Source organism: Sturnus vulgaris, chromosome 5, assembly GCF_052056855.1.
Source record: "Sturnus vulgaris isolate bStuVul1 chromosome 5, bStuVul1.hap1, whole genome shotgun sequence".
NCBI classification, from domain to species: Eukaryota; Metazoa; Chordata; class Aves; order Passeriformes; family Sturnidae; genus Sturnus; species Sturnus vulgaris.
In genome coordinates this window covers 41,251,990-41,317,317 of record NC_142247.1, presented here as the reverse complement: position 1 = coordinate 41,317,317, position 65,328 = coordinate 41,251,990, and the positions used below count along the sequence as shown (strand labels likewise).

At 38.0% G+C, this 65,328-nt stretch overlaps 1 protein-coding gene and 1 long non-coding RNA gene across 3 annotated transcripts in view; both read left to right on the top strand.

Moving 5' to 3' along the window:
• The first annotated feature begins 5,012 nt into the window (after positions 1-5,012).
• Positions 5,013-35,071, top strand: GXYLT1 (glucoside xylosyltransferase 1). Of its 2 annotated transcripts, XM_014871142.2 has the most exons (8): positions 5,013-5,221; positions 12,885-12,977; positions 22,299-22,473; positions 23,425-23,550; positions 24,357-24,608; positions 30,557-30,680; positions 30,987-31,159; positions 33,189-35,071. In XM_014871142.2, the coding sequence occupies exons 1-8, from the start codon at positions 5,028-5,030 to the stop codon at positions 33,348-33,350; spliced, it is 1,299 nt and encodes a 432-aa protein (XP_014726628.1). In that variant the 5' UTR covers positions 5,013-5,027; the 3' UTR covers positions 33,351-35,071. The 2 variants fall into 2 exon arrangements, with proteins under 2 accessions (XP_014726628.1, XP_088021671.1); XM_088165545.1 differs by lacking the exon at positions 12,885-12,977.
• Positions 35,072-56,120: 21,049 nt separating this feature from the next.
• Positions 56,121-65,328, top strand: part of LOC148223676 (uncharacterized) — a 9,531-nt gene continuing 323 nt past the window's right edge. Inside the window, exons 1-4 of the long non-coding RNA XR_015803930.1 lie at positions 56,121-57,444; positions 58,534-58,669; positions 61,448-61,645; positions 61,775-65,328. The exon at positions 61,775-65,328 is cut by the window's right edge and continues 323 nt beyond it. This is a non-coding gene — a long non-coding RNA (uncharacterized LOC148223676). The remainder of the gene's footprint in view (positions 57,445-58,533; positions 58,670-61,447; positions 61,646-61,774) is intronic.

Here is a 65,328-nt window from a genome sequence, read left to right as displayed (position 1 = left end):
TCTCTCAGCCTGTCTTCACAGGAGAGGTGGTCCAGCCCTCTGGTCATCTTCATGGCCCTCCTTTGGACTCTCAGCAGGTCCATGTAAGGACCCCAGAGCTGCACGCAGTACTACAGGAGGGATCTAATGAGAGTGGAATAGAGAGGCAGAATCCCCTCCCTTGCCCTGCTGGCCATGCTGCTTTCATGCAGCTCGGGACACATTTGGCTTTCTGGGCTGCCAGCACACATTGCTGGGTCATGTTGAGCTTCTCATCAGCCACTGGTTTAAAGACAAGGATATTGCATGGGACAGTTACAAATGTTTTGCACAAGTGCAGGTATATGACATCTGTGCACTTCCCTCATCCATCAGCATTCTAAGCCCACTGCAGAAGGTCACCAAATTTGTCAGGCATAATTTGCCCTTAGTAAAACCATGTTGGCTGTCACCCATCTCCTCTTTATAATACCCATGCCAAGTACAGTCTTTGGAAAATTTTAGATGATGCAAAGAAACAAAAGCCCAACATTGAGAATCCCTTCTGGACTGATGTTTGGGAGCTCCAAATGTAGTAATCTTTACAGAAAAAAAAGCACTTGACACACAAATATTGAAAAACAGATAAAAAGAAAATTTTCTTTGTGCTCCTAGAAAGTATTCATTCTGCCTTTTTAATGTAGTAAACTACTAAATACTGTGCAAGTCTACATATATAGATGCATATTGATTTAGAGCATGAAATTGGAACTTTCTTAAGAGGAATGATACAAATATTTTGACTAATGTTTAATAACTTACAATTATTCACAGAGGAGGTATTAAATAAATTTTGAAGATTAACATTGATGAAGAAATAATTTATTCATATTAGAAGAAACTAGGAAATTTGCAAAGTATCACACCACTTCCTAAACAGTTTACAAGGCAGCTTACTTAATTTTGTGCACTATTGTCCTAGATGTTTTTCCTGTTTCTGTTGTCCTTGGGTGTTATTGTGATTATCAACAATGATTGCAAAATATTTTAAGCTCCTGCTTGAATTAGGAGCTTAAACACATTATATTCCTGCTTAAACACACTACAATGCTAAACAATGAGAGCTAAATAGGAAAGGGCTGGGGGAAGGTAATATTTTGTTAATCAGTAAAAGGTGATTTTGAGAATTTTTGTTAATATTTTTATACATTAGGATATTTGAAGGGGTAGATGCAATGAGAGTGGAAGGCAGTTGTTCCTGACTAAGTATTTTTCATATAAGGTAATAGGCAGGGGAAAAAGTGATATCTGGCAGCAAGAAAAAAGGGTCATTGCCTCAAGAAGTCTGATGATACCATATGTACAACACATGGCAGCAAAGCAGTTTCTTCCTGCTTACCCAACCTTGCAATCTATCATAGCCAAGTGCTGACACTGCAGCTTGTATGAAAGGGCACGTGAGCATCAAACAAACTGTCTTGGCCTTTGAAAAACCCTTAACTGGCCTGCATACAGGGCAGTATTGACACAAATCTATCAGCACAAAATCTTACTGCTTTACCAGCTTAATTAATGGTTTTATTTTGTGAAAGAACAAAACCAGGGGGAATGATACAAATGCATCTGATTAGGACTTCTTTTTTTTAATTTAAGTTGATCTGATTTATCTCGACCTAATGAGTTGTTAGAATGTTGGTTTCCTTTTCTAGCTCACAGTGATTACTCTTATGGACATACTTGCAGAAGTATCAGATGCTGTTTTTTTCAAAAAAATTGATTGTCTTAACAACTTATTTAACACCTATAGTTCATTAAGATAGCTTTTTTCTGGATTTGAGCTATTTTCTGGACGTAGTAAATAGAATTGAATACTAAAGATACAAAAGTTACCATGGCTAAGTAACTAAATTCTAGTCAAGAAAAGGATATAAAGATTTAGAATCATTAATAAAAGGAGAGAATCTTGCATCTGATTGTAAGTCCTCATATTTTAAGTTAATTAAAGACTAGCAGACCTTGTAGCATAAAATTTTACATATTGTTCATGAACTATTAATGATGAGTAATAAAGATACATAATTATTAATCTTTAAAGAATTTATAAACTGAATTGGGTAATTATATACCATCTGATAATTTTTTTCTCAGTGATACAATTAAGCTATAGCATTTCAGTTACTTTTGCTTATCTTCCTTACTCACAAGGCCAAGTTCATAGTAAGAAGCATTTTATCTTTTATCAGACTAACTGATAGATTAAATGGACAGATTTTTGCAGTGTGAAAAAAAGCTTTGTGTGTGTGTGTGTGTATAAGTTTAGCCGTGTTTTTCTCCCCAATAGCAGCAGAGAGCTTAACAAAGATGCTTTCTCTCTGACCTTGCCTTAGTTATATTTTTAGAGCACTGCAGATATGTTCTCATTCATTAATTATTCACATATTATTGAACAGCACTGAATGAAGAGAAGTCCTTAAATTAATATTTGGGTAATTACATGGTTGATAATAATAAAAAAAAATTTCTCCCTATGTCACCTCTCTTTAGCATTCCTTATTTATTCTTTTCTCCTCTAAGAATGTAATTTCTTCTTCTGAAGTATGAGACCTTTATTACTACCCATGTGCCACATTCATTCTTGGTGCCACTATAACACCCTTCAGACCTCATTTTCCCTGTCTGGAACACTCTTCCATGTAAAAGACAGGTGTCACACCTCAGCAGGGAATAAGTGCTCTCTGCTTTTAAGCTTCCTGTCAGTTAATTGTATCTGTATACTGTGACTCTCGTGTCTCTGTTACTCATGCCCTGCCGTATGGACTTGACAGTATGTATAAGGGGCTGTGAAGTGGGAGAGGGCAAGAATTCATAACACAGGTTAGCAGGTAGATAAGCAATGATAGCAGTGAACCTGATTTTGAGCATAAACACAAAACCAGGGAAGCTGAATGGCAGGCTGTGACAGAAAGCACTGAGGAACACAGAAGGGGCAGAAAGCCCAGCTGAGACCCTGAGTGGAGCTTTTCAGAGCTAGTTCTTCCTGCAGTGCAAGCCAGTAATGTCTTTCCAGAGTTCTTCCTGCAAATCCTTTGCCATTTCATCTACGACTCTCCCATCACCACCCTGCCATTTTTGGCCCTAATTTCACTTCATCCTCTCTAGCTCCTTACTTCTACTGGAGTCTAAGTTCTGTTTTTTTTCTCAGCCTCAGTTTCCCTGCTGATATCTCTTAATAATCATCCCAGTGTCCCCACTGCAAACAGAGTTGAGTCTCCCATATTTTCTGAGGGCCACCTTTTCTCCTCATTTCTTTTTTATTTTGAGAAAGAGGTTATGAACAATTTTGGCATTATTTCTCTTCCAACTATTATGGTCGCCAGATGACATCCTCCTTTCCCCTTCTTTCAAGCACAGGGGTAACAGCAAGAACCAAGAACAGCAGTAACCTATGGCTCAGGTTTTACGGGCATTCACACATAACATACATCCTTAGGCCACAAAAGCTATAACTGAACTATATTTTATGGTTTATTGGAAATAATTTTGGCATTTTTCTTAAAATGCAGGGTCCTGAATGGGGATATTATCACTTATATTAAAAAAGGATGTTTCTAGTCCATAGGAAAAAAGTGAGCCAAATGCACTGTAAGGACAAAAAAGTATGCAGAATTATTCCAAACTTGTATTTTTTTTTAAACTAGTGTCAGAAGCTGAGGGAGGAGCACTGAATGATGACTTTAAAATACTTACCTTGGCAATAGTATAGTTTAGTTAAACTGTTAGGCCTTTGTTCAGTGGTCTGGCCTAGAGAGAGAGAGAAGATGCACTACTGTGTTGGATTCAGCTAAAACCCAACCAGTATTCTCCCTGTCTAGCAAGATGTACAGCTGTTATTTCTTCTGCCACTTCCCAGCCCTACATTTTGTTGTCCAGAAGCATGACTTGGTGACTCAAGTCCTATCATTGCTAGTGACTGCAAACAAATCCTTCAGGCTCAGTTCTCCAAGCTTCTCTAGTCCAGCATCTCCCTGGCCCAGGAGCACCCATCTGCTCCTCAGATCTGTGCCAAGGCCAGGGGAGGGAAGGGGGCTGGAGGCCAAAGTGATTTGCATGTTCAGACTGTCTGTGCAAGGAAAAAGGACATCTGTGTAACTTCAGCTGCCTAAGGAATGAGTGGAAATATCACAAATTGGGTAAAGGTTGAAAGGGAGCACAGTGGGTCATCTGGTCCAGCCTCCCTGCTCAGGCAGGGTCCTCCATTGCACAGGATTGTGTCCGTATGGTTCTGGAATATCTCCAGTGAGGAAGACTCCACAACTTCTCTGGACAATCTGCTGCAGTACTCAGTCACCTGCATAGTAAAAAAGGGTCTTCCTCATATTCAGGTGGACTTCCTGTGTACCAGTTTCTCCTGTTGCCTCTTGTCTTATTGCTTGGCACCACCAAGAAGAGTGGTGTCCTCTTGAGTGTCCTCTTGGCAACCTCCCTTTAGATATTTATACGTATCCTTGTGCAGACGCAGCTGTGAAGATTTCACACAGGAAAAGTTAGTGCAACATAAGCATTGAGAGCGAAGAAAGAGTGTCATTTTGAGGGAGCTTTAGCTTCGCTTTTGCCCTTAATGAAAGCACGCACCCTCTAACAGCTTTATATTCTTCTTATTCTGAGGTTCTCCAAACTGCACACGGGATTCAAGGTGAGGCCGCACCAGTGCGAAACAGATCGGGACTGCCACTGTCTCTACTTTGGCCATTTCGTCGCTCGACTTCTCCCAGGGACCGATGTTCGGGAGGCCTGAATGGGGACAAGACCAGGCTGAGCACAGGGCCGCGCTGCAAGGACGGATGCAGCGGGAAAAGGGGGGTGCGGCTCTTTTCGGTTTTGGGGCAAATAAACAGTGGGCGGCACTGCGGCCCCGCCCTGCGGCCCGCCCGGGCCGGGCCCCGGCCCCGCCCCTGCCCGCCCCTCGCACGCCGGGACCGCGCTGGGGATCGCGCCGCCGCCGCTCCCGTCGAGCTCCCGCTGCCGCCGGAGCCGCGGGCCCGCCCGGCTGTGCCGCGCCGGGCGGGAGGATGCGGCGGTTCGCGCGGGTGGCGCTGCTGTGCCTGGGCTGCGCCGTCTGCTCGCTGCTCTACAGCCTCAGCCAGCTGGAGCAGGAGCAGGAGCCTGGCGGCGGCGGCCGCGAGAGGCAGGCCCGAGACCCCGCCACGCCCGGCGCCCGGCGGCAGGCAGGGAGCGCGGGCCAAGGCGAGGCGGGGACCGGCAGGTACGCGGCGCGGGGCCGGAGCCGGGCCCGGGCGCGGGAGGCGGATCCCGCCGCATTCCTGAGGGGAGGGCCGGGAGGCGCGGGAGCGTGCCGGTCTCCGTGCCGGCCGCGGGCGGAGCGGGGCGCGGGGGCCGCGGGCGCCCCCGGCTGCGCGGTGCCGGCCGGGCGTCGCCGGGGCCTTGCAGGCGCTTTCGGGGGCAGCGGGCGCTGGGGGCTCGGTGCGCTCCCTCCCGGCGTCCCGCGGGGCGGGCACCGGCGGCTGGGGAAGCCTTAAATGAACAAGGAAAACTTTCAGTGGCCTCGTGTGCGCGGCCCCGCGGCGCCGAGCCCGTCCCTGGCCGCTGCTTGGAGGGATAGGGCGAGCGAAGCGACGAGGGTTGCGTTTCCTTTTTCCAAAAGGAGAAAGTTTCACGGTGCTCCTTCAGGTCTGAAACTTAGTAACTTTATGGCTATCAAATATAACTTCGGTGAAGCAAAACTTTATTATGGGATGCCTTAATACAGCCACTCTTCTCACAGAAACCTGTGAGTTCAGTTCTGTAATTACAGGGGTGCGTATCCGAGCGTCTCACACTCTGCATAGTTCTGTTGCCCTCTGTCAGCAGAAATTTTAATGTGGCCAAGTGGTGATGAGGTTATGGAATGGAAATTACTAGTTTTTCTTTAGATTATAGTTTCATATTCCTGTTCACCTGTGGCTGCTGGAGTTCTAAATCCAGGAAAGAGGAGTGGTGAGAAATCTGTTATTGAAAATGGAGGAAAACTTAGGATCAGACCCTTCTGGGCCAGTCTAGCTCTACCTCTGCTCAGATTCTACAGCAATTTAAAGCAAAGTGAGTTTATTGGTTTGGCTTCCCGGTGCTGTACAAGCTCTGGCGCCCCCCAGTCCCTGCACTGCTTGTGCTCCTCTGAACGCAGGAGTGAGTTGATCTGCTCTGGTGACCTGCCTGAAAACTACCTCGTTTTTGGCCAACTCAGCGCTCTGTGTTGCTTCATCATGTAATTATGAAAGTGTCGATGCTGTTGTAAAGGAGTTACGGAGGATGGCAGGATGACAAGCTCTGACTTAATAATCCTAAAATACCGTGAAACAGCATTCTTAGTTACTAGGGGTGGAGTCAGCTGAAATGTGAAACCCAGCTTTCGACTGGTGTAACTAGTTAAAAAGAATTTTTTTCCCCCGTGTTTTTGCTTTTGTTCAAGTTAATACAGATTATAACATGAACTTATATTTCGTGATTAAAAACTCCTTGTGAGTGACTGAAATCTACTGGTTCTAAATAAAAACATGAAAAACTCATTGTGAGTGGTTGAAATCTACTAGTTCTGAATAAAAATATGATTAAAAAGACCATATGTATGATGTTTGCTTTCCTAAAGAAAACATGCAGTTTAAATGAAGCAAACTTTTGTTGGGTAGAAGAATGATGTAAATAAATGATTTGTACTATTAAACACTGAAATGACTTTAAGCTGCATCATACTGCTAGTAAGCAAAAGAAGAACCAAGTTTATTTTAAAAGCTATACTGTTTCAGTATTTGTACTAAAAGTGTAGTTTTAAAATATGAGTGGAGAAGAACCTCAGCAAGGTGCAAGAAGCTTCTTGCTGCAGTGATATCAGATGAGAGATGAATCTGCCCCGTGTTGTTAAATAGAAAAGTTTTACTAACTGAGAAAGTTCTTTTCTAAAGGTCTCAAGCGGCACAAATAATTCCACTGCATACAGTTTTGTAGGGGCATATCTCCTTGCAAAACCAATGTCTGTTGTCACCTGTGTGGGAATTCTTTGCCTATAAACTGATGTCAAGCTGAACGCCAAGGATAAACATCCCCTGTTGTAAGTTATTGAAACATGCTGTTTGTGCAAAAAATGCATATGTAACACTTACTTGTGTGTCAGACTCTTAGAAAAGGCTTTTGTTTAAGGAAAAGCTCTGTCCTGTGGCTGTTAAGAAATGTCCCACTGAATGTTCCTTTAGATACATTTGTAAATTTTTCTTGAATGTTAAACTGCATTACATTCGCTTTTCTAAGTGACATACACATCTTGCTGAATGTACTGGTGTTTTTCAGTTTTTATACATCAGCTACTTCTTCACTATGTGCATTCACACAGTGCTATGGCCACCTGTCTGTTTTATGCCCACTTCTGACTGTCTTGTGATCAGAGAATATCCTGAAGGGTGCATAACCTTACAGAGTAAATTGCATTTAGATCACCTTCTAATCCTGAAGTTTAACATTTTGTATGTGTTAATAGTAACTTTCATAAATGGGTTGCTTCACCTGTGTTCCCTGATAGCTGTAAAATACAGTTCGGTAAAGCAAATCTAACTATCATCTGAAGGCATTCGTGCACTCAGCAGTGTTTTTCTGTTTTCTTTAGCCAAGAAGTATTTTCTTTGCCTGAATGGTTTGGTATATGCCACAAGAGAAGAAAGAGCTTGATCATGCTCTGGTATAGGGGAGGGAGATATTGGATTTTCTGTTAATTTTTGGAAACATGCAAGCCTTGAATAAGGTTTTAGAATACTACACCTGAAATAATTTAGCAATGATGATGACAGGTTTAAGAAGAAATAATTTAAAAAGAAGTACCATATTGAAACTAGAGCTACAGGCTGAGGCAGGATGCTCCAACAAACATCAAAATTCACGGGAATTTACTGGGTAATCAGTGTGGTAAGAAGTTGTTTGTTTCAAATGCTACTTTGGTCTGAGGAACAAGAGGACTGGAGACTAAAGGCTTGTATCTATCTTGAGACTTGATATAAGCAGCTGAAGAACACTTTAAGAATTTAATAGCTAAATGTCTTCCTAAGTGCCTTGGATGCAGGACTGGAAGGGATACTTAGAAAGTTTGCAGATGATACAAAACTGGGAGCTGTTGACTCCCTTGAAGGCAATATTTTGTCAAAATTGCCACTTCAGTAGGCAGATAATGTTCATATTTCTATAGAGGTCCAAAAAAGTGCTATTCTAATAGAAATTTTGAGATATACAGAAGGAATCAGCCTTTTGTTAGTTCTGTGAATTTAGTGAGGTCAGTGAATTTGACCCTGCTAAAATAGAACATGTTTCCCTTACACTGTAGTTTAGCATTTTTGTGCTGCCAGCCATACCGTTCTGCTATGTGCAGCACTGATGTTTGATTGTACCAGTCTCTAACTGCTATGGCAGAGGGAGAGTTAAGTGGAGTATAGTGCATGGGAAAGGGTAGAAAGTATATCCACAAGCTTAGGAGAGGAGGGTGGTTGTGACAGGTTCTTTCCTTGGCCTGTACACAACTGTTTTCATCAGTATCAGAGCTTAACCAGCAGTTTCACCAGTTTGCCTCTCAGCTATTCTTATTTTAAGAAATTGGTCCAGAAACTGTTGAAGAACTTCAAAATAGGAGGTAAACTTAACAGGATGAAACACTGAATGATTTGAAGTTGAAACTTCATTTAAAAACTGCTGAATTTGACAAGCATTTGACCAGCAAATATTATTTTGCTTAGGAATGTTGTGAATGAGTGAAACGTTATCAAGATTTTTCCAGTTAAAAAGTTTAGGTATCAGACATCTAGCATTGCGTTGACTATCTCCTATCCAATAAAGCCTTTGCCTCTATGACAAAACATGTCATAACAAATTTGTGGTATTGCTGCAAATGTTCAGAAAGAGCTTTTGAGGAGAATTAGAAATTCTTAGTGCATTTGGGAATTAAGCATCTTATCATCCCATTTTTTTACTCCTGTGTGATTATGAGCAGAAAGGAAATTCATCCTTCCTGTTCTGCTGCACCTGTGGGCTATGCTGTAGGAGAAACATGGGTCTGTCCATTGGTTGGTTCATGCAGTTGATAAAACGTAAATTGTTAATGAAAGGAATTATGACAGGAACGTAGTCATCAGGGCTGCACCCCTCACCATTTGGACATTCTTCTAAGCTTGCTGTGGAGTTACAGTACAAAAGATGCCACATGGATTGAAAAGTATTTCTGACAACCATGATGTCCATTAAAAAAGGAGGTTACCACTGATTGTTGAGGCATTTCTTATGGTTAAAACTTGACTTGCCTGAGCACAGGGCCTCAGTCTTCATGACTGAGGAATAGACCTTTTCTATGTCTGCAATACTAAAATTTCTACTACCCAGGGATGTTGAAGCTAGATTAACTGATAAAGGTGGTTAAGAAATGGCTAGTTGCTTAAGAGAAATATGCTTTGAATTGGCAAATAGATCACTGAGAATGCTTTTTTGTGACACCAGTGATTTTTGAAACTTCGTATTTCTTCTTTTTTATATTTTTGACGGTGGAAGGTATTAGGAATTGTCCAGCCCATAGTGTGATGGAGGCAAGGCTGCTGCATTTCCATGTTCCTGGGTCCAGACCGTAGCAAAGCACAGCATTTGTTCCAATGGGACCAGAGGCTCTTTGTGCATGCACACATAGCTGGCCACAGAGGTCAGCACACAGGAAACCGTGCTTGCACAACCACAGACAAGCATCCTGATGCTATTCCTTTCTCTGACTGTTCAGGGTAAAAGATTTTAGCGAAAAATACATCAATGTATGTAGGGTGGATTCCTCCAGTAGCTAGCCTTAGACGCTTGGTCCATCTAGGAATGGGCTCCTGGTCCTCTGGCCTTCACTGTTGCTGACATGAGTGTATGAATCCTTGAGGCTTGCAGCCCCAATTAATTTTCTGATACTCACGCCTTCTTGGATGTGCAGACACATGTACAGGTGAATGTGCTGGATCTTTTCAGTTACTGGCCTTAGCCTTGTGGCAGCTGGCCGCAGGATTGCCTTATCTAAGGGAGTCTTTTGGATAGCTGGTCCTTACCTATAGCCTTAAACATTAGCCACTCCTCAAAGCCCAGGTGGCCAGCTCAGACTTTCTGGTGTTTCCAGTTGTCATCCCTCAGACCTTAATCTCTTGTGGCTGTGTAAGAGAGAGGTTTTTCAGTAGCTCAGACTCACTGTTCTCTGCAGAGTCAGGCCCAGTCCTGCGCCCTGTCTGACTCCTGGCTCTTGAGCCTCTTGCTCTGCTTACAGGCTGGTCTGGTTGCTGGTGGTTCCATGCACTAGCATGCACACACCCGCACGCTGTGTGCACACATGTCTCTCCAGCCCCTGGCTCGTGGGCCCCTGGGGTCTGTGGCCATCTTCTCATTTGCAGGCACTTTGACCTCTGTATGTGCAGATGGAATGGAGCCACTCCTGTCACCCAGGAAACAGAAGTATTCATATGTGACTGGACCCTCTTCTCTCTGTTTTTGCATTCTCCCCAGTCCACCTTGGATGCTGCAATGAGTCCTACGCCCTTTCAGGCAGTAACCCCATCAGGCAATCGGTAAACTGGCCTGGAGAGTCTCTCCTGTTATCTAGGCTGGTGGATGGATCATCTGCCTGGTTCATGGGCTCTCTGCCCGTCTGAATCAGAGCTGTGTTAGGGTACTCTATGTGTGTTGGTTTGTTTCACCTGACATTATTTTCCACTTTCTATTTGTGGGGACTGGCCTTTAATCACATAACAATAATAGATGTGAGCAAAATATCCCTCTGTAGTACTGAAGGTGACTATTCCTGTCTGACTAGTAACCTCTCTGAGGTAACAGTGATTGTGCCTGTTTGCAAACAGCTACAATGCATCTCCCTGGCTGTGTAAAGTAAGTGTTTGTAGTCCAAGCTTTCCTCAAATTTTATTTCAAGTAAAAAAATGAGTGGCATTTTAAATGACCTTATTGTGAATGACAAGATGAAAATGTCCATTTATTCCAGTCTCTTAATCCTTTATATAATAAAAACTTGGGGGCATATGGTAACGTGGTCAATTTAGAGAAATTGCTGTTGACAGGAGAATGTCTTGCGCTAACATTAGGTAAATTGCATACCTACGTATCCTGTTTTAAACATGCAGTTTATGAATCAAACCCAAGGCTGATAATCTTGTGCTAAATGGAATGTTGGAAATGCCTAACATGTCAAAGAAATGACTTAGCCACTACTTCAGATTTGCCTCTTGCCTTGGTAGTTTGGGTAGGGTAATTCTCAAGAGAGCTAAGAAAATTCTTGTTGACAAGTGGAAAAGGAATCCCCTGTAATAATAGCATAATAATCTTCCAAACCAGAAAACTCTTTTGGAGACATTGTCTATTAATTTATCCTAAAAGTAATGAGAAACATTTACTTCAAAAAGCTAATAGTAGAGATCATAAGAATTGTTCTTCAGATAAGTGCAAGACCTTATGTGCCCTGAAGTTTTTATAAAAATTCAAAAGCCATAAAGAGTAATGTAAGAAAGAATCTGGCAGAGAGAACTCATGGTTTTATACTTTGGTAAAGACAAGTGCAGCTATCCATGAAACAGAGTTGCAGTCTATATTTTTATTTTTTGTACCTGGGTATTCATTTGTGGAGAGCATTCTTAAGTGATGAAATAAAATTACTTGAAAATTCTTGCAAACACATTTATCTACAGAATACAAGGATTTCCTGTGATCTACCAAAGAACTGCACCATCCCCCACAGCACTTAAATGAGGCTTTGTGAAACGCTGTGTTTATCAGGTCGTTTTTCTCAAGTGTTACAGAAAGCAGAAATTACACAGCTTGACAATCTTTGATGCTATGTTAAGCTATTATTGTCTGGTGTTTGCAAAACATTGGCCTTTACAGGTTTCAGATTACATGACCAGGATGATACTGATTAATTTCAAAGTTGCGAAGCCAACTTTCAGTGGAGTTCTGAGCTATAGTTCTTAAATACCTTTTCATCAGCAGCTTTTGTGTCAGTTTTCTTCTTGCACATGTCTTTCATTCACAGATACTAACTTTCAAAGGAGAATAAACACTACTGGCTTTGTATCACCAGGGCAAGGAGCAGAGGTCTCTTGCTTTACAATATTGTGCTTACACATTTCAGATCGTAATTCTTGATGTTGACTTTTTCACCAGAACCTTTTAAATATATAGTTTTGTTTCTATTATAAAATATTTCCTATATTGCTGTTGCATAAAATGTAATGGTGAACTAATAAACCCTGCTCTTTTTTTTAGCTGTTAGTGTAGCACAAGTCAATAAATTATTAGTCTTGCTATTAGTGTGAAGAAAGAAAACGTGTGTTGTGATTATTTCTGTATCGCATTAACCATTTGTGATGAAACAATGGAATTCCTTGGTGCTGCTAAGTCCTGGCTTTTTTTAAAATCAGATTTGCACGTTTGCTCTGACTAGAGTAACGGATGAATAGAGATTTTGTTAAATGGATTATGTAACCTCGAAAATGAAAAGTTACAGTTGCTCCTCCACTTTCAGTGGACAAAGGTATTGAAAAGGTGGCGTTCTTTCTAGCAATAAGTGTTGCCATTCAATCCTTACCTATGGCCTTAATTTAAGACTAGAATATAGAAGGATCCTCAAAAATTTCAGCCTCTCTGTTTTTCTCATTCTGAAAATATATGAAGAGGAAAGGCGAAAGGATGCGACAATTCTACTGTTAAAAAATTCTGATTGACATCTAATACCTTCTCCTTTGTATTCAAGTTGCATTACACAGCCAGTTTTCTGCCAACAACCTGTTCAAGTTATGCTTGAGCTAGCAGACTATCCATTTAACTTTGCCATAAAATCAGTAACATTTATATAGGTTATTTTTGTCTTATTCTGTTAGGTGTAAGAATTTGTCTGTATCTTTCTGGAATTCCTATTGGATGCTGCCCTCTGATGTTTGTGGAATGAACTGCTTTTGGGAAGCTGCTTTTAGGTAGGATGTTGTTAAATAGTACTTTATTGTTTGATTGCAGACAGATGTAGCTGATGTTTTTTGGCTCTTCAGCAAGGTGGCAAAACAAAATATCTTGTTTACTTCACATGCATTTCACCTGTTTATTTTGTGGTTGCCTTTAGCTGGGTTTTTTCTTGTTTCATTATGTTCTGAAATTGTAGAGTCAAGTGTTACTACCAAGAGTAGATTTTTTAATTATATTGCTTTTTTAAATAGAAACTTGCTAACATCTGTTAAAAGCCCGTCTGAACAGTCAATGATAAATTATTTTCCTAAAATAGAATTTGCTGCACGCTAATACTCATGATATAACTTGCACTAAAATGATATACTTAGTAATTATATATAGATTTTTTTATTCAAGTTACATGTTTTATAGAATTTAAGAATTTACTTCATCCATAAGCACTGAAGAGACAGTTTTGAATGTTCTTTAACATTTAGTATGTTTAAGAATAGGCTCTCTCCTTAATGCTGCATCTTTAACAATAAGTTTAAATGTTTTGATATGGTGGCTCAGATGGTTTAGGTTGTCACATTACATAGGTGGCTTGGAAAGAAGTAAGCCACTTGTCAGGTTGTTGTCTAACCTGCATAGTTCTTTTCAGTATATAACTAAAGTTGTAAGGTGATTTTTTCTTATATTTGAAATTTTGCTGATCACACTTTGATGTGGTTATCTTTTCCTGTTAGTATAAGGGGAAAAGATGTTTAGCTTCACAACACTTAGTATTTTTTTTTTAATTGTGATTGTGGGAAATGCTTTCGATCCCTTATTCTTCTCTGCTTGTGTGTTGTCAGTGCTTTTTAAGCTCATCAGTTGTCAAGAAATTCCGTAAAGAGGTTACTTAGATTGATTTTTATTCTGTTGGTGAACTTCATCTGCAATTTGGAGCTGCTGAGTTTTTCTTGTTGCCATTAGTAGCAATCCATACTATGTCAATCCATAGGGATTCACCTGACTTTGTTAGGCAGATTTAGCTATTTGAATAGACATAAACAACTTTTTTTTCCTTATAGGTTAGCTTTTGGGAGTTTAGCTTTATGAAATTTAGCACAGTGGGATAAACTAAATGCTGTTGTGATTGAGGGTGTAGGGGCTTTTAGCTTATGCTAGGCGGAGAGACAGGATGTGATTGTACGCTTCATTTAATCCTTGGACATCTGGGCCAGTCTAACACTTGCAGTGCTGAGACAGAAGAGGGTCTTGCTGTCTTCTGACACCACTAAGCATGAAGAAGTCCATGAATACAAGTAATGCACGAAAATAGCAGAAAACTTCCTGTCTGGATATTCTGTCAGGCTTGAGGCAAGTGGAACCTTGGAATCAAAATGGACAAATCCCATGCAGTTTATTTGCACATGCCTTAAGCTGTAACTTGTAATAATCTATTAAGAATTCCAGATGTGGCTGTGAAGACAGTTCTGTTGAAGTATGCATTGATTATGACTTTACTGGATGAGTCCACTTTCATGATGAAACATGGTTCATGGTGAACGCCTAATGTTTGCAGAATTTCATGTTCATACATTCTGAAATTGAAAGAAAAAAAGCTGTTAAAAGAGTAAAGGGTGTGTGGTGATTATATATTTTACATTAAGATGGATTGCTTTATCAATTTATTACCATTAAATTAATCCCCATGTTTTGTGCTGACTTCAGTGCTTGTTGAATTCCTCAGTGAGATGCTCTAACGTAGAGTGGGCCACCATGCTTCTATTCTAATTCTGTTTAATAAGTTCAGTTGGAGTTGGAGAGGTGCAGTGAGTTTGTGTAAGAGAAGTGGGCAGGGAGAAGGAGAAAGTCCTCTCTCTTTGGATAGCAGCAGCAACTGCATGGCCCAACATCTGAGCCTGTGTCCTAAGCCTCATTTCCCTGTATGGGCTGCAATAACAAAGAAGATAATTGCAGTTTGGTTTCAGCTTTGGGTATGAGTTATAACTGTGTTTAACTCTCAAACAAAGTGTGTCCATTGTACTGGCTGTACTGAGAAACAGAAGGCTGCTTCAAGTACAATAGTTACTAGTTGTTCTTAGGTTTGCAGTAGGATTTTTGGAGGAAGAAGGAATGAATTTGATTGTATGCATGTTTATTAACCACAGCAAGTGAAATCTATCATTCTTGTTTTCTGAGATAGTATCTGTAGGGCCACTTCAGGATTCTTCATGAAGATGGTATCTTGAAAGCTTTTTCCATAAAGAGGCAGCATTGTGATTCTAAATTGGGTATCTTCTGAAATGGGAAGGAATGATTGTTCTACTTAGGCCAAGTAATTTCATTCTGGATTGACTGTACCTTTGTTTTTGTCATAGGTGTCATTGTTGCACTGAGGTACAGAATAAAGCTGAACTATGAAGAGACTAGGATAGGGAGAGGGATATAAGGAAAACCTAGGAGTTATCTGATTGAAAACTGAGGATAGCTAACTCCACTGCTTAAAAATATGCCAGCAAAATAGTAGGAATCCCAATGAATTTGTTTTTCATAGACGTGTAAAGAGTCTGGTTATTGAAATGCACTAATACAAATCTATTTGACCTGATTTAATCCATGAAAACAGACAGTACTGTTTAACCAGGTTGTAAATGACCTTGTGAATGGAAATTCTGATGTTGTATTCTTGCTGTTTCGATAAACTAACCAAATGAGTTTGTTTAGAAGAGCAGATCATACAGCGGGAATATCTTTGCTAATAGTGCAGTCATAAAATTGATCTCAGAGTTAGAATGTTTCCTTTGCATTTTCCACTGAAGTTTTTAAAACATTGTGAGCTTTTGGATTTTTAAGTATTTTTGTTGGAAAAACTTACCCTTTTATCTCTTTGTTTCTAACTTGTAATTCCACTTAGCTTTTTTCTCCTGGATATCAGAACCACAGGGATTTATTCATTCCTGAGAGAACCTGGCATAGACACTTTTGAAATGCAGCTTTCTACGTTGTTTCCTCTAAGTAGCTCTAAGTATATTAACTGAAAACTAATGTTGTATGGATTTTTAAGATTCAAGTATGTGTGTTAGAAGTGTTGGAGACATATAGAGGAATCTGGAAAATTTGTAAGAGAGAGGGTGTGTATATAGACTTCAGTATGAATCGTGAAATAGTTGAAGATCATTTGAAATTGATAAACTCTGAACAGGTCCTGGTTCTAATAATGAATAATAAGGATCTTCAAGTTAATCAGTGTAAGATCAATGGCTTTTGCTGTATGTGGGAAGGATTTTGTAGATATTCTGCACCCACATTTTTTCACCACTATTCTGATTATCAACTTCATTGAGAATGTCATGTGTTGTGCTTCTGGCACAGAGTATTTGTTAGCTTTCACCTTGCAGAGGAAGCATGAGATTGCTTTTACATACAGTGTAGATTTTATCAAAACTTTAAAAATGCTGATGAAGATAACATGAAGCTCAGATTTTGCATGGTATAGATGATGCTTTTCTAGTAAACCTTTCAAGGTGCTCAGTGTTGTCTAGCTGGTATGACTGCTTATTTCCTTCTGGGACTGACTAAGAAGAGATTCTTAGGGGTCATTACTATCTGGCTATCTGACTAAGCTGATTTCAGTTGTTGGATGTTGCAGCTAAATTGGTTTTAACTGGTGTTGCCTGCTAAAGTAGAAAGTTTCACTAAGTTTTTGGGTATATTGAACTTCATGTGGTATAGTTATATTGAGATGAATTCTGACAATCCTTAAAAAAGTAATTTCTCTAAACTGTCTGGCTCATTAGAGAATGTGGCTTCTATTTTTATAGTCAATTTAAAATTATTCATGTATTTTAACTTCAAACCTAATATACTAATTGAGTTGGCATTGAGTAAATTATGTTTGGATGTCATATACAGTGGTATCATTAGTGTACTTTTACAAAATAAGCTCTTGATTATGACATGTTTTTCATGCAGTGATGCAACAGAACATTAAGCTAAGTAAAAACTAGAGTTTTCTTCAGTTTCAAATCCAGATAATGTCTACAGTTACCTTGATCCTACTTGTAATAAGTGTGGGAGTGAGTGATTTAACAGCTGCATTTTAATCAGTGTAGCTTTGCTGTCTTCTTTCTCTGCCTATTTGCTTTGTTTTTTCTGGTGACTAAAGGCTGCTGGGTTAGGCTTCTTAGTGGTTGATTGATTTAGATCGAACAGGGCATTAAAAGCAAAAAAGGATGCAATAAGTAAGCCATCTGTAGTGCACTTACGTATCTACTGTTTGATTTTCTGAGGTATATTGTCGTTCCAGCTTTGAAATAATACAATTTGATTATATGAAAATACTTTCCCTGCATAGTTTAGTGAATATATGTAACATTTTCTATGCTAATGATGAATATCACTTCTATTATACCAAATTAGATGGAACTATATACAGTATGTTCCTGAGTTTTTGGTACCCTCTCACCTGCTTTCCATGTGTTATGTGAGAATAGGAGAACTTTATACAAATAAAGGTGACCTCTACTGCAGTTCCTTGTGTCAAGTCTAAAGGACATAGCTAAGCTTTTTGTGGAGCTGGTGGGTATTTTAGTGCAAATAAAATTTGTGTTGTTGTTTTTTTCCCAGGAAGTGCAGCTGGGATGACATGAAGGTTCTAGAAAAGTGTAACTTGTCAAAACATACCTCTGTAGTTTACTATCAAATTGCAGCTTCAAAATTGTAATTGACCTAGAAATGCTAATTTAATATACAATGTCATGGTAAACATCTTTAAATGTAAAGCAGTGTCTTGACAGACAGGCTCTGGAAAACCTTCTTGTAGCAGATTCACTGAGGATATCCACCTATGTTTTTCTCTCAGAGGTTATTAACAGCAGAATTAATCAATATAGAATGAAGGTCTATACTTGGCACAGAAATACTTCAGGCAAGGCTTGTACCTGGCTTTTTGCTGCTGCTGAGTAGCATGTTTTACAATACATGTTTTTTACTCACATTGTCAAAAGTGAATTGTTTTAAATGTGCTTCCCAGACTCATGGGAGTATGTGTGAAAGTCTGTCTCATGTGTTTTATTTTTACTGTCCCTACCCTTCACATGTAATTAGTATCCTCACAAAAATGAAATTCTCTTATTTCTTCCTAAGACTCAAATCCTGTCATGGCATCCTGCTCAGTATCTTTTGCTGGGTTACAGGTGCCTTCTTTCTCTTCCATTTTAATTACCAGAGGTTTTTCTTTCTCTGCAGGAGGTAGGACTCCCACATTATTGGAGATTTTTTTTTTTTTTTTTTTAGAAATTAGGTCTGTCAAGTTTTCTTTGTTAGTCTGTCCAACATCCCTACTAAAATACAGTTTGTATTTCACTCTATTGTTGCTTTTTTCCCAGCTTTTCCACTAGGTTCTCCCACACCAAAAGACGAAGCTATTAATAATTAGAAATGTGCATATAAAAATCTACTTCTGTGTTTTTTCTGCCTCTTAACAAGTTTTTTGAATGTATCTCCTCGCTTTTGAAAGCATCTCAACCCTTTCAGGACCTGTATTTGAGTTTCACTAAAGGTTCGTACCAGAGCTGTGATACCTGATACCAAACCTGCTCAGGTTCAGACAAGTTACTATTCTTGTAGAATAAACTTTATTTTGCACATTGTCAACTCAGCAACTGAACTAAAAAAATGTACTGCCAAAAGATCCTGTTTCACTTAGTCTTAACAGATGCTGGACCAGTTATCTAAAGGAACGTGGTTTTCCTTTCCCTGGCATCTGGTGAGGCAGCTGCATGCCTAACTGCAGTGGAGAAAGATGGGGAGAGGTGGGAAAAGAAGAGAGCAGTTGAAGGCAGAAGATTTGAGAAGAAATTAATGGAAAAACTAAAGTCATGTAGACATAAATTAACAAAGTTAGTGCAACAAGTAATGAAAAACGTAATTGGCTCTGGAACACGTTCCCATTGAAGGTGAGACTGCAGAGCTCAAGCTGATAAGCTCTCTGAACAATTTACACTTCATGCTGTCTCTTGCATCAGGAAGAGGAAAAAGAGATGGAAGACGCTGGCAGCTGAGGGTTATTTTTAAATTGTGTTCCTGGATGAAGATGGGGATAGGACTTTTCTCTGGCAGGGACAGAGGTGTATATGGAAGGGAGAGGAACAGCCTGAGGCCTGGTTGCTAAAAAGGAGGCTGTGGTTCCCAGTGGTCTCTATGCAGGGAAGTCAAGTGCAGCTTCCAGTCACTAAAGGATGTCTTTTTATGGATCTAGAGTAAGGACCACAATCCTGCAGTCTCCTAACTTCTGCCTTAATACATCTAGTATGTCTCATTCCCTTTGTACTGGAGAGTCCACAGAGGGAATGGTGGCCTGTTCTTTCCAACCGCTTCTTGCTCCATCTGCTTCAGGGTATAAAGCTTTATCTTGTGAAATTTATGGATCTGAGTCCAGCTGTTTCCTATTTGGTACGAGATGAAATTCAGTTTTTGTTAGCTTTTTCTAATTTTTTTTTTTTTTTTTCATTTAAAGAAATAATTTTTAAGCACAGATTTTAAAAAAATGAACTTAATAAGTCTAAAACTTACAGAAGTGGTTGTATGAGCAAAGTGACTGTAAGAACAGCATTATAAGCATGATCAGTCAGTTTTTTGTTGTGTGGCTTGAAATGTTCTTTTATTCACAGAGATCACTAGATATAGAAATATAGATATACTAGATATAGAAATAATAAAAATAAATAAAAAATAATAAAATAACAGTCTTTGAATCCTGTGCATTTTAGAGTTTCTTCAGCATAGTTTTTGTCATACTTTATTCATGGAAAGCTGTGTGTTACACGTAGTTCAGGAGCTTGGTTTTCAGCTGTGCAGTTTGTGTAGGTTTTGCCCTTATTTATCACATGACCTTGTAACATCGCTGTAGGCTCTCATGACTTCAGGGCTTAATTATTGTAATTCCCTTTTCAGTGGATTAGTGATGAGGCTAATCTGCTGCTTGCAGCTTGTTCACACTGTGAAAGTTTACTTGTTTCTGGGTTTCAACTACCCTCATATTCAGCTTGCATTGTGTTTTTTACATTAGTATTTACTACATGGTATAATGTTTAAATTAGCTTTATGTATAAAGATTTGAATGGGCATGTCTTGATTATATTTCTAGATCTTTTTTTTTTTTTTTTTTGTGAGTGTATGTGTTAACCTGAACTAATTTTCAGATTTTACTTCAAGATTTATAAAAGGTTTCAATCTGCAGATTAAATCATTTGAATATAGATGTCTGCATATTGGTGTCTATGTCAGGTAGGTCTTAAACAGTCACTAAAATTGAAAGGGCACAGAGGATGATCCAGGTGACCTGCCATTTAGCTGCTGAGATGTACATGATTGGTGTTAATCAGAAAGCACTTGGATATCCTAGACATCTTTTTAAGACTAGTAGACACAAAATGATCTTTGAAATACTAAGTCTTTAGCATCTAGAGATCAAGTGGGATATTCTAGAACTTAATAAATGGCGCTATACCTATGTTAAAAATCGATTCAAGCCTTAGATGTTTACTTTGAAATAAGGTTAATTACTCTCTGTACTCCGTAACCTGCTTACTAGATCTCTATTAGCTTGAATGAGACTTTGGACAGAGTTTAGGTTAGCATCTTCTTTTAGTGCCCTTTTTTGGATCTAAATCTGACCCATGAGGTCTTTCATCTATGTGATTTTTAATAATGCCCCAGACCTTACGACTGGCTGCATAATCTAATTAAAATTTTATTAATCTTAAATCCCTCGATTTAAGACTAAAAAAAAACCAAAAACCAAAAAACAAACAAACAAACAAAAAACAGAGTTTTGTTTTTTTTTTTTTAGTTCCAGGGCATTACATTCTTTCAAAACTCAGAATGTTTTTTAAATGAATCAATGATTTATGGCATTAAAATTCAGCAGTTTTATGGTGATAACTTTGCTTATAATTTGTCTTGTGGAAGTGAAAAATAATAGCTCTTCTGTGCCTTAAAGAAAAGAGGCATATTTGCATATTATCTATTGCAAATTTAAAGGAAAACTTGTATGTATTTACATGGTTGCATAAATTGAGTGGAGATTATGTGCTAAGATCACACCTAGTAATTTCTGTTTTAAAGAGTCTCTCTTCAACAAGTTTCTAAGAATGGGTGATTTGTCAAGCATTTTTCTACTGTTATTAGTTTGGTAAAGTCTTTTCCAACTTCAGAATTAGTTTTGCCTGTATAATTTGGCATTCAACTTGTAATTTAAACGTTCAGATACTTTTGGTTCTATTAGCAGCCTCCTGCCATAGTCTGTGCATACAGCTCAAATGCATGATATTGTTTTGCAGATGGGCTTTGAGTTGATGTGTGTTTAAAAGCTTTGAAAGCTTTCCTGACTAAATCTATGAAATCTATGAGATTTTTGGTATACCCACTGTGTTTGCCATGAAGCTAATGGTATTTACCTGATGACAATTTTAGTCTGTTATATTAAAGTAGTGAAATAACTTTAAAATGTGCCCTGTATAATACATTCCAGGCACATCTCACCATAACTGTTGCACGGATGTCTTCAGGAATAAAGGATTTCCCAGTCCCACTCCTTGAAATGATTTAGCCTCCTCCATGGACAGTGATCAGTGTACCTGAGGGATTTCCCAGACCACTGGGAGCACCAGGGCATCCCACAGGGCTGTCTGAGCTATTAGTTTACCCTCTCATCCAGCCCGCATTGTACTCCTGCAAGACATAAGGACAGGAGAAAGGTTTCTGTGTTTTGTCAGTGCTTGGGAGAAGCACTGAAGGGTGTGCTTAACAAAAAAGGACTTACTGGAGCAGAAAATGGACAAAAGCTGTATCAGTCAAAAATGTTCTTAACAGAACTTCTTGAAAGTGTAGGGCTTATCTCACTTGTTGAGTTCAACTCTGCTGTATTTGTCATTTTTTCCTATGTCTGTATTTAGTCCAGGGAAAGGAGAAAAACTCATGTATAGACTTAATGTGCTGTCAGCCTTTGAAATTTTGATGTAACTTCATGTAGTCTTTCTTTTAGCATAGCTACTTTGATGAATTTCCTTGCTAGTAATAATGAATAGTAAGATTGTAAAGAATAAATGTTTGTGTATAGATTTTCTAGACCTTTTTTCCCTTGTAGGTTGGGATGGTGAGAGTGATTATGAGAATGGTTCAGGTTAAATGTAAGCAAACCTATGAGGTATAATGCTGTAGTTTGCATGTTCTCTTGAGTTATACTTTGCCAGTTGAACTATGATGAAGGGTATTTTGTTAATTACTTGCTGCAGTAAATAGTAGAGTTTTTCTTTAAGCCTGTGCTAGAAATAATGTCAAATGAAAAAATATTTTTGTATCAGATATGATTATATGAAAACACATCCTTCTGAGAAAATGCATCTAGCAGTGGTGGCCTGTGGTGAAAGACTGGAGGAGACTGTTACAATGTTGAGATCAGCCATTATTTTCAGCATCAAACCTCTCCATTTTCATATTTTTGCTGAGGACCAATTGCATGAGAGTTTCAAAGACATAGTAAGTATTCAAAAATGTATTCAATCAAATTGTAGCACAATTTTGTAGCACTATATAGAGCAATTCTTCTATTGGTTTGATAGAGTGGCAGAAACACCAGAGTATAAAAATAAGGCAATAAGCCATTCACAGAGTTGGTTGGGGATCTTTGAAATTTTTTCCTGTGGAAGAATGCCAGCTGCTGATACTAGAGTTTCTCCTAGAGACAGACCAAAACTTTCTGATTTATTATTTTGAATCTGTTAAATACAAGCCAGATGTTCTGAATGTAAACCAGTTACTTTGTGTGAGCTTGTTTAGAGTTCGCTTTGCAAGAAGAAATTAGAGATCTGTCTTTTTTTTGTCTCTGTGCTTACAGCATGATTTAGTTTTATATTATTTAGAGAAAATGAAACACCAGTTTTTGGATACAGTAGATGCGGTTATATCTAATTTTAGTAAATTTCTGTTAATGAAACTGAAACAATTACATTATGACTGGAGTAGCAGTTTTAAAAGCTGATGAGGCTATAACTGTGGAGGGTTTTACTATTTTTCTGCTTAAAATGTCATATTAACTGACATTAGTATGTTACACATGCTAATTTATATACAGTAGCTAATGGCAAAAGTGGAGTAAGATTTAATTTGGAAAGTTTTCATTGGTATTTGTTCTGTGGTAACTAGTTAAGGGGGAAGAGTTTTAATTTATATACTTAACTTTTTGTAAATACTAATTTATTTTGCTTCCTCTTCCTTTTGCTTGTGATCTGATATGATGTGTTTTCTTCATAGTGGCCTGCAGGTGCCATTTTTTTTCAAGTCTTTTGATTAGCTGACAAATTCTTAGATTTCTGTTATGGAAACGAGGCATTGCACTCGTGTTCAGGTATCAGTTTGAATGGTGAATTGAATTTTTTTTTTTTTGTAATAGAAATGAAGTAATTTTTGTGATTTCTTATTTTCACATAGCTTGATGAATTCCCCTATGAAGGAAAAGTTAATTACACATTATATCCAATAACATTTCCATCTGAGAGTGCAGCAGAATGGAAGAAATTGTTTAAACCATGTGCTTCACAAAGACTATTTTTGCCAGTAAGTTACTTTGTCATAAAACAATCCAGAAGCCTGTTTATGAAGCATGTCCTTGTTAGTCTGATTTCTGTTTGGTTTTAAATGAAGAACTACTACTATTCCTTAAAGTTACTTTCATGACATCTGAAAAAACCCTCTGAATTTAATATTCTTCTGTGGCACTAGTACCCTATGGAATAAAAGTCCTTTTCTCACTTGATGCATTATGGCAGTGTCCTCAGAAAGAGGTATAGGTCATGTCGTCATCTCAGAGGTAAGATGGATTTATCACACCTCATCTCCTCATTCAGTTGTAAAGCCTCCTGCGTGCATGGGTCTGAGAAGTGCTAGACAAAAGGAAACAAGAAATGGGCTATTGTTGCCAGTGTTTTGTGTATATGCTGCTCTAAGACACTTCAGAAAAACGTACTTCAGGCTTGTGAATTAGAGCAGTGGCAGCTGTCTCCCAAAGATGGGCTCCTGACATTTGTTGGATTAGTTGTATGGGAAAGCAAGGGAGCAGGAGAAGGAGAGGAGCTCCTGTTAGAGAAATGTTATACCTGGCCTCCACCTACTCCTAAGGAGCCCTGACATATAAAATGTAGAATGAGTGGCTTTGCATTGCTGTTCTATATAAAACTTACTTCCCTCTACAAAAATTCTTTAAAATGTGAGAAAAAGGAATGATGACAAATTTATTGACTGCAAACTGTCAGTGTAAAGTGAATTTATTTTCATATGACAAAAATTTGTTAAACTTTCTTGTGTTTAATAAGAGCAGTTCAATAAAACTTAACATTTTGGTTTTAAATTTCTTTCCCTCACAGTTAATCCTCAGAAATGTGGATTCATTACTATATGTTGATACTGACATCTTGTTTTTGAGGCCTGTTGATGATATTTGGTCTTTTCTGAGAAAGTTTAACTCCACACAAATTGCTGCAATGGCACCAGAACATGAAGAACCTCGTATTGGGTGGTACAATCGATTTGCTAGACATCCCTATTATGGAGTAACTGGAATTAATTCTGGAGTCATGCTAATGAATATGACACGTATCAGAAGAAAATATTTCAAGGTATGTGTGTTGTATTGCCTCAGTTGCATTTTCGGTGGATTTCTGTCTTTTAATTCTATTTCTGTTTCATATTCATATGTATTTTTCAAAATTTTTTTCTGTAATTGTAATAATGCTCTCAAAGTACACTGTGTTTAAAATATTGTCTATTTTTTAAGTGTCATTCACTGTAAGACTTGTACTTCTTGAATTTCAAGTGTGCTTGATTGATTTAATTTTTCTTAGTTCTGAGAGATTCTTTGACTTGATACAATTTTCTGTAAATTACATTTGCCAATAGATATGCCCACGTTATTTCTTAACTACAGGTATCCCAGAAAAACAGTAATTGTAAACTTGTGTGTAGTTGTATGACCAGGAGGTGGTGCTAAAACATTTAGTAAGTTGTTGAAAACTAAGATTTCCAAATTTTGATCTTTTCCATTGTAGCCAGGTGATTATCACCCTAAGTATCTTTTTATTTGCTTTGAAGTCCTAGTTTTTATAGACAAAGAAGTTCATCATGAAAGTAGCTACGACTACATGTATGGAAGCAATGCACACAGCAGTCAAAATGGTCATTGCTTCTCAGACTTGAAGTTTTTTCTCATGTACTTGAAACACAAGTACAAAAGCAGTGCTGTGTGATTATGCTTGGGAGAAAGTACATCTCTGTTTAAGAGAAGTTTGATTAGGGAAAAATAATCATGCATCAGAAACTTCTGGAAGATACATCCTTAAGAGGAGCAATATAAACTTTTAGTAGACATTAATTCTCCCCCATTTCCAGTGTAATAAGCAGCTTTCATCCTAGCATTCTTGCTATGTATTTTTCTTTTTTTCTTGAAAGAGATTCAGAGAATTTAAGAGAAATGGAGAATGAATTATCTCAGTGGTAGTTAAAAGCAGAAAGTTAGAGTAGCTGTAGTATATGGCTGCAGTTTCTCCACTGATTATAGCATATGGAGAAATGATAATACTGAAAAGTATAAAGAGAAAAACGTGGGATTGAAAGCTATATATATCTATCTTAAGCTCTGACAGTGCATTTTTGTATAGTGATTTATTTTCAGTAGTGGTAAACACTAAGATAAAGTTGTTTTTTTGTTCATACTGCACCAGAATTCTGGTTTGGCTTCTCAGTACAACTTAGGTTATCAATTAATTGGAAACTTTATGCATTTTTGGTAAAATTGGAATTCAGATTTTCAAAAGCATACAGATTATGTAGGATACTAAATTGTCGATAAAGTGAACTGTAGTTTTCTAGAGAACAGCATGAAGTCCTTTCTCCTTAACACCTAAAACTGGTGTTTTCTTCCAATTTAAGTGTATATATGTACTTAAAAGATTTAATTAAGTGAAATAATAAATGAGTATTTTGAAATTCAAAATGAAACACTGCACTTTGCCTTGGTTCTAGAGGGCTAGAATATTTTTTATATGATTCTGTGAGATCAGTACCAAGAGAGCAGTGAGCAGGGGAACCATTTAGTTTGTTCTCCATCAGTACCTAGAGTATGATCTCACAAGCTTGCAGAGCATCACAGTGCCCGAAGATGCACAAGCTTTATGACAAAAATTACTGTTCATGGAAACTTGCAGAGACTGTGTTTTCATCTTCAGCTTCCTTGAATGTCTTTTTATAAAGAGAATAGGAAAAATTGCAGACATCAAAGTAAAACTTGGAAAAGGATTTAGTGAAGCTGAGTCTATACACAGTGGGCCTGAGAGTATGACTTTTGCTTGTGACTGATATAAAAGGAGCTGCTATTCTCAAACCTTCGGAAAAGAGGCAGACCAAATTCAGGGGTAGGGACTGTCCTAATACCCCTTGCCAGTGACATTGCAGATGCTTTTGGACCTTATAGGTAACATTTCCATGTTGTGTCCCATTAACTATTCCAGTGAAATACAGCAGAACTAGAAAATGCTTCGTTGTGTTATGGGAAGGTGTGAATTTCTTTATATTCTTCTAGGAGGCTCAGCAAATTCTTCAAGGAGTATATAAATTCTGGGAAATTTTGTATCTTTTTAAAGATGCCTGTAGACCTTCTTGCATCATACAATAATGGTAGAGCCATTTATCTGAAGTGGAAGTTTTGGATCAGGATATTCCTCCAGTGCTATGGATTTAAAACTGTGGATTCTTTGTCTGTTGTGGCCCAAATTACAAGCTGAGCTGCTTGAGGCCTTTAAGCATCTTTCTTCTGTTGTCACATTGATTTTTAAGAGTCAGGAGGATCCAGAAGATGTATAAATAAAAAATAGAACCAGAGACTTTAGCCAATGTTCATCTGGGTAGCAATAACCTGTAGTTCCATGTACTGCTCCAGGATTAAGTCATCTTTTATCCACTTATTTAAGCCTCAGTCTTCTCAGGACTGTCAGGGCAGGCCATTTCAGACAAGCATCCCAACTCTTGGCTGTCAGTGGTGCCTAATGGATGTTGTTCCTTCTGGTCCTGTCTTATTTGTACTGTGTGTTGTGAGTGTGTGTGTGTATGCATGGCACAAATACATGCACTATGCTCGTGTGAATGCTTGTATACAGACACATGTGCATGCACAGATGTGTTACTGAATATAGTGTGGTCATTATACTGCATAACTGCACATGAGACTAGAAATCATACTGAAGCTTCTGATGGTTAGTGCCTACATGTTGTCTCTGCTAAGCAGCAGTTAGAAAATGGGCATGGAAAGTGTTCAAGACTGTTCGGGATATGAAAGAGATTAACAGTAGGTGACTTCTTCTGAATTGTATACATACAGATGTAGATTTTTTTTTAAATAGAAGAGCTATAGCAAATGCTACAGGTACAGTGCTTAACAAAAATACCAATGAGGCAACGTGAATAGAGAGCAATGACTTTTGTCACATGTATTAAGAAGGTTACTCATGAAGCCTGAGTTGCAGGCAGTTAAGGAAGGGAACAAGCTCTTAGAAAATCAAACAAACCTCAAATAAATTAACTTCAGATAGAGTGTGCAAAGTGAAGGTTTGTGGGTATGCTTTAGAAATAAAAACAAAGCTCAGACAGCTTCTGTGAGCTAAACCTTTTTTTTACCATTCAGGGTTGCTTAGGGCTATTGTTTCAAGAAATACGGTGAGCCTGCACAAAACCAAATTGCTTCTAAAAGGAAGTTTCCTGTCTCTTACCAGCTGCTTTTCCCTGCTTTTATTTACGTGGTTGTAGCCTTTGGTGTTCAGTCCTTTGTGCGATTCGATTCAATTTGCTAACAGGAGAAAAAAGAAATCTTTCTTCTGGATTATTAAAGTAAATCGGCTTACAAAAACATGCAGTAAGTGTTAGCACTGCACTGTTAGTGCAAGAACAGGGTACAGTCATGTAATTACAATGAAGAGAGCTGGCTCTCCCTTGGCATTAAGGAAATTTAAGCTGGTCAGCTGTTTTTGGCACACAGCTGCAGTTTGTTTAGATATTGCTGTGTGATTTGAGAATTTTCCCTCAGCTTTATATTTTCATCCTAGAATTTAGAAAAAAAATAAAAGCTAAATGTGACAGCTTTTTAAAGTCTGACTTCAGACTTGGCCTGGCAGAAGTTTCCTGGTACAAAAATGAATAATGACCAAGCTAAACAAACAAACAACCCCCCCCCCCCCCCCCCAAATGCCAGAAAAGACTTTGAGGTTCCTGCATATATTTTGTTCTTACACGTTTTCTTCTACTCAAGTAAATTAGAGTTTTGAGAGTTCTTAGGAACCTGTGTGTATCAGTTTGATGTCATCACAAAATGCCTACTATCATTTGGGGATTTTTTCTCAAATCACTAGCATTCTTTGCATTTTGTGGAATACTGGAGAGAAGTCTTATATTCTGGAAATTTTAAAATTATTGTAGCATTTTTTTCTTTGAGGTTTTTTTACTTGAGTAACTTCGAAAAGCAGTTCTATCAGCATCCTCCTTCTCAGGCTATTTCACCTCGCTGCAAGTTACAATAGAATATTTTAAAGAAGGAAAACAAGTAATTATACAAGTAGTTTCTCTTGCGCCTACACTGGTGTCATTATATATCACCGATATTTTATTAACGTGTAGCTCTTTTCTATATATGCAAAGGTTATGGAAATACTACAATTTCCAGTTCTTAAATCTGACAGCATTATTTATCAAGTAGTATGGCTTCTAGACATCTGGCTATATGATGCATGTTCCTACCTGCTTTGCATCTTCTTGGGATATCCTCTGAATTTCTCTGCTATTAAAACTGAAGGAATGAAAGGAAATTTCTATTCAATAATGACTTTAACAATTTCAACTTCTATTTATATGTGTTGCTCTGAAACAATATTTATTACTGTATATTCTGTTACCATTATTTGCCTGGTATGAGTGAGCTAATTTAATTCTGTTTTTAATTCTTAGCATTTTGTCTAAACTTAAACCTTAGGTCAATATTCTGTGAATTGCAAATTTCAGATGAGGGAGTAATCTTTACTGACTGTGATTCAGTCTCATTTGCTTTATTTGGAACGTTTTAGCTTAGTGTTAAAGCCTGTGTTTTATTAAATTTAATTACTTTGCATTGAATTTAATCATAATTCTTACTAGCGAAGAATTTTCTTGTGCATTTCTTATGGCTGCACTCATCGAATACTTGCAGGCAATCATAATCATAAATTTTTTAGGAGAGAAGGGATTGCAATATTCTGTTTGGCTTCTTGCATAATATAAGGTATAGATCTTTTTCTGTATTAATTCTTGTCTGAAATCCTGTAGTATTTCTTGGCTCAGTCTTCAGTTCTGAAAGCCCTTCATATTTGATGGCTGAAATGATTTAGGGAAGAGTAAAAACTGAACTGCAATTTTGTGCACTTTCTACTTTGTCAGTGTAAAGCTCAGAGAAAGAAGTCTTTGATACTGTAAATCTCAAACTGAGTATTTTGCTCCTGGTAATCTGTCTCTTAACATGATATTCCTGTATGCAAATACCAAACTATAATGGAGTTATAATTTTTTTAAATTTTTTTTTTGCAACTTGCTTAAAAAGAAGAAAAGGTACAGTGCTTGTACTTGTTTAGGAATTTTCTCTTTATGGGACTTATTGTTATTGCATCCACACTCTCAAAACTGTGAAGGACAGGGTACAAAGTGAGCAGCCTTGTTCTTTTTCTGTTCCAGTTGAGCTTAAATAAATTATAAAGATAAGAGATTAGCTTTAGAATATGTAACCATTTAAACTGCAGTTTTGAATCCCTTTGTTAACATGGAATTCAGTGTAGGCCAATTTACTCCAAGTAGCTAGTCCTCATTCAGAACCTTAGAAGAACTTATTTTCTTTTGAAGTGATTCTAATAAATCAAGAATTCAGGAAGTTGTTAACAGCTGATCTTTGTGTCTACTGACTTTTGCTAGTGAAAAGTTGTCCTGTTGATGTGGAAATTCAAGTTCAGTAACTGAAAAAAATAAGTTCAACTTGATGAAAATGCTTCTGAAAACCTTTGAAGGATTTCTGTATTTTTGTACACTGCTTTGTAGCCAGTATTTATCTGTATGTGTTTGTAACTGTTTAGGAATGAATTTTATATTGAACTGGTTCAAATTTTTGCAGTTAGTATTAGAACCTGTGTATATTATAACTCTGTGATAAAGAGAGAAATTGCATGATGTGTGAATATTTAAATACTCCCCATCTACTTGCTGCATGACTTAAATGCAGATTTGGTGTTAGATCCTACTGCTGTATAAAAATCTCTTGCTATTCTTAGAATTCTTGGCTTAAGATGTTAGAGGGAAATTTTTCAGTAAGTTGATCACTGAGAAATAGAGCGTATTGGAAATGTCCATAATTAGTTTCCTTAGATAGGCTTGTTGGTTTAAAAGGAAAAAAGTTACCTATACATTTGAGATTTGCACCTTTTAAGTGCAAGATACTGTGAATCTTTAAGGCATTTCCTTCCTTATAGGTATAACTCTCCTGAATGTGTGTTGTTTTGTTTCATAGAATGATATGACACCAGTCCGGTTACAATGGGGAGAAATTCTAATGCCACTACTGAAGAAATACAAGTTGAACATAACATGGGGTGATCAGGATCTATTGAACATTATGTTTTTTCACAATCCAGGTAAATCCACATTGATTTTCAGTCTAACTCTATGAAGTTATCTTTTCCATGGAAAAAAAAAATCCAGGAAAATATTCAATTAGCAGACTTTTGGGTGAAAGCATTCAGGGAACTATTAACTTGTCTTTAATTCTCTGAAAGCATTTGAGAGACAGTGCTGGAGCTTGCTAGAGTGTAATTAACGGTTAGATTTCAAAACAACTGTACAGAAATTTGTAAAGCTGTCCTAAATAAATAAAGAGAAGATTGGTTTATTTCCTGAAACAATTTTGATACTTAACCCAGAGCTCTCATTTTTCCACACAGAAAGTCTTTATGTCTTTCCTTGCCAATGGAATTACCGGCCTGACCACTGCATCTATGGAAGCAATTGTAAGGCAGCTGAAGAAGAAGGTATATTTATACTTCATGGAAATAGAGGTGTTTACCACGATGATAAACAACCGACTTTTAGGGCTGTCTATGAAGCAATAAAAAATGTAAGTGGTTTTTGCATTGTTATTATTTCATGTATGTTTATCTATAGTGGTACATGTACTTTGTGGGTATGTTGATATTCATCTTGACTGCAACAAAATATATTTTTTTTCTCTTTTAAGTAATGTCAAGTGTTTTACCACTTTCTTCTCCTTTATTGTTTGGATGGAGTTCCAGTATATTCCTGTTTTGATGAGCATTTTTTGAAAAGAGTGTAGACTATATCTAGGTTAGGATTCTAAGACAATGCCTGTAGTTGTCAGTGTTTATTTAAAAGGCTTTATTCTCATTTTTTTAATAAATCACCTGGCAAACTGTTTCCATGAGCATTTGGGCATCTTAGAATAATCTGAATAGGAAGGAGCCGACAAGGATCACTGAAATCCAAATATCTGGCCTTCACAGGACCATCCCTGAGAGTCACACCATATGCATGAGAACATTGCCTGAACACTTCTTGCACTGTGCCAGGCTTCATGCTGTGGCCACTTCCCTGGGGAGACTGTTCCAGTGCCCAGCCACCCTCTGGGTGACAAACCTTTTCCTGATACCCAACATAAACCTACCCTGACTCAGCTTCAGGCCATTCCCTCGGGTGCTGTCACTGTTCATGAGAGTGAAGAGGGGCAGTGCCTGCCCCTCCTCTTCCTCTCACAAGGAAGTTGTGACTGCAATGAGGCTTCCCCACAAGGCCCCTCACCATCTTTGTAATCCTCCTTTGGACACTAATAGTTTTATATCCTTCTTATATTGTGGTGACACAAACTGCACACACTGCTTACTCAAGATGAGGCCACATCAGTGCAGAGAGAGAGAGACAATCTCATTCTCCAGGCTGAACAAGCTATCACCAGAAGCTTCATTTTTCTGGAGATTTTAAAGTGCAGAAAAAAATCCCTTCTTCCCAAAGTTTGTATATATTTACTGCAACACTTTAATACCTAGTTGTATCTAGATTTGGATTGTAAAAAAATTATTATATATACTATGTTTTGACCTTTTACGGAAATTCAGTGTATTAATATGCTGTTGTTCCTTTAAATACTAGGCACAGTATATTCTTTTCATTCTGCAAATAAGTCATCTAATGGACTGTTAATCACTACATCAGCATACTCACCGAAGAGCTGTAAAACTTAGCACTGATGCACATTTTAATGTAGCAGGCTACTGTGTGCGTATAACCTAAAAAAAATCAAGAGTATATTTTAATGTTACTTTATTACATGTTGTCATATTTAGATATAAAAATGAAGAAAAGTACTTTCGGGGGTCTGAGAATACATTACAGGGAAAGTGATTGTATTTCCATAAAAATATTATTTCTTTGTTTCCTTTGAGCATTGTCAAAAAAAGAAGAAAAAATTACTTCCTTTTATTTATGATCCCATTTCGTACATGAACGTGTCAGAGAAAGTGTGTAAACCACTACTGATTCAATGGTAATAAGACGAACAAAATTATGTTACTTCAAAATGCTGTTTTTAACTTATCATTTGTTTATAAAAAACATTGCAGTGTTGAGCTAATGACAACTTTATTTCATGCCCATGTTAAACATAGTATGTTTGGACCATCATTCAGTTTAATGAAACTTCAATACTACTTTTTATACTGCTGTTTCATTATAATTTGATAAGAATTGTATTACTTAAAGGTTATATGTCATTTGAGAAAGTTGCCATACAGCAAAAAAGAAAAAATCCAGAAATCATTTTAGAGTTGTAAATTTTTAATTGGGTAAGGTAATTTTAAATTTCCTCCTTGCCCGTCTGAATATATTCATTTGCTTAACATTAAAAAAAAAAAACAACTTTCTTGTTAGGTTTATTGAAAGCCTGAGAATATACTTTTGTAATTGAGAGGTGTTTTTAAATTACTGCATTCAGAAGCACTTGTGAGTTCTTGAAAACACTGAATAAACCTGTAGACAGCAAATACGATGCTGAAAATAATTTTTTTAAAACTCCAATACCTCTGACTAATGACAGTCTTCTGCATTAATCTTTAATTTTCTTAACCTTTTCACAGTATTCATTTGGAGATGACCTGGTTCATTCTCTGCTGCAGCCCCTAGAACAGGAATTACAGAAAACCACGCATACATACTGTGGGAGAGTATACAAAGTATTCATAAAACAGCTTACAAAAAGCGTAAGAGATTTGTATGCCAGAAGATCAAAGAGAAGGTGATTTTTGACTCCTGGTTGTTACATGAAGAGACTGAATTAACATAGCTGGTCAAAAGGTGCAAGAATTCTATTACAGTTTGAATGGGCTCTTAATGTGCCCAGAGAAAAGTTTACTAGCATACAAAAAATGAAGAAAATATACATGTAATGAAGAACAAGAACTTTTTTCTGCAAAGGTGACTTTTTGGTTTTTTGAAGTTTAATCAGTGCTAGTGTTTATCTCATATCTGATTATTTGGGTGTTACTGGCTTCTATGGTCAGTACTTGTAGTCTGCATAATTCAGTTATCAAATGATAAATGAACAAGGAAGAAATGAAGATGACTCTGTTTGGGAGTGTACCTCACATATTGTCTAAAATTCTCTTAAACTGTGAATGTAGCAATAACTGAGTCAGCAGCACTAACCTCACTTTAAAGGTGTGAGCCTTTATGTAAACAAAGTTGTTTACAAGTGCAGAAAATACCCTCTTGTTAAAGAAATGTGTTGTAATCATTGACAATCTGTATGTGCCTTTATAATGTTCATCTCTTACATGTTGAAGTACTGTTTTGACAATCTTGTTTATCTCAGCTGTAAACTGCACACTATAAATATGATTTTTTGAGAAATTAATGTCTAGTATGTGATACTGGTTTTCTCTGTTCATAAATACAGAAACTTTATATTAAAATAATTTGTTTCAACATTGTAGAGCCATTAGCACCAAAAGGTAGAGGAGAACTGAGGGGGTTTTAAGTAAAAATCCAGTTTGAAGTTACTTGTCTTCCAATACTTTTTTAAAATTTCATGGGTTTGCAGCTTTATAGGGCAATTTGGAAGTAGAAAAAAAGCCCAGTGGTGGAAAGCTGTTGCTGTTGTATTTTCATACTAGGAATTATTACCTGATTATTGTTTTAGAGTATGTAGTAACTGAAAGGAAAGAGCTGTAGTAAGACTTCTGATGCTTCATCAGACTGTGTAGTAGATGGATTTTTTAGAGAATATATCCTGTTATAATATTTTTTTAAGAAATGGCTTTAAAATAGTTTTGGGGCAGATCCTCAGCTACATGAATGCATTACTCTCAATGGAGTGACAGTGATTTGCAACAGGTAAAGATTACGTTTCCTCCAATTATCTTAGTGAAAGAAGAAAAGCTTCTGTTTGAGTAATAACTTTTTCTCCAGAGAAAACCATGAAGAAAAGGGCTGAATTCTAGTGTTACAGTAAAATATTTAAACTTGCATGGTATGAAATGTATTTGTAAAGTATATATGAACTTAGATAACCTGTCTAAGTGAGATGAAGTCTTCATAAAGTGAGCTTTTGGATTCCAGGACAGTTCCTGTGTGTTGAACATGGAGGATCCACTCACTGACTTGCACCTTCATCCCAACCCCATTTTAGAAATGTAATTTTTGTACTTATTTCCTTGTCAAAGATAGACTGGCTCTGACTTCCAGATCCGTGTGAGCTGGACAAATACTCTAGCAGTACAAAAACACACTACTGTCAGCAGAATTTGAATCCTGCTTCTAATTTCCCTGCAGGCTCAGGGTATAAATTTTTGGGATGGAATCTAGGAAGCAGTCTGCCTCTCATGTAGGTCTCTTTTCCTTGCTGTGTAACCTTTTGATGCCTGAAAATGTAGAAATCTCTGTGAAGGTGAATATTGTAACTGACTGATTTTACAATATGCAGTGCATTATTTTTTTACATAAACACTGATTTTTATATCAATTTGTCTTCAGCTTTCCTTTTTACATGTACCATGTGTTTGTATTTAAAAAAATCTTTCAGCTTGTTTTTTGTGTTTGTCTTTCAAAAACTTTCACTTTTGAATTTATTTTTAGTATGTTATAGACATGTCAAGATACTGTTAAAACCTGATGGGCTATTTAAGAAAAAAAGGGGAATGTGGACTTTAGCAGCAATTTTTCCACTTAAATTTCAAATTTTGTGGGGGAGTACAACAAAAAGAATGAATATTGATGCTTATTGTAGGACAAAAATTCTTACTTTGTGCTTATGTCTAGAAATGTTTACTTAGCATATTACAAATAGCAGAATATGGCCTTATGCCATAGGTTTTGATTCATTTTTTTAATATAAATGAAAGCTGCTCACCTCAGGTCACCTCCAGGTAACATTCATGAACACTTTAAAAAAAGCAAGTAGCTTCTATTAAGTAATTCTCCAGAGTATTTGTCTTTTTCAAATGCCTTTTTAGTTCTTTAATCCCTGTGTTTTAGATTTAGAAAAACAACCTTCCTTTGCAACAAAAGCCCAAGTCTGGCTGATAGGGGAAAAATTTGGAGACACTTAAAAGACTAAGAATCCAGGCAATGTGATAGAAACCAGTTATGCTCCCAAACACTTCAGTACCTGATTTGTAAAGTTAGATGCTTAGAAGTCGAGAGCTTACATCTAGCTTGGGATTCCTTATTGCTGTCTAGTTTTTAGAAACATTTGCTTTTTCTACAAATGTAGTGAGTACTAACAAATGACAGACCTTTAGGAATCTCATTTTTAATTATTTGTTATAGTTATAATAAGTGTAAAGTTTGATAGAAAAAAGAAATACACATTCAGATTAACATTCAGATAAATCTGTCTTCTGCTTGATTAGTTTCTATGTCATGGTACCATTACTCTGTCTCTTTTAAAGGGATCATGGTCTCATGGTAAAGAGATCTGTGTGAAGATGTTGTTATCTTATTTGGGTGAAATTTGTCACTTACTGTAGACAGTATGAAAAGCAAGCTGTCCCTTAATGGGACTGAAACATCCTTGTGTGTGGTGCTTGTACTACTGCCAGTTAATAAGGCCTTATGAAAATGTCTATTTATTTGTAATTTTGCCAGTAATTTGTAATTATTCTTATTTTAAGCATTTTAAAAGAGTATGAAGTTGCCTTCTGCTGGTTTTGACCTAAATTTGGTCAAGTTGTAAACTTCTGGCAAAATGCTGATTGGAAGACTGAACTGTCAGCATATTTCTTAATTTGTACCAGATTTCTGTCCATACCAGACATAGTCCAACCATTCAGGCTTTCCACACTTCCCTTTGTACACTTTACTGAACAGGATGACTAAGAAGCTGACACAGTTCACCTTTGTCCACTCAAGCTGGGCTGCCCTGCTAGCTCCGAGGCGAGCCTGTGCCGAGAGTGGCCTTTTCCCGGGATCCTGGGAACCCGAGATAAAGGTAGAGCTCCAGGCTCTTGCTGCGGCGATACCGGTCCAAGGGAAAGTAAAGAGCGCAGGAGAGTCCTTCTGTAATTCCAGGATAGGGTTTATTGGAGAGGGATAGGGAACCAACCAATGTCAGGAAGGAGGAACCACAAAAAGCAGGGAACAGAGACGTGCAGCAACTTAAATAGGGGCCCTCCCCCATGGGAGGCCACAATACAGAAACCTATCACTACAGCTTAGGGGTGTGACATACAGCAGGACTAAGTTCACATACAACCAATAGGGGGATATACAATATAACACAACATCGAATCATGTACCAAGAAGGGGATGACTGATACAGAACATGCTGGAAAGATAGGAGGGCCCAAGGGGGATTGGCGACCATGTGGGTTGGGGCTAGGGTGACGAGCAGGGAAGAATCTGGAATATAGAAGGGGTTTGAGGATGATGGACACGAGCAGAGGCGGGAAGGGGAGAGTCCAAAATATATCAAACTGGAGGTGTAACATAGGGATGAACCATTTTAGAACTAAGTACAAGGCAATTAACACAATATAAAACCACGCACCGTGACAAGAAGCCAGCTATCTCTCTTTTCCTCCTCTCAAGTTATATTTCCTATCTACACCACATGGAAAAGGAAGTAGCTACAGTCCAATGGTAGGAGAAGGATATGGTCTGGCTCTGCTTGGATGGTTTAAAAGCAGAACATGTATGAGGTGTAGCTGCAGGTGTAATGTGTTAGCTGTATATGCATTATTTGGCTCTTTTGAATGGAAATAACAATGAATTGCTGCTGCTTGTTAACGTGACATTTAGGCTGTGATAGTGTTTGTGGCAGATTAAATGGGGTGAAACTGAGCAGTAACTTCAGTTTATCTGTAGGGAAACATTAGACTTCTGGTTTCTTCTGCCTGGTTAATAAAGGCGTCTCCAAATGTATAGACATATATAGAATTTCTGCTCCTTAGAAGGCTTAAGTTATTTTTCATTGTCTCTTTTCTGGTTCAAATTGAAAGATTTTCAACTATCAAACAGGTTTAACAATATCAATTTACTGGAAGTATGATTTTTTTTTTTACTTAATTAAGTGGAATATTCATATATAAGTAAAATGAATTTATAGGCTCTTTGTCTAGATTTTTTTAGTAAATGATCACTTCTGAATTTCTGTCATGGTATCTCATGTGATTAGATAGTGGCTTTCCTGCCCACTTCACTACTTTGTGAATGGAGGGCATTTGAAACAGTTCTGGTGATTTTGTGTGTTAAAATAAGTTGCAAAATACTGTGAATGTGAATATATGACTTCTGTTAGCAGAAAGTGGATTCTTCTGTAGCAGAGACAGTAGAAGTAGGAAGTAGTGGGAAGGTACTTCTCATCACCATGGATCTTGCAAAAGATCTTGTATCTGTCTTATGGGATTGTTGCTGTCAGTCTGAGCATTTTTCTATGCACAGGAACTTTTATTTTTAATCTCTTTGAATATCTTTTGCTTCTTTTTTGGAAGTTCAGTTTTGTCCAGCTCCATTTTTCTGTATATTTGAGAAGAATAGCTGAAATTCCTACAGAGTTTTGCACAAATAACAGCTAAGTAATTTGCTGAAGTTGTCCAAAAAGGCAGAGAGTGAACCCAGCAAGTAAAAAATAACTAAACACGAGTGTATGCACCCTAGGTTCCCTTAGGAAACAAAAATTGTTGATCTTTTTAACACTTCAGAGAAACATTTGACACTTGCTTTCTGTATTCAACTGCCAAATCTTAAGTAATGCAGGATAATTTCCTATAGAAATACAGGTTGCCTCACAGTTGGGTTGTAGTCTTAGTAGAGTACTCAAAACTATTACTCAGGTTTCAAAACAGAAGATGTTTACAGACGTAATTGTGAATTTTCCACTTCAGAAAGTGAGGAGAAAATCTCATTTTAAAGTAGTTCTCTAAATCTCTCTCTTGTAGCCATTTAGTGGATGTAGATGAGAAGAGCTTGTCTTGCAAAGTTGTCATGAAATGTAAGATATGTTGATCTCCTATGACTTTTCAAGCCTTCATGGACCTATTAAAATGTTAAGTTTCTTGAAGGAATATTGAGTAATTGGAAATTATTGTGTTAAAGTTCAGTTGTGTCTCTTCAGTTTTGTGGTTGCTTTATGCACAGCTGCAGTCAATTCTTGAGAGAGTCCTCATTTAAACTTACGAATGTGCATCTTCCCGTATATTTGCTTGCAAATTTCTGCAGGGCTTCTTTATGCTCCCTTCTGCCTTTTCCCTGCACTGCTTTTAAAAGATAATCACTAAGCTCGTCTTTCATTTGAATGCTTATAAAAATTGCAGGAGGTATTATTACAGGTCTCTTTGCAGAAACCTGTAATTAAAGGAGGACCTGTATTCCTGCTGTGGTTGGGTTTTATTTTTTCTTTTTCTTCAGACTGCTATTTGATGATGTTCAGCTAGGAGGAAGTTTGCAGCCATTAGTAAAATCATTATGTTCCTTGAGTCATCATCTGGTAGTTTCTTCCCTGAATATCTGTTCTTTTATGATAGATGCATGGCTGGTGCTTGCCCACTTCATCCATATGATTGCAAGTTTCTTTAATCAAAGCAATGACCATCAGTTCTGTTCAATCTGGATTTTAAATGCTTCTCCTATATCTGGGTGCCACCTTAGTTGCACAAACCAGGGACCCATTCTATTTCCACTTACAGATCATAGAATCATAGAATGGTTTGGGTTAGAAGGGACCTTAAAGGTCATCTAGTTCCAACCCCTTCTCCTGGGCAGGGACACCTTCCACTAGACCAGGTTGTTCAAAGCCCATCCAGCCTGGCCTTGAACATTTCCAGGGATGAGGCATCTACAACTGCTCTGGACAACCTGTTACAGTATCTCACCGTCTTCACAGATCTTTCCCTGATACCTAATCTAAACCTTCCCTCTTCCAGCTGAAAGCCATTCCCTTGTCCTGTCACTAATGCCTTTTTACAAAGTCCCTCTCCAGCTCTCTTGTAGGTACTGGAAGGCTGCTCTAAGGTGTCCATCTTTTATTTAATTTCCTTGTTTTATTTTCCAGCTAATCCATAGGAATAAAATAGATAACAAGGAATGTACACTTTTTCACAACGGGAGCTAGATAACTACAGATTCCTGAGATAGTTAACAATTTTGAAAAAATTCTCTATTCTTGAATCTAATTTCTGATTTGGTGGATGAAAGGATTAGTGTCCTTTGTTTGTCAAATGATTTGACTTTTCCCTGTGTCAGCCCCTTATGTGGAGGGATGGGCAGATAATTCTTAAAAGACTGATTCCTTGTTTACTGTGAATTTCAAGGAAAAGAACTGTAACTTGTCACTGTAGATCCTTAGTATCACCCTATCTAAACTCTTTGAAACTAGGAATAGCTGCCCCCCTTGCTGCTGTATTGTTGTAGTGGTTTTAATTGCTTCTTAATGGCCATGCTAAAAGGGGAGGGGAAATGATGCAGTTATTTGCATCTCCTTGTTAGTTCCTGGCCTTCTCTCTTTGAATTCCACATGACCCTTAAAAACCAACAACTAAACTCAATTTCTGAATCTGGGTCAAAGCCAGAGATTAGTAACATGGGTCATGGGCTGTACTCGTAGATTAGACATCAGGACAGTTTCCTTGTGCTGTTTTACCAAAACAGGTCTACAAAAGCAGGACTTCTCAAGTCTGATACAGTTTGTTGCTGTTTTAAGAGTGCCAGATTTATAAAATACAGGCATGTTGCATTCCGAAAGTGTGTTGGAAGCCTTTAAGCATATAATCTAACCCTATAGTCTATAAGTGTTATGTCTGCTTTTCAAGGTACCTGTTGAACTAATATTCTCATTCAAATTCCCTTCCCCTCTTTTCCACAGATAATTTATTGATTTGTTTTCCTCCTTAGAGCAAAGCAAAAATTTGGGAATTTGCTTTAATAAATGTTCACTTGAAATCAAACAGAATTTTGGAAGGGGAGAAAAGAGAGTGTGAAGTTTGTTTGCTAGGGATTGTTTCTGCACTTCAGAACTGTCTAAGGCCACGGATTGCAAACTTGAGGCTTACGTGTGGCTTTCTCACTACTTGGAGAAGTGCTGCTAGATTGTGCTGTCTTTAATTTTCTCATTACTAACATTGAATACCGATAGCTTAAAAATGCTTTTTGTGCCTTTCTAAGTGGCCTTTCTATTTTATGCAGCTTGTATTAAATTATTAAACTGAGATGAGCAATTTATTAGAATTTTCTACTACCTTCGTATTCTGGGAGGTCACTTTCCCTCCTGTTCCTCCTTTGGGTCATTTAATATCATGCCTTCATTTTCAGAATTATAATCTGGGTAAAACAGGTCCATTTTTTTCTTCTATGTCTTATGAATGTTAATGTTCTGCCAGTCATTTCTGTACACATTTTACTAGAGTAATTCACATTAAATCAGTCTGTAATATTTATAAGAATAGCTTTGGAATACAAAAGTAGACGTAGAAGTTATCATAAATTGCAGATCTTTGTGGTTGAATTAATGAGTATTTAGGGCATGTTTTTTTAAGTTTCCAAGAAAATGAAAGCAATATAATCCGTTTTAACTCATTATTTAAGACTAGGAAATCTAATTTAATTAAAGCTGATTTTTAGCCTTATAATGCTGACCTACTGTGTCTCACTGAGCAGCTGGTGTCTAGGAAACTCTGCTTGCCTATTGGATTTCATGAAACTCCTGTCAAGTATTCAATGCAGTTCTGACTAGTCACTGGTATTGCTGTGTTTTTTTTTAATTTTAAAATATTTTGCTATGTTTTACTTTATTATTTTGTTTTAGATTTTTATGCCATGGATAGTATAATCCAAGGTGAATTTGGATTGCAGATATAAGCCCAAGAAATAAAAAAACCCAATTTTGCTACCCAAAATGTGTTATATAGGTTTGTCTTTTGATTTGCTATTATTCATCAGTCTTGTGAGTAAAATTGATGTATTTGGGGTTTACTGCCTCTTATCCTTTCTGCTTGTTGTTACTGTTTTTTTTCCTTTCTTCACTACCCCTCTAGTCTACTTGCTGCCTGTCTTCTCCAGGGGTTGGTGCCACTCTACCTTTCTGATCCTTCTGGATCTCCCTGGCAGTTGTATGTCTTCTGCCACCAGGTCTGTGCTTTCAGAACTGTTTGCTGTAATAAGGTGACTGTGCTAGCTCAAGCCAGAAGGGTTCCCTGGAGCAGGCATGCTGCCTCCTCCACAGAGCTACTGCATGAGCACCATGTCTGGGCATCTGAGCATGTTCTTGGCCCAGTGTAGTTCATAAGCAGTGCTCTGTGTTTCTTGACTGTGACTTGGGGAATAAATTTAGTTTCCTTTCAGCTTTGTATAGACTATTACAAAATTTCAATCATCTTTATTTTTCTGTAGAGATGAAGGCTTTTTACCTGAGGCATACTTTCAGGAAGAAAGCTTGGCTGCTGAAGCCATTACAGTTGAAAGGAGGTGATGTGATCCATTCTGCTTGCAGACAGGTTCATCAGGGCTTCTGAGAGCAGCATGAGCACCTGGCTGCCAGGGCACCTGGTGTCAGAGAAGGGCTTGGTTTCTGCCCTGTTCCTGTAGGTGCTGGACAACCTCTAAGGAAGAAGCAATCTTGTACTCTTTTTTTTTTTTTTTTCTGTGAAGGTACAGGAGAGAAAATTGATTTATGACTTCAAAAGGCCCAAACAAAGTTTTAGAGGGATTGCTGAATGCAACAGAGTGCACAGTGTGTATAATTTTTCTGGCTGAAAAATTAACAGCTGCAAATAGCCCATTGGAACACAGGATTTTGAGAAGTACCTTCTTCACTGGTCCATAAAAACAATGAATAAACTGAGCAAAAATTACTCATGGTAAGATACTGCTTAAAAACTAGATCAATATCTTATTTTTTGCAGTAATCCTATTTTGCCTATTTTGATTATTCTTTGCCCAGAAGGATAGGATGTAATTAATGAAAATTGATTTAACTTGAAGAATAAAGTATTAACAGTTTGCTGTTGTAAGAGAAATGAAGCAGCAAGCAAATTTGCTATATTTTTTATGTGCTAGACCTCAAGCAGTCTCTAAATTAATTAGAAGTCACTTTCTTAGTGTATGTTTGTCAAATACATTGGAAAATTTTATATATTTGTACAAAAAAAATCCTTAAGTATTTTTATAAGTTTTAGAGTCCAAGTTTCAGTTAATACCTTTTTGCAAAATAAATACATTTTGAGAACAGCACCAGCACATCCTATGCCATAACCTTATAACTGTTAGATATGAAAGTGCTTGTTTTCTGCGTAGAATAATATTGTGTCTCTGAAAAGGTGTAATTTTTAAGGAGTAGGTTATGTGGTGACTTAGAAGAGTGCATACCAGCACTCTTCATTTTCATCTAAATTACGACTTTCTGAGGATGCAATTTTTTGTATATAAGTAAAGCAAACATCAATTACCCTAAACAGCACTGGAAAATAAAGAACTTTGTCATTATACCCACTGGCACCTTGGCAGGCATTAGAGGAGAGAAGCTGAACTGAGTTTCTCAAACAGAACCATTTAGCAGTACTGTGCCTGACTGAAATCACTGGCTCACTGCTTCAGAATAAGCATAAAGGAAGTACAATAATACTCAGTGTTTAACAAGAAGGATAAATATAGATCTTCTGACCTCCTCAGAAATCCTCCCCTAATTAGTTTTACTCCTGAAAGTAGATGTTTCAGAGCTCCTTGAAGTCCATTAAGGATTTTGCTATTGATTAAATGTGAAAGTGCTCAGATACCCCAGCAGTGGTTAACAGCATAAAGCACTGATAAATCAATTAATAAAGTTTGGCCTTGGGGGGAGGATGTTAGCTCATCTAGTCTCATCAGTCATATATCGCAGGCCATCAAATTTCTCCCTGTAATGAGCCCAGTAATTTTATTTGACCAAAGCATAACTTGTGTCCAGCTAGCCCATGCCTTTCAGAGAAATGTCCAGTCCTGGTTTGAGTGCATGAAGAAGGAAAATGCTTCCCTTTGCCTGTTTGTTGCAATGGTTTGTTGCTCTCACAGTAATGAGTGTGTGCCTCATGTCTCATTTGAATTAAAAAAAAAAAAAAGCCATGGATTCTTTTTATGCTTCTCTCCACTAGGGAAAAGAGGTCCTTAATATGCTGCATTTTCTCCTAGTGGTGATACTTAAATGTAGCAAGCAAATCACTTCTCAGTTTCATTTAGGATAAGTCAAACAAATTGAGTTCACGAACTTTTCCTCAAATACGTCTCTTAGGTTTTGTGGCTCTTTTTAATACCTTCATCAGTTTCCCAGAAGCCTCCTTAAAATATGGGCACAGCATAAAATACAATATACAGGATTTCAGTATAGTATACAGTTTAGTTAAGGATTTGGTAATTTTAATACATAGGTAAAATTTTCCTAGTAATTTCTAAATTTGTACATTGAGTGCTCATGTTAGCATACTTTCTGTTCCTGGGCTTAGATCTTCATTCTTTGCTGTGGGGGCATTTATCTTTGTTAGAATGAGCTCAGCCTAATGCTGTTTCATCACAGTAATGCAGATTCAGCTGTGCAATTGCTGCTGTTATCACTGTTTATCATCTTACCAGGTATAGTCATCTGCAAACTTCGCCAGCCATGATTTTATATTTACATCCAAATTACCAGTGAAAGCTTTTAATAATGTTGTCCTTCATAACTTCACTGGAAACAGCTCTTTGATAATGATTTTCTATCAAAGATTATTTGTTGAGATTGGCCAGTTAATCTTGCAGGTTTTTTGCGTTTCTGGTTTTTGTCTGCATAGCATAATCTCAGTTTCATGGAACAAAAAAAAATATATTCAGGAATAAATACCATGTTTGTTTGACAAGCTTTATTTTCCTTGAAAGCACATTGATTACTTCTGATTGTAGTATTTTGTTTTAATTTCTTTACAGATAATTGTTTTGCAACTTCTGTAATATTTTTTGTGTGTATGAGACAATAGTCTCATATTAGTCTTAACTAAAAGTTACTCGTATTTTAAAGAATATTAAAATTGTTTAGATTGTTTTGTGGAGTTTTGTGGGAATTCTGAGATTTGTTGAACCTATTAACAGCAGTGTTCTTCCTGAAATTCTTTCATGGTTTCCTACTCTAAATTGTCTAGATCTGCCGAATTCGAAATGTTTATACTTGGTCCATGTTTGCTTAACTTTCTTCTGGTTTGCTAATGGACACAAAAGTATTTCAACACTCATGTGATACAAACATTTTATTTCTGAATTCAGAAGACTTACTTGAATGCCTTCAGATTATCAACAACATTAATTAGTAATGAACAGTTCTAATTTCTTTTGTTCTTAATTTATTCCCAAAAGTACAGCATTGTGTCCTGCTTAATTGGGAAGGGAGGTGGTGGGAAGAAGTGTTGCTTTTCAAATCAATTCATTGGTAAGCACAAATACTATATTGTCATTTTAGAGCTGGTATCTTGGACATGTGTTGGAGTGATGTCTTGCTGAAGAAAAGGAGATACTCCAGTCATTTATTCACTTTGGGATCATGCTACAAGGTTCATAGAGGCTGTGACATAGTATTGAGTCAAACCAAAAATCAATACCCTTACCCCATCTTCTCTCTCTCTCTTTCTCTTTGGTTTGTGCACAAAATTGCCTATACATGTGTAGTACAGAGACACAGGGAAGAACATTCCTTCCCCCATTTTCTATTTTTTTTAATATCCAGATTGGACATAGAAATGGAAAAGTAACTTTTCAGACTTGACTGATGGATGTTGCACTCATTTTTACTGGATGTGAAATAGCTGGTAAACGGAATAAGAGTACCTTTTAGAGCATAAGCAGCAGAACCCAAATACAGAGTAATTTCTAGAACTTACAAAAAACATCTTAGAATCACAGAGGGATTGAGGTTGGAAGGGACCTTCAACCCCACTGCCTAGGCAGGGCTACATAAAGACCTGTTTGTCCAGGACAGTGTCCAGTTGGCTTCTGATTATCTCCAAGGACTCCACAACCTGCATGGACAACCTCTGCCAGAGTTTGGTCACCCTCACAGTAAAAAAAATGTTTCCTGATGTTCAGAGGGAACCTTCTGCATGTCAGTTTGTGCCTGTAGTTAAAATTATTGAAAATCAAACTCTTCAGGGAATGTACATAATGCCCATTCTCTTCAGTCAGCAACAAGGAGAAACCTTGCTGGTCAGGCTAGTACTTGCTTCAGAACAGACATTGTGTCTTGCAGTGTATTCTCTCCTTAAAGTTAACAGTCTAGTTATATCACCTTAGCAAATTACTAGGAAATAAACAGATGATGAACTTTGAAGGAATGGAGATGTATTTCCATGAAAACATTTCTGCTGCTAATAGTACATTCAGTTTATTTCCATCAGAGTGCTCCAGCTTTTGTCTCTGGTGTCCTTGAACGGGCCTGTAAGTTACTTTTTATATGGCAATCCTTTGAGTTGCAAACTTGTATTGATAAAAAACGATGTAATTATTGCTAATGGTCTCATGTACAGTTATATTGGATAACAGTTCTGAAGTAGCTCATAGTTATTTCTGTTGCATTCATGTAAAATATAGGTGCAACTCAGTTCTTTTTTATTGCTATAATAATATTGAACCTCGTAACTTTGTAATGGAAAAGAAGGATTTATACCAGGTACTACTTTTCAAATATTCCTTGATGCTACCTGCTAGGACACACCCCTGAAGCAGATCAGAGCACAGCATCCTGCTGCTTTTGCAAGTGGCCAATTGTTTGAATCATTAACCTTTTAACATTTCAGTCTCTCACACTGCCTTAATGAGGGACTCATGCATCAGGAAATTTATAGCTCTTTTACTGGAAACATATGTTTGAGTCATAACACCAAATTCTCTGAATTAACAGTTCTAGACCATCATTTAAAGGAAGTTTTGTAGTTTGATTCATCTCATCCTAAGGTAGACATATATTGTAAATCAAAGAAATTTTATTCTAAAAGCAGTTGTTTTTTCCCTGCAGATACAGATTAGGAAGTGAGCTTAGAATCAAGTGCCACAATGTAGATCCCTAATGTGAGCTAAGGTGAATCCCAGACAAAGCTAGATCCATTTAAGATCTATTCCTTGCGAATCCAAGCATTTGAAAATACGTCCAGGAAAGAATTTTTCTTCCTGAAACACTTTTTGAAATTATTTAAATGCTAAGTGTTGGTCTGTGGCTGAAGAGAAATCAGTAGATAGTAAATGACACGTGCTCTGCTTCCTGGCAGATAACATCCTGCATTAGGGTTTCTGATGCAAATACAAATGCAATTTTTTTCCCCTAGCTAATATATCTGAAAAATCCACTCTATGTTACTCTTGTTAGCTACTCTTGTTAGTAACCTCTAAGGGGATCTAACAATGATCAATGAAGAATTAGAAAAAGGTTCTTCATTGAGAGGGTGGTCAGTCATTAAAACAGGCTCCCCAGAGAAGTGGTCACATCCCCAAAGCTGCCAGAACTCAAGGAATATCAACAATGCTTTTAGCCATTTGGTTGAGCACAGTGATCCTTACGGGTCGTTTACAGTTTGAGATATTCAGTGATTCTGAAGAAAATTAGCTTCAGGTCAACTGACTGTTGCAGCATCTACACATTACATCTGTAGACGATTGCTGATCTGAGAGTTTTGGCTGATATGTAAATTATGGTTATCTTTACGTCTGCTCCTCAGTCAGCATTTCTAATTCTGGCTGCTGGATTGTTTCCCAAAGTCCTTTTGACCACAAAAGAAGGCCTTTGTGTAGGTAATGCATAATTAAAATCAAAAATACTGAACTTCAGAGACTGATAGAAGACCCTTCTGCCTTTCATTTCTGGGAAGTAATCCATCTATGCCAACAACGCCAATTAGGAAGTTTCTACAAGTTACTGTCTTTTCATTTGTACTCTGTGTATTCTCACAAGTATTGGCTAGACAGCAGCTTGAACAAATCTCTGCCAAATACTCACATCTGAGATCTGCATTCATTTTCAGCATTGTGGAAACCATATTCACTACCTCCCACCTACTGTGATACAGGGTTGAATAGACATAGAAGGCCAAGTAACTAAATTTTTGGCCGAAGGTAACTGCTGAGGTATCTCCAGGGAACTACAAGCCTTCAGCCTGACCTCAGTGCCAGGGAGGGGCATGGAGCAGAGCATCTTGAGTACTGTCATGCAACATATATACAGGAAAACCAGGGAATCAGGCTCAGCCAACAGGGGTTAAGGAAAGGAAGGTCCTGCTTGCTCAACCTGAGCATCTTCTGTGACAAGATGATCCACTTAGTGGGTGGGGGAGAGACTGTGGATGTCATTTATCTGGACTTCAGTAAAGCTTGATACTGTCTCCCATGGTGTTCTCCTGAAGAAACTGGCTTCTCATGGTTTGGACAGTTGCAGTCTTCACTGGGTTAAAAACTGTCTGGATGGCCAGGCACGGAGAGTGGTGGTGAACGGAGTTACATCCAGTTGGCAACTGGGCACCAGTGGGGTTCCCCAGGGCTCAGTCCTGTTTAGTATCTTCAGTGATTTGGACAAGGGGAATGATTGCACCCTCAGTAAGTTCTCAGATGACACCAAGTTGGGAAGGAATGTTGATCTGCACAGGGATCTGTACAGGCCGGATCAATGGGCTGAGTCTGATGCTATTGAAGTTCAATAAGGCTCAGAGCTAAGTCCTCCACATGGGTCACAGTAACCCCACACAATGCTACAGACTGAGGGAAGAGTGTCTGGAAAGGGACCTGGTGGAAAAGGACCTGGGGCTGCTGGTCATCAGCATCTGAACATGAGCCAGTGTGTGCTCAGGTGGCCAAGGACCAGTGGCATCCTGGCTTGTATCAGGAGTAGTGTAGCCAGCAGGAGCAGGGCAGTGATTGTCCCCCTGTACTTGGCACTGGTGAGGCTGTACCTTGAGTGTTGTGTCCAGTTCACCCTGAGAAGGAAGGAGCAGCAGAGACACATGAGAAACTGACTGCAGCCCCCATTCCTCATTCCCCTGAGCAGGGGCCGAGGAAAGGGAGAATTCAGGAGTGACCTTGAGCCTTGAGGAAGATGTTTTTAAGATCTGGTTTTGTTTTTTACTGCCCCACTCTGATTTCATTGTTAATGAATTAATTTTTCCCCAGGTTGAGTCTCTTTTGCCCCTGACAGTAACAGAGTCCATGATGTCTCCCTGTCCTTATCCTGACCTACAAGTCTTTTGTGCTGTTTTCTCTCCCATGTCCAGTTGAGGAGAGGAGAGCTAGAGTGGCTTTTTGTGGGTACCTGCTGTCCAGACAGGGTCATCCTACCACACAAGGTCTAGTGACAGTAACCCTTCCTCACTACTTCCAGTCCTGAGTTTTATAAGGAGATTTTGGGAGTGGTTTATGAGTGGATTAAATATAGTTTCTCCTTTGATACTGTCAGGCATTTTATTTTCTTTGGGGCTGGCTCCACTGAATTCAGAGCTTCCCCTGCCCCATGGCCATGGCTCTCTGTGGCAGCTCTGCACACCCAACATCTTGTGCCCCACTCCTCTCCCCATTACATGTGGGCTGAGCCTGCAGCATCCCCCGGCCCACCTGGCTCTGATGACAGTGCCCAGTGTGAGCCACAGTCCTGCTGCAGTGAGGCAGGGTGTCAGCACCACCTCTGCATTTAGGGGTTGGTGTGAAACCCCTGAAAATCATGGTTGTGGGTACTGAGGCTCTCTGACTCCTAGCAACCTCGGGAAGAGGCAGGAATTCCCTCCTGATTTTCTCCTCATGGTCCTATTTATCTGGTCCATCATATGCTTGAGGGCACACTTGTGGGATCTCACATGGCAACAGAGTTTTATTTTCAGCTGTTCCATTTTCATCTGGAGATTGCAATAAAAAGACTGAGGGGGCTTTTTGCCTCTGGAAGATGTAGCATTTATGTTTTGTCACTGAAACAGTCATTATCAATACATGTTTGGGTCTCATTGCTGGTCTGTTGGGTGTCGAACCAGCTTGCTTTTTAACAGCTTCTGCATTGGTATCTTGCTGCTTTGAATAGCAGGATTTATTTGCTTTGCATTTCAATAATGAAGTAGCTGAAAGTCACCTTTAGTACAGTCTTAAAAGTAACTAATCTTTTGATATCCTAGGGCTTTGAATCAAGGGTTTAAAATCGATATTTTTTCTATCAAGTTACTGCATTTCTTCACCCTGCACTCTATGGACTGAAAATTTGTGGGGTCCATTTAGGAATTGTAGAGAACATGGGATAGGCAAAGAATTAGGTGTTCTGCTCTTTTGGGAAATGCATGAAGTTAAGAAAATAAGTGGCATTCTTCTCAATAAAACATCTAGTATTATCATTGTTTTCATGCAGTTTTGTTCTTAATTATCTCTTGAGTACTAATTGAAAAAGAAACAGAATTTTATTTTTCAGGATGCAGTGAAATCTCAAACAGCAATTAAAACAAAATGGTTTGGCAGTTTGTAATGTAACTGGTTCCGTGGACAGGAAAAACTCACAAACTGCTTTGCATTTCCTTCACATTTGGTCTTAATTTTAAGAAACCATTACTGCTTGCAGACATCTAGGAGCCCTAAATTCAGCAGAATCTCAGGGGAAAGGGAGCACAACAGTGCAACTCTAATAGCATCAGATGTAAGTTTATCTCAACTTTTTAATTTGCTTTCTAAATCTGTTATATTAAGAGTACTTACACTAGGAGTCTATATTAAGATATACACTACTACAAGCTGTGTACTTTGAACTTCTTCATATGTGTATTTTTGAGAGAATTTACTTGGTGCAAAATTGAGTTTTCTAAGAAAACACATTAATTTAACATAACATTAGTTTTGGTTTTCTTGTATGTGAATTCAAAACATTCCTATGGTCTGGAGTAAAGCAGAAAGAGTATGGCCATGTTTATGATGCCCAAGGCCTTCATTTTGTTAAAGAAAGTTTTCAAGATGGGTTATTTTTTGAAAACAGTTGCTGTAGACTTTCAACTGGTCACTCACTCCAGTGAAGTGATATAAACTCAGAAAAATTAAAAAACACATACAATTCAATAGCTATGAGAAATAAGAAATTTCGAAATCTCTTTTGTCTCTATACCTGTAGAATAGAACTGAATTGTACAATTTTGATTTTGTTACTTCAGCAGAAGGAAAAAAATGTTTTCATCTAGATGTTTTCATCCCAGACTTGTGTGAAAGATCACAGTACTGCATTTCTCCAAGGAGGAAGAATGGCTTTTCCTGTATTCTCTCTTGGACTTACTGAACCCTGTGAAAGTGCTCAGTGAAGGGGGAGAGACAGAAGAGTACCGAAATGTTCTGCTTCCTTTATATGTTGGAGTCTCACTTTTAGGGTGAAATCTGCCTGCTTTTGGTAGTGTTCTTTATTTGGTCTAGTTGTTTTCACTAGTCACTGACAGCTTAACTGTTAAAGTAAAATCCAGTTGTTAGTCTCCCCTTGACTGTTGTTCTTTTTAATCTCCTCTCTGGATTTAACTGTGTATTCCCTTGATCCCCTGACTGATGGGTGCTGCTGACTGGCCACTTCCACAGCAGACTGCTCCACTTGGGATTTGCAGTGTTCCCCTGCCAGCATCTGCAGTTCTCTCCATCTGCCTCACGCCTTCACCCTACACCTGTGTGTTCCCCAGTGTGGTCTGCCCATGACATCCAGACTCACCATCCCATCCTTAGGGTCACCCTGATGGGAATGTTTCCACTGTTACTCAGCCTGTTTGCTCAGAGCATGGGAGGCTGCAAACCCACTTGTCTGCTCCCTCTGTTTCTCATTTGTTTCAACCTCTCCTCATGCATTGCCATCAGCCTAATTTATCAGTTCATGGCAAAAGACAGCTTTTTACTGCTTTATACAATTTCAGCTGCTGGGCATCAATTCTGAAAGAAAGCAACCATCATATAAACAGTATCTTGACACAGCAGCAGCCCACAAAGTCCAAATGAAATGGCAATGACAAAAGCAGCTCTGTCCAAATTAGGATGATGATGGCAGCTCCATCCAGTTAAGGATTCCCTACAGACCAGACCGTGACTACCCTTTCATTCTGGAGTCTTATCCAGGTAGTTTTGTAAAGTGGATCAAACTCTGGATTGTAGATCTCTGCAGGTTATTAATAGAGCTGTCTGACTTGGTAATGATTGATATGAAGTAAGTTATGAGAGGAACTCTAATTTCTTGTTTACACAGGCCTGTAGAAGGGCAGTGACAGCGGCAAAGTACAGCTTTCTTCCTCTAAGAGAAGGTGGCAGAAATGGCTTGTGTTTCTTCTGGCTGGTTGATGCAATAAAATATGTGGAGGCCGAAAGCCCCATAGCAGAAGAGTCTGCCTCTCTCCCCTGGAGGGAATGTCCTTAGGCACTCCCTCATTGTCGTGGTTACTGTAAAGTCACTCCCAGCATGCCTCCCTGTTCTATGTAAATCAGTTGTACCCTATTGGCCCTTACCCCCTCGTACCACCCCTGAGCCCTCAGATGATTGGTTAGATGCTCTACCCCGGCCCTGGTTTCCTACATCAACCCTGCTCCCTCAGACCCCTGAGCCAGATCATCCCTGGGCCCCTTCAAGGAAGAAGAACAAACCTTCACCTTGGATCACCACACGCGGCTTCCGTCTCTTCTTCCTGCGCCGGCCGAAGCAGAGAGCTCCTAAAGGAGCTGAAACCACTCTCTGCCCGGGAGCGAGCACGGAGGATGTGCCTGTGCCTGGAGGATGTCCTCCCCAGGATGCTTCTCCAGAAGGTCACAGCACTCCACCACTGCCCACATCATGGACACATCATGGACATGATTTAGAGCTCAGGGGAAACAACTACTGCTCTTAAAAGTATGGAAAGGTTGAATCAACCTCTTTTCTAGTAGGTTTCACTGAAACCATGCTAAGTGAATGACAGGGCTGAAGTGAACAGAACATTGCCAGTCTTTTCCACCAGTCACAGAGATGTTTGGTCACTGTGCTTCCAGGTTTGCATTCATTGGTATCTATCCACCTGAAAAGCTGCTTAGACAGTGCTCTTTTCTTCATTCTTGCTCCTCTTGTGAGGCTATAATAAATATGCAACCCTTCTCTATTTGTATCACACTGTTAGGTTGGTGGTGGTTTGGGGATTTTTTGTGCAGGTTTTGTGCAACTATCACTTTGTTGCCCTTCTTTGGATATGTGCCAGTATCTCAATAACCCTCCTTGTAATGAGAAGCCCAAAATTCATTCAAAGTGTGGCCTCACCATTGCTGAGTACAGAGTGACAATCACCGCCCTGGTCCTGCTGCCCACACTATTTCTGATACCAGCCAGGTGCCACTGACCTTCTTGGCCACCTGGGCACACACTGGCCCATATTCAGCTGCTGTTAAGCATCACCCTCAGGTCCTTTTCTGATGAGAAGCTTTTTAGCCACTCTTCCCTCAGCCTGTGGCACTACCTGGGGTTGTTCTGACCCAAGAGCAGGATCTGGCACACTTAGCATTGCTGAATCTCATGCAGTTGGACTCCACCATGAATCCAGCCTGTCCAGATCCTTCTGCAGGGCCTTCCTTCCATCCAGCATATCAACACTCCCACCCAACTTGGTGTTGCCTGCAAACTCACTGAGGGTGCACTTGGGAAGAGGAGGGGCAGGCACTGATCTCTGCTCTGTGGTGACCAGTGACAGGACCTGAGGGAATGGCCTGGAGCTGTGTCAGGAGAGGTTTAGGTTGGATAGTAGGAAAATTTCTTCACCCAGAGGGCGTTTGGGCACTGGAACAGGCTCCCCAGGGAAGTGCCTGGCAGAGTGCAAGAAGTTTTTGCTCTCAGGAGCATGGTCCAACTCTTGGGGATGGTCCTGTACAGGGCTAGGAGTTGGACTTAATTATATTTGTGGGTCTCTTCCGACTCAATATATTCTCTGATTGTGTGATTATTGCTCATTTGTATTGCCTATTGTTTAGTGGGTAATTTAGAAGAGCCTCTGTGACTCTTCTGAGCAACTGAAAAAGGGTGATGATCGTATCTTGGGATGTCAGGTTTGTGAAAAATCCCTTATTCTCTTCAAGACTGGGAGAGATCCATTACACACCTTATGTGCTCTTTCAGTTGGTGACTTTGAAGTCTATAGTCTTTAAAAGAGGTAGCTTTTCCTCATCTTCTATGGGAGATGGTCTTGATGTTGATTTGGATATTTGGAAGTCTGAAACCTGAAGTTTCTTTTCTATTTGTTGGACAGAAATCACTTTCCATCATTCTTGTGCTGACCAATGGTTCATGCTGGACATGTTGAAGGCAGGTTACCCTCAGGCTTGCTAGGTGCTTCAGAAGTAACTGGTATCACTTTTCTTAACTCTCAGATCTTCTGCAGCCTGTAAAATGCATGTCTAAGCCTGATCTGCTTTTTGAGATTCCCCCAAAGAACTTTCGCAAAGAAAGGTCCCTCAAAAGGCTCATCTTCAAATGGCTACTGACCATGAGGAGTGTCTGCACAGAGATGTGGCCTCTGAGCATACTAATTTTCCTTTTCCTGAGGTGTAGGCACACTAACACAATTTCTGAGTGGTTTATCTTAACAATGTTTTAGCCTGAGCTAGCGGGTCTGCCAAATGACATGTCCATATAGTAGCATATAGATATACATATGTAGGCTGTCAAATTCTGTACTTTTAAAAATCACAGCCATGCTAGTCCCTCCAAAGAAACAAAACTCCATGCTTTGTTTTCTCCCTGTAGCTTTTGGCAACTTACTGTGAACCCTGGGTCTTCTTGTGTCTCTCTAATTTTAGACTGTCTCCATCCAAAGCTCATGGTTGTGCGTTGTTGGATGGCAGTGACCTTCCATATATCCTAACTATTTGGAAAACTTAAGGTAAAGATTGTTTTTTTGCAGCTTTTGTTCTGAAACATTTGCAGGGTTGTACAGCAGATGGTGCTCTGTTTCCCTTTCTTCTAGAGGCTGTTGTCATTAGCTAAACTTTTCAAACTGGAGATTATTAATAGTGTTTTCTGTACTGGCTGAGACATTGGAGCCACATATTTTAAGGGATGGTTTACTTAGCCATGCACTGGTTTTGTTTTAAGGAGCAAGAGAGCACAAAGTCTGTTTGTGGGTTAATTTACAACACTAATCTATCTTCCCAGTGCAGTTAGAGCAGAGAAGTGACTTACATTTATTAAGGTATTCTTTTCATCTTTGCAAAAACAGTACTTGTTTTAAATGGGTAATTCTTCACTAAAATAAATGAATCACAAAGGAAAGTACAGGTTGAATTTAAACATTGAATCACTAAAACTATCAGAATCTCTAAATCCAGCAAAGAATTTCACAGCTTAATTAACCAAAATATTTATCCAGGTACCTGAAATTGGATGAAATAAAAATGTGTTTTCTGTTTTTATGCTGAATAGTTGAATTCCTGCTCTAGCTCTTTCAGCAGAGTAAATTCTGTTTTCTGACACTTGGTACAGTTGGCCCAGGCTTTCAGGGGCTTGTTTCACAAGTGATAGCTCTTAGATGACTAGAAGTGGTATGGAAACTCAAATCCTTTTTGAGGATTTGGTGAGATACAGCACTATCAGCTTTGAAATATTGCAGACTGCAGTAATACCATAGTAATCTTCAACAGCATTAGCAGCTTAAACAGACAAGCCTATATAAATTGGTTTAAAATCAATCAGGTAGAGAATTTCACTAATTCAAATTAATAACTCTATGGGCTGTACTGTGAATTATCAGATTTTGTAAATTAGAAAATAAAACCATGATGCAAGGCTCATGGAAATTAAAGTAAATACTTCCATTAGTATTACTGTGCCAACATTATCCCTTTACCTGGATTTCCATAACAAAGACTACTGAAGAATACAGAAGCACAATAGGTAACTTGCTCATATGGACAATTTTGCTCTATTTGCTACCATTTTATATTACCTATTTCATTCCATGATAATGTACTTGATATAAAATGTATTGCTCTTTATGTGGTATAGATGCTGAGAACACCAGTCATTCACTTGAGTCAATGGCAGATGCTGTGAAAACATAAACTGAGAGGACAGTGCCTGACCCACTGCCCAGAATTTTGCCACTGGGAGGCTGTGTTGGGAACAGCCCATCGATAGGAAATTTTTCTCTGAAGTTCTGTGATTCTATATATAGTATTTCAGGTCTCTACATTTGTAATTCAATCAGAAAGAGCCACTTTATAAATTTATTACTGGTTTTCTTCATTCAGAATTTTGGAGTCAGTCTACCTATGAAAAGAGAAAGCAAAATTCCATTTCTGTTAGTTGATATCTACTCGTTAGCAGAGTATTTATCTCTTAAATAGATCCAAAGTGTCTGTTTCTCATAGGAGATTTTATTTTCTAAAAAGAAATTATTTTTTTTTTCTTAAGCTGTGAGGAAGGTTGGTATGAAGATCATCAATGAGAAAGGGAACAAAATCTGTATTTGTCTTTTCAAGATTACAAAAAAATCTTCTAAATATGTTTTTCTGGCTTGGAGAACATTTCCCCCAAACTGTTACCTAAGAAATGTGTCTTCAGATTGATGAAAGTGAATTATTAAATATAAATGTGGTTTGTTACTGAATTAGAGATATGAGGAACAAGAAATATGGAACAAAAATTTTAAAAGGAGATCAATTTCTTCTCAATTTTAACATGGTTTCATGTAGACTTATAATTATCAGGTGATGTGTTACACCAGTTTATAATTTTCACACTCTGGGAGGCCAGGACAGCGACTTAGACAACTCACATTAAGGTAAAGTCAGTCTGGACTGGCAAAAGATGAAACATGGAGAAATAAACATGTCATTTCAGAGTGCAGGAGGAGGCAGAAATCAATCAGGCATTGAGTTCATTGCATGGAGTTTAAGACTGGGACCGAAGGGGCCTGGATTTTCCCCAATGCTTGGCCTTCATTGAAACCAGCTGAAATATAGTAAAAGTTACATATCTCATATACAAGCTGTACCATGGCCCTCAAAAAAGTACTAAATGGATAGATTGCCTCTGTCACCCACAAAGGAAATTTTGTGGACAATGAAAAGGGAAATCTGATTCCCTTTGTGGCCCCTTGAATTCAATGTTTTAATCCATCAGAAAAGGCTGATAACTTTATTCCTCCTTCCTCAGCTGATTTGATGAAAATTAACTTTCAACATCCACATCTGATCAAATCACAAGCTAAAATTATGTGCGAGCATGAAAAAGATGATGGCTTATTCCATAAATACACACTTGGTTGTTACTTTCAAATTACGTTAACAGAATTCACACAGTATTAGTCAAATCCCTGTCATTAAGGAATGGTATTTCATAAGAAAGCTGTTAATAGGATACAAAGATCCTAAAATTATTAGATGATTATTGGATGATAATGGGAATCCCTTTTTGTCATGACCAGTTTAACAAAGATGAGCTCTCTCTGATGGGAGATGGTAGTATAATAAAAATCTGGAACTTATGTAAAGAAAAGAAACTAAAGATTGAATAATAGATTCAGTGATTTTGTAGAACCAGGATGATTCAATTTTAAGGACATTGTTGGGAAAATAAAGTAATACTAAGGCAGAGCCTATGCCACTGCATCTTGCTTATCTGTCAAAGCCCCTCTCCTACTCTTTTCTCCTGTGGGCGTGTACTGTCTCCCTCTAAAAGCATCGCTAAAATCCAAACAAGGCTTTGTACAGGAAGCCTTCTGCCCCCTCTGGTGCAAGAGCTGTGGCTGGCAGTCTGACCACACTTCAGGCAATGGCAGAGGTCTCAGAGAAAGTTCTCTTATCATTGATGAGAAAACTATTGAAGTATTATGATTTTTTCCAGGGACTGAAAGACCATTTTTCACCAAGTCCAATTATTTCAGCCGAGCAATATATCAGCATATCTCTCATCAACATGTTAATTTTAGCTTTGTAAGTATTGGTCAGAATTTCTGGGTCTTGCTGTTCTTTGTTTTGGGTATACTACATTAACTAAATATCTAGAGGTCAGGTTTAATTGACAATTTTCATGTGTATTTGTGCACTGGTAACATAACATAATGTTTGTGAGGGCAAAAGAAATCTACCTTGAGAGTGCCATAGGAGTGCTCCCCACGCTGTGGTGTCCTACTGGGGCTCAAGCTATGGGTTAAGGAAGGGCTTTTTCTTTATAGCCTGCACACACAAATAAATTGGTACATCTGTCTTCCTGAATGGAAGGTACCTGCACTCCTTTCATTAATTGGCTTTAATATAGGAGAAAAAATGTCATCTAAATTATTTCGGCTCCTGGGTGAAAACCTATATGATTTTTGAAAGGAAAACACTGTAGTCACTGAATGTCAAAGCTGTGATTAAAAAGCAAAAAGCTGACATGCTGACACAGATACCACTGTAATAGGGTATGTCTCAGTGGGAACCCACTGCCACCATCAGCTTTTTACGGGTTTTGTATTGCTAATATGAAACGAAATGCACCACTAGGAATACTGTTGCATTTCAGACTATCTTATTTCATAAATTATTACTATATTACCCTTTAAATGTCCCAGTGAGTATAGCAGCATCAAAATATGATGTAAAAACAATAAAACCAGCAAACAGTTATTATTGAACTGTTAGATATGTACAACAGTTTTTAAATTCCTTTCTCTTTTTTTTTTAAATTCTGAATAAATTAACAGTTTGCAACAGATAGGGTCATTCAACCACCTCAGTGATACCCTTGTTTCTGAATTGGAGCAGGGTATGTAATTACTACTGGGAATGTGTTGTGACAGGCTTTAAGAGTGGGTAAACTGGAGAATGACTTTTGATATTCAAATTTCCTCTCGTTTCCATATTCTGCTGCTGGCACTTAGAAAGGAAGATGTATGATGTGTCTCATCATGCACTTGGAAGGGCTGAGAACTCATACATCTTTTTCCTTCTCAGCTCTCCATCTATTAGCCAGTTGGAGCAAACTTTATACAAGAAAGATGAAAAAAAGTATCTATGAAAATCATATTTTCTCATTTTCAGGAAATCATGGAGGATGATTATTCAGAAGCCATAACCTCTGTGGGAAGAAGGTTCATCAGTCAGTGGCTTCATAAAACCTGCCTATTCTATTTTATGGGAAGCTCTTCAATTTGAAACAAAATCCTAATCAGAGAAAGTATGTCAAAATTAATTTAATTAAAATAAAAATTCTGGATAATTTTTTAAACTTATTTCCTCCATAATTTTACTTCATGCTGGGTTATTAAGTTACTTTAAATATTTGAAAAGAAGTTAATTGGAAAAAAAAATTATCTTCCAAAAAGTTGAATATGTTCTGTTGTTCCTTATCAGAAAGTATCTCCAAGAAAAATTTGAGCCAGGTATTGTTAAAATAATCAATTAGACCATTCACCAGTCAGCATTTTTCAGTGGAGAAATACTGTATCATAAGATCTATGAGTGTATCATTCATTCAGAACAATTTCAATAAAAACAAGGAGGTTAAGATTTATATGATTTGTCTGAAGGTGAGAAGTTCTATTTAAAACTATGTCAAAGTTCATTTAGGAGATACTGTCTGATCTTTACAGATAGACCAGAATATAAATAATGTCCTGGCAAACAGTATTAATAATGTCTTTGACAGAGATATCATTAATAATCATAGTTTATATGGCTACAACTCCAAAATAAAAGGTTATCATGGTGCAATAAACCAAAAGAAGTACACTCAACTAGTTTATTACTTCATTAAAGTGGTGAGCTGTAATTGCTACCTTGCAATCAGAAAATGCAAATGCTCTATTTGCAGTGCAGTCAGTTTTATTTAATTGTAACTTTGTCTTCAGAGAAGGGAAGCTTACCATGTTTTTCTTGGATTTCAGTGCACTGAAAGTTTATTCTTTGGAAACGTACTATAATACAGAAATGAAATTGGGATTGTGTAGTATCTGATGCCCTTTTTGTACATTTATGATGTGCCTCAAGCAAAAGCACTACTTGTAAAATACAAAAGGGCTAAAAAGAATGTAGTTGTCATGACAGTATATGTGTCCAGATTGCAAGCCAGACAACTGTCATTGATAGTTGGGATATAATTGACCACAGTATATGATAAGCACAATATTGATTGATTAATGTGACCTTGTTGTATTTGAAATGTCAAAGAGGAAAATTGAGTTGTCATTTTATATCATGTTCTTTTTCGAGTAGCAGATAAATACTATAATTAATGACTTTTCATGAAGGTTATCTAAAAAATTTAGGGAATATTAAACACCACATTATTCACAGTCACCAAAGGTGAATATATTATTGATGAATATTGATAAGTCTTTACTTATGTGAAACAGGCATCAAAGAAGTTCATATACTTTAATACAGCTTTTTAATGAGACATCTCTTCTGATTACATTTTTAAAATCATTTAACTAGGTGAATAGAGTCAAATTACTTTTACAATTTAGTAAAGTTCTATTTACCTATGGCAAACTGGAATATTGAACTTGAAGGTTTAAGTTTGCTTCTGTTGAAATCAATTGTTAAACTCCTGTTGTCTAGAAAAGAACTGAGGGTTCACACATGCATTGATACAATTTTTCCCTATTTACACAAAAGAGCCTTAATTTTTCTCAGGTAGTTGAAAAAATGTTCTTTAGCAAAGGAATTTCCAAAAATCTTTCTCAGCCTTGAAGTAGATCTCAAAGAACCCTCCAGGCCATGATGGATTAAACAAAGCCAAAAAGCATCTACAGCAAAATCCTGAATTGTTATTGCTTGCCATTTGCCTAAAGTATACCTGCAAAGGGAACTCCCTGTCATTAGGGGACTTCTTCACCAGAAAATGCAAAGTCTCCAGCATTTTGAAGGAAAAGGAAAAAAATCAAGAGTAAAAAGTTCAACTGAATTGTTTCAATCTTCATATTTAATTTTGGATTTGTGTCATGTCTTTCAAGTCAGATATTGTTTCGACTTCATAGTAACATAAAAAATTAAGTTGATGGTGTATCTTATGCTGTCCTATGAAGTCCCTGAGTGTCCAAAATTATTTCAATGTTTTGAATTCTTGAAATCAGTTCAGCTGTGTAAATGCAGGTTTCTCGTGTGACTTCAAGTGCCCCAGTCATGGCCATGGGGTTACAGTTGTGACATGGGGAGATGCACACCCTCCAGATCAACATCCAAAAGGCAGCTGGGATCCCCCAGGGCTCCTCGGGTAGCTCTGAGCACCTGCATTCAGGTACAGAGCTGAGCCCCAAAGTGTCTACAGTATGGTGGGCTTAATCCTCCTTTTCTCAAGTGAGTGTATTGACAAAAACTGCAGAGGTAAAATGGAAGCTTGGCCGCCTAGTTCACATGTAAATATGTATTTGTAGGCATGCAGATTCTCATGTTTTAATCTGGGCTGAATTCCAATCTTTGTTATGTGGGCAAACATTTCTCAGACTTATGTGAATCACTGGAAGAGAGTTCTGGTTTTCCTGGGATAATTTTAAAAATATGGGGCTTATCTCCTTTGGCAGTATCCTTGGGAAAGAAGTGGGCTTCATCAGAAGAGTGAGTGCATTAGAGAATAAGCCAAATGTACCACAATACATTTTAAATTTTCTTAGATTATCCATCTTCCAAAGTAAAAAATACCAGGTAGAGGCTCGCTAACTTGTTCTCTAAAAAACAAAGCCCGATCAGACTGCCTTCTCAAATCCTTGCAGAGTTTTGACATGGTAGGTCACACTCCATCTTCAAGTCCAGTATTACATTAATTAGCATCGTCTTGAGTTGTGCATCGCAGAAGTTTCATTTTTCACCTGGGACTAAATGAGGAAGGACAGAGCAAAACCTCAGCCTCTCCCAACTAGTGCAGCAAGCATGGCATGCAGAGACCAGGCAGTAAGCAGGAACCAGTTGACATTGAATCAATTGCTGTTCTGTTCTTATCCTCTCTCCCCACCAGGCTAGGGTGTAAATACGGGAGATATCATTATGGTCCAGGAGTTACATTGTCTGGTAGGATAAAGCCATTCCTTATCAAAGTGATGCCTAAAATGCAGCCTAGCCTACAGTTTATGGTGAAGACTGTGAGGATCACAGATACTGCTGCACTGGAGTAGAAGTGCCACTGACGGAAACCCGGGAAAAGCACAAGGGTCAGGTCTGTTTGTTTTAACCCGAAATCATCTCAGCATCATGCCTCAATCATCTACAGCTAAGTCAAAGGACTTGCTCTAGGATATTCACCAAAATAGCTGATTGCATTTTTACTTCTCTGTTTTTCTTACAGTTGGATGTTTGCATGCAAGCAGGTGTGCAGGAGTGGTCAGCAAATGGAGCACAGGACCCCTTGGGTGGGAAGGAGCATCAGAGGGACACCTCATTCAGCCTCCTCCCAAGTGAGCTGGTGAAAAGACTGGTGACAGCAAACAAGGGCTTATTCCACCTCTGAACTCAATCATCGGGAGCCAACCTGCCATAAAGCTCCTTAATCTTCCAAAGAGTTGGCAAACAAAATCATAGCTTTCTAAAGGACAACCAGTTGTTTGACACAGTTATATACTCTGGGTAATGTTTTGAGCAAATGTTTAATTACAAAGGGATGGTGCCTAAATTGCCATAATTAATCTGTACCTGTGCTAGAGTTCACAGCAGCCAAGACTTTTTACACTGCTGAATCACTCTCATTGAAATACTCTGTCCTTAAATAGCAGGAAAAGCTGCTATTAGAAATCTCTGTAATAGCTTTTATGAAAGCTATGGCTAATTTAGAGCCCAATTAAATCCAGAAATCCAATTATTTCTGAATAACATAATTGCAAAAAAGTAACTAGCATTGTAAGTGTGCACTAGCTATTATGGAAGATGCTTTAACAAAAGAAAATCAGCTCTGAGCCACTGAAAAGATACATTCTTATCATAAGGATGGTCTGCAAATTTCAAAATTCTTCTATTTTCACTGCTTTGCAGTACGTAAACCTTGGTGCTCTGTTACTGCTATTACATGCATTTTATGGGTCCATTTGGAGAGCAGATAAAAGATGCTAGAGCAGAGCCATTTATACAGGTGCTTGAACAATCTCTCTGTTAAATGAGATAGTAATTAACTAGCTGTGGGTGTGATTGAGTTTGGCCACCTACACGCATAGAAAGGTTAGACAAAATAAAGCAGACCAAGCTCCTGCCATAGACTGACAGTTTTGCTCCTGATGGGAAAGAGAATAATTCTTAGGCTGCCCATGGCTTTGCTGCTGTCCTGGTGGGCAGTGGTGGAAACCCACCCCTGAGCTGCTGTCCCTGGAGCCCCTGGCTGCAGTTGGTGAGCTCATGGGGCCACTGACCTTGTAGCACATTAGCAAGGGTAGTGATGTAACATCCTGCTGCTCCTCAAAGCCCTCACAGGCAGGCATAACAGAGAACAACTGCTTCCTCAACATTGTAGGGAGCAGTACCTACAGTTTTGTGCATTCAGGACTTTGCATGGATTACAGGCATGGATGAGTGAGGAGGAATTATGATGGCATTGGAAAATACTTCATAAACTCAGGGACAGACTTTTGCTTTGACATTTCCATGGAGGTAAGTGAAGCAGAGGTTCACTTCACCTAACCTAGCTACTTGCAGTTACTGTACACTTTCTTACCCCAACAAGCAACAGTTCAACTTTCAATAACTATTTAGGAGAAATTTCCCTCTTGAATCAACTGGAGTTTTGCTGGAGTGAATACTTTCCTTGTTAAAATTTAGCTTACTGATTTCATTGCAATCTGTGTTGTGAAAGACAACGCAAATAAAGCCCTGACCGTAAAGGAAGGCAGAAGGAGGAGAAAGAATGGCCTGCTGAAGGAGTTAGGATTTCAAGTTGCTATATATGTTAATCATCTCATCTGCCCAGTCGTATGCAAGGAAAAAGATATTTCATTAAATGATTGAGTTCTATTACAAAAATACTTGCGAAAAACCCAAATAACTTCAAATGAGGAGAGGGCTGGTGTAACAAGGTTATGAGCTCAACACTGTACATAAAGCTTTGCATGCAGTATCTTCCAATTTGATGGAATTCAAGGTCAATATTTAGTTTTTTTAAAGACATCTGAGTCATGAGTACTTAAAAATCTATCTGAATAGAGTTGACAGAAGGAATTTATTATTTCAATTCTGGAAACACATTAAAAGAAATGAAATAAACTCTAACTGCAGAGTATAAGTTAGGAAAAGAAAGTGCTAATTTTCCATATAAGCTCCCACCAATTTGGCATTCTTAGACACAGTAACTTTGTTTAATACATGTTGGAAAAAGAATTGCCTTAAAGGGAATCAGATATATAAAATGTAAGGTACTAGCTTTACATTTTGATTTTAGAAGGTTAGTAGATGTTTAGTATTGATAAAAATAACTTACTGTGTACTATTTAAGAACAGAGCTCATGATCCCAATTTGAGACCATTTTGGTGCTAGAAAAATAAGTTTTTGTTAATGATGCTTTTAGCATAAGGGAATCTCTGAAAATTTCATTTGCAAATATCAAGGTTAGATGAAGGATTTCTTCAAAAATTGTCAAATAAGTGATCAGGAAGAGATTACACAAATAGAGTGCATTAGCATTGTTGCCTTGTAAAATCAATTAAAGGAATCATCTCAGAGAAATTGAATGATTCTGCTACTGCAAGACATAATGATTTGTGTGATTGGAGGAACTCAGCCAGAATCCAGTTTGAGTGAATTATAGGTTTTTATAACCGAGTACTTAGTTGAATTTTTTTTAAATTTGATTTTGCCATCATGTCAAATTTACATGTTTGAGGTATAATTAGCCAGTCTGATTACAAAGAAAAAAAGACTATAATTTAAAAATATAAATTAACATAAAATGACAAGCATTAAAAGTTAATATCAACTCAATGTTCATTCTTTTGCATTCAAATGAGTCTTATTAAGTTATTATGTCCATCTAAATATAAGTATTTTCAAGTAATACACAATGTGTTTCATAATCTGCCTCTCTCCCTAGCCCTCCATTAGCTCTATTGTTTCTCTACAGTTTGTTACTCTGAAGAAACCATGCTGGAGTTATATTGTTTCATTTTTCACATAAAGTGCATAACTTGAGCTTAGAAATAAAATTTTGATGTGTCCTAGACCTTTAGTGACCATGTGTTGGCTCTAAATATAGTGGTACAAGCAATGGCCTTTTTGTGAAATGCACATAAAGAAGCAATAACTGAATTTCAACAAGCAAATCAATGCAATTGGTTTAGAATTATGATGCTTGGCTCTCTAATGCATATTCAGAATAGTAGAAAAGAAAGTATGAAATTTAATTGTACTATAAAACTGTCATGAGAAAATATATACTGAATATCAAGCAGGATTACATTTCTTCAGTAGTGATCATCTGCAGAAAACTTTATTTAAGGAACTGCTGCATTTCTAATGCTGTATTTCTGATCAGAGAACAGTTCTAAGAGCTACATCACTGAAAAAAGTGACAAAATATGATTAATTTGGTTCATCCTCTAGAGTTGAATGTTTCTGTACAAACTCTGGTACTAATGTCTGTTTGGTACAAAAGGCAGAATAGTGAAAAAAATAAAGCAGCTCCTATAGTGTTTTCTGTTTTTACAACAGTAGCACAAGACCAATAGCAGTCTGGAAGCTACAAAACCAGAGAAGTATTGCCTGATGTCAGCAAGGGCCCTTTGTACAATTTGTGTTATTTATTTGCTAGACAGCATAATCATAAAATTTATACTCTCCCTCATTACATGTGGAAACACACCTTATCATAATTTCTATTACACTGTGAGCAATTCATTTTATGCACATACATGAATTCAGCCATT

What these genes read in the sequence shown, in the direction of transcription:
- GXYLT1 (XM_014871142.2), top strand. Translation starts at nt 5,028, where the DNA reads ATGCGGCGGTTCGCGCGGGTGGCGCTGCTGTGCCTGGGCTGCGCCGTC. An exon ending in GGCGAGGCGGGGACCGGCAG is followed by an intron (nt 5,222 to 12,884) that starts GTACGCGGCGCG and finishes TTATTCTGTTAG; the next exon opens with GTGTAAGAATTTGTCTGTAT. An exon ending in TATGTTTTTTCACAATCCAG is followed by an intron (nt 30,681 to 30,986) that starts GTAAATCCACAT and finishes TTTTCCACACAG; the next exon opens with AAAGTCTTTATGTCTTTCCT.